The sequence below is a fragment of the Scomber japonicus genome, chromosome 18, assembly GCF_027409825.1.
Source record: "Scomber japonicus isolate fScoJap1 chromosome 18, fScoJap1.pri, whole genome shotgun sequence".
NCBI classification, from domain to species: Eukaryota; Metazoa; Chordata; class Actinopteri; order Scombriformes; family Scombridae; genus Scomber; species Scomber japonicus.
In genome coordinates, this window is record NC_070595.1 from 19266336 (window position 1) to 19326445 (window position 60110).

The window sequence follows — 60110 nt, forward strand, 5'->3', positions numbered from 1 at the left end:
AACCAGCAGCATACAAAGGTAAACAACCACTTATTTACAGTGACTAACAGATATTCTGTCTTACCTTCGAAGTTTTGTGATGAAAAGTTGTACTTGAGAGCAAAAAACGCTGGTTTTAGTGAGTCCAACACGGCCGTGTTTGTTTACAACTCCATTTCACCCAGTGCCTGCCTACAGTAGCACCGGAACAACAGACAACCCTGGAAACCCGCAATTCCGGCCGTTAATTGGCTGGTACAATGTACACAGAACGTGTCAGAACGTCATTGTCGAACCCGTCAAAAAATTTTAAAAATATTAATTCAGACTAAATATTTTTTTTTATGGAAAAGCAATACTTTCATTCTGTACCCCTCAAAACGCCCCGTGGCTATATTATTTAAAAAAAAATATATAGCTTTTAATAAATATTGTACATATTCAACCTTTAAGTAATGTATTATAACTGGAAACCAATAGAGACAAGGTGAATACATAACAAACAGGATACCAAACTACCGAGCCATTTTTTGCTGCATTCAAATAGTGCATTTTATTTACTTTCATAAAAAGTGAGTAAAATTCACAAACACATTACATGTCCTGTAATGACTTGCATTTTGATTTGAATTTTTTGCTCTCAATCAATCGTACTACTTAATGTGAAAATCATGACTGTGATTTCAAACCAAATCTGGCAGTGAATGCCTTCCTGTCTGATCTATGGCACTTTACTGACACCTGGTGGTTTAATGTTGCAATAAACTACAATAAAGAACCTACAGTAGGTATGTACCTCTGTCAAAAACTGCAGGAATGGTACAGCTTGGTAATTTCTTTCTTGTTTTTTTAAACATTTCTGCTGAACTAATTTCTGAAGATTTTGCAAACAGTGCAAACTTAATACACCATTACCCCATCTGAACCAGTCAGCAACCAGTTTGCTTACCAAAGAAGCAGATCTATAAAGGTCTCAGTCACACTTCATACAGTTTTTTCCCACTTGTAGCATTCACATAGGTCAGGATACTATTTGATGACATAGATTCCGCTTTCAATACTATAATCCCCCATAAACTGGTAGATTGACTAGGATTAGCTACTTTCCCTCTCTTTATGGATTATGGACTTTCTAACTAACAGATCACAAAATGTCGCCACTCCCCACCTTCCCATATCTCAGTCTGAGGTCTGAAGACTGTAAACATTACCAAGTTAGCCCGTCCCATCCACCACCCTGACCAGCACTTGCCAATGCACTCCAACACTTCACATAACCCTGTTATAGTTTACCTGCCATGCACAGTGTGTTTTATTTATTATACATATAGATGACAATACTTATCTGCCCTCATGTATCATATTTCATGTCTTTATCTTGTTATTTTGTTTTTTATCTTGTTTTTCTATAGCTGCTGGTCTCTGAGAATTACCATACATAATTTAATTGTATGCCTACAATGACAAAGTGTCTTACCTTATCTTATCTTAAACATCAAATGCTGGACGACATATTTTTCATACTTGGCTGGCCATTTATGTGTGTCTGCTAGATTTATTATGCTTGGTGGAAGAAGAACTCTGTAAATCTCTGAGTGATTGTAGCCACTGTCCATTCAGATACTGCTTCACAAATGTGTCCATAACCACAGGTTTGTCGTAGAAGTATTTAAATCATTAATCCTCTCAGAAGAGCTATAAAATGCAATGAACACCTTAAAGCTAGTCCATCTTATATAACCACAAAGCTCCTAGTTACCAAGAGGAGAGAATGGAGAGGAGTTCCTCTAATAAAACAAAGCCTTTCAGCACAGGCTTGAAGCAATCTGGACCGATTTATAGCCAAAAGGAAACAAAGGTACATCAACTACTGGTCATCATTTACAGCACAGATTGAATGAACTCTGAAATTTGTCGACACAGAAAAACGAACCCTGACCGTAACCCGGGGTTAGGACTTTCTTCTACATTTTCTGCTACTCTGCAAAAGAAAATGTATAAAGACCAAGTTATTTACCAAAACCAAGCTCAAATACAGAAGGCTACATGGAATGTTACATTCTCAGAGCCAAAGAAGAAAAAAAGACATTGCCATGGAAGCAGAAAAATATGCCAGAGCTTGTCACAGCCTGAGGGAACACCAACAGAGACTGCAATGAGACACTTAGAAATCAGCTTCTGCTTTAATTTTTAAACGTTTCAAATATACTCACACTCACTGTGACATATATCATTCTACGTAGTAATTGTTGGGTGTGTGCGTGTGTGGGGGGTGTGGGGTCATTATACTTAACACTAGCTTGTGCAACCTGCTTTGGCCAAACTCTTCTTAATTATCATCATGCAGTTAAAGTACATTTTATTTAAGAATTTGATTCTTGAATTTCAAGAATTTTTTAAAAACTGTTTCTTTGCTTCATATTTTTTAAATATGGCGATTATATTTCTGGAGGTAAAACCTTTCTCTGACATGATTATCATCTCAGCTTCAAGCTGAAGGGTTCATATCTCTTTTTTAAAGCTCTTGCAATGAATGACAATTCAGTATCCAAGCAACTTTTGAGCTCTTTTCATTGAATTACAATCCCTGAGCTGCACATATTCTTGAGAGAGGACCTGGCTGCAGAGCATAATTCATCCTTAGCCTTTGACATAGTAGCCTGTTGATTATATATAAATGATAAAGTACCAACAGGCATTCAGTACATTCTAATCAACTGTAATAATTAGTTTTCCTGTTGAGGAAGAGGCCAGCCAAATTTAAATTCTCTAAATTGATCATTAAAATTATTCAGCATTAACTGCCACATTTTATTGAAGTCTGTGCAAATTAGATTTTCTTATCACTTTTTGCCAGACATGACACCATCCAGATCATTGGCATTTAGGCAACAGCTCTCACACGCAAGAAAAATAGCTTGTGTTTCTTCTGTCCACCAGATGGCAGAAGTGTGCTTATTTCAGACAGTTGCAGTGAGATTAGTGAGGAAGAGTCCTGCTACTTCTGATTTGGAAAATCTATTGCTGCCAAAAGACAGAGCAGTTGAATAATGTTGTAAAAACAGGTATGCACATACACAAACTTTGATATTATTTTCCCAGCTGGCTTTCCATGTGCACTCTCTTAAGCGTAGATATTGAAATTTGACACATCTGAAGACCTTAGTGGAGGTTTTTGATTGTCAAGACCATTTACTATTTACTACTGGTAAATAAAGTTTTTAAAATATGCAATTTTACATTTTAGTACCATCCTGGAACATTCAGTTTAGTGTTCATAATAGAGGGAGGCATTATTGTCTACTTAGTATGAGATATTGTAGTCTGCAAAGTTCATATTTTGTTCTCAAATGGTATTAAATAAAATGGCTGACAGCACTGGAAGTATTTTAAAGTCTAATAAACTCTGGTGTGCTTTAGAAAATAGAACATAGTCATGTAAAGTCTGGTGGTATCATCCTTTAAAGTAATGTTCTCTGTACTGTAGTGAAATTTATTACTTCCTTGTACTTTCTTTCTCTATATATTCCTGTTGAATCCAGGCCAGTTTGTGCAGTTCCAGTCTTCTAGTTCTGCTGTTTGGGGATTGAATCCATAGTGTTGACTTCACACATAAAAAAAATAGCATTTATTTTGTAGTGGCATCAAAATCTTCTGTATTTCTACAGGTTGAGTTCAAATTATTTATAAAACTTTATTTTCTTCTTTTCAACTCAACAGCTGTTTTTCTTGGAAAACCTCCAAGTGATAAACCCAAACCACAAACATGGTACATACATTGAACAACACACAGCATCATCTACATCATCGGAAAAATACACAGTCTACAGTGGAACAAAGCTCAAAATGATGAGGATAGTGGAAATGAAGGATATATCACAAGACTGCCCATGTAGCTTGAGATTTCAAAAAAGGAAAGAGGAGATACAAAAGAAAGAAATGAAAAGGGAATAGTTTAAATACTGTAATGTCTGTCAGACAAACAAAGAGCTACATCATTAATTCTTCACCAATTTCCAGTTTCTCTGTGTCCTTTTTCAACTGGTACTTCTCGTGACATATGACTTGAAACTTCTGGTCAGACTGAGGAGGTATTTATATGTAAATCCTCAACAGGGTCATGCAAAGGGGTTACATTCAATAGGGGAGTGCCAGAGAAACAATAAAAATAGAATTATGATAGAGAAAATAAATTCATATATATTCAGTATACATAGATCATTTTCAATTTAGCTAGGCAAAGCAATTCATTCCTGAGGTGCAAGGCTGCATCAACGACATGTTTTCTAGTCAGCGTTGTATGTGTTTGTGTGTATCAGAGGAGGGAGTAGGGTAATAGTTTTTTAAAAATATTTCTATATTTTTTATTACACTCATTTTTGTTTATCTTGTATGTGAGTAGCAAAAAGTGGACGCACAATGAAAAGAAATGACACCATCTCCTTGAGTTCTATATGTGACCCATGCAGTGGCTGGTGAGTCTGCGCAGGCATTCAAAGCCTGCGCATATCTATCTATACCTCACAACTTCAGCTGCTGGCGCAATCATGTTGTCACACAGACACATGCACAAGTCGATTATGCCACAGTGTCATGACACAACGACAGGGACAAGCGGACGGATAGGCAAAATATGCACAGCTCTTAAAATTCAGGCAAAGGACCAGATATATGACACTTCATGCCTCTGGACTTCTTCAGGTGAGTGGTTTCAAGCATAAAAACGGCCAACAGAAGACAGTTAGCCCTCAGGCAGAAAGGGATCTTCTTCACACATATTAATACAAATTACAAGAACAAAACCCAATGAACGTACCTACTGGTGTGAATGTGGTGCAGAAACAACAACAGAACCAATAGTAACAACTACTGTCAATAGAATAATGCGAGGTAGCATTTATGATGGGAACAGAAGGACCTGAGAGGACAAGCAGGCAGCGTTGGGTAAATGCTTAGATTTGCATTTCTGTGTACAAACAGAAGAAAAATAGCCCTGTGAGAGTGAGGGGGGCCCATTAACCCCCCCTTTCTGGGTTACAGCTGGTGAAAAAATCTGAACAAATCCATCATATACTTGCGCATGTGTACTGTGTGCAGTGTGTGCTGTCAGTTGCAGAGAGCTGAGACACACTCGGCCTTTAGGTTAGTGTATATGGATTTGAAAAAACTGACTGAAACTCTGCAGAGCAATGACTCAGATTATGTTGTTAAGAGCAAAAGCAAAACTCTTCATTAAAGTTTCATTTTATGTGTGAAAGGGCAAGTTCAATGTCACTATGAAAATACTGATAACCCATTTACAAAGAAGAAAATATAACAAAATAAAAACATTCAACTGTTAAAATGACTTCATACAGTAGCATAAGTTTTTTTTTTTGTTTTTTTTTTTAAATCTGTTCAAAATCAATTGGGAAATGCATGCACAATGTGAATGAATATTATTTTTTCTTTTCTTTTTCACAATACTGTAACATTGCAGGTTTTCCGTTAAACCTAGTCTGTTTTACAAACACTTATGGACACAAATAAAACTATGAGAAGACGGACATGCATGCTTTCATGCTGAAAAAAAAAATCACAACCATTATTAACATTTCACATTATAGCTATCTGAAAAAAGACAAATGAATGGAATTAAACCATGAGAAATGTCAATGCGAGTGGGGTAAGTTGGGAGGCAGGGTTCATTTGGTGTTGTCACTGGTTAATAGGTCAAGGGTCAAGACTGCTGGCCGCCCCACTGGCTCTCTACAGGCCGCCGCAGGAGCTCTTCTACATGCCTCGCCACATCCATGGTGTCATCCAGGTCGAAGTCTCCGTCTGCATCCAACATAGAGTCACTCCTGCCGCAGGACACAGAGAGGAGCCACCCACAATCAGACCAGCCAGCAGTATATATCCAAAAAAAACAGCAGGCTCAACAAGACACTCACAGAGCTGCTAAGATATTCATATGACTGACTTATTGACTCACATAGGTGGGTATATGCTGTAGGTGTGAGGATGATTGACAGGTGCTGGAGAGGCGCCGTGATCCATATAGGTTGGGTTTCCACTTGCTGGATCTGGATTGGCTGTAGCAAAACTGTGGAAGAAGAGGTAGTTTATTAATCCCCATGGGGAAATTGATCTTCTGCACTTGACTCATCCCACACACACACTCTAGGACCAATTCCATTTCTTTATGCCAGTGCCTTAGTCAGGGAGCCAGGAGTATTCACTCTAACATACATGTCTTTGATGGTGAGAGGAAATGGGAGCACCCAGTGGAAATCCATGCAAATTGGGTGTCTGGTTACTGGATAGGTGGTGTGGAGTTTGGGTGGGGATTTGAATGAAAGGGCTCTCTATATGCAATCATGAGGAGAACATGCAAAATCCACGAAGAAAAGACCTGGGCAGGGTTTGAGCCTAGTTTGAGGTAGGACCTTCTTGTTGTGAAGCAACAGTGCTAACCACTGAGTCACTGTGCTCTAAAAGATGAACAGCCACACACACAAACTCTCTCTCTCTCTGTCTCTCTCTCTCACACACACACACATACATAAACCCAAGATAAAAGCGTATGAGCCTATGTTCAGCAGTTGCCTAAGCAACTACCCTCAGCGTGTTTTCCAGGCCTCACTGCATCATTATGGCCATGCTCTACACGGAGGGTGAACCAACCGCAGAGACAGGCAGGGAGCGGGGCTTGCTAACTAACAAGCCTAACTCTAATGATGAGTGGAGGACAAGCTCGCTCAGGAACCCTGTCCATCCTTAATTGGCCTCCTCCAACTGTAACAGCTAACTAATTGCTGATCTGAATTCAGGGTCCAATATTTAGTGATTAACTCTAAATGTTGCCACAGAGGAAAAACTGGTGGGTGGACACCAGAGAGGAATGAAAGGAGAGAAATGACAGGGATAAGAGAACAGGAAGAAAGGTGGACAGGAAGCTGGATACTTACTCGGGCACCACCTGTTTAATCTGTGGTTTCACGTAGCCATCCACTGCTTTGGCTTTAAAACAAACAAGAGCAGGAAGAGAGAATCATTATAAAACAATCAAGAAATTGAAGCAGTTTTGATATTTTAAATTTTTAAAGTCAAAGCAGCCTGTGCAAAGTAGATGGTTGCTTACAGAGGGGCGGGGTGTAATATTTGGAGAAAACCTCATCCTTTGGTCTGTCAGGGTAGAGGAACAGGAGGTGATTGAGATCGCTGATACGGTCAGCCAGAGAGCGAATGGAAAAGTCTTTGGTTGTGTACGGCATGAGGTTCCAAACCATTCTCTCTCCTGGAGACACACCACCGATCATCAATAATAGCAATATAATCTTTTTTCGTCCAGACCATTTCAATTTCAATATTCTTAGTTGCCAGTTGGACGAAATATGTAGTTTTCTCTTTAAAAATCTACAAATTACATACTATTCTCACACACTAAGCTATCTTAGATGACAGGTGGCAGTGAATTATGTAATTAAAGTACTGACACTGATTTAACTTAGCTCTTACTCTAAGCTCATTGATTGTACTTTCTGGTTCATACAGCTTTCCCCAAACCTAATTTTATAAAACTGCTAGCAGATGCTCACAGCACATAAGCTAACACAATCTGATTGAACACGCACAGAGACGCATTAACAAAAGATACATCATACAATAATTAGGAAGACAATGAAACCTAGATTAGTTATTTGCAAAAAGATAAGAACCTCAATTGTGTCTGCCTTCTCTCCTCTGATCATGTAATCCTCAAATGTGGTAATAACAAGCATTTACACGTCATACCTGCTTTGTTGGGATTTTCTGCCACCCAGGCAATTGTAATTCCTCCAATTTCAGAGTCACTAAAGCGCAGAAGGAAGGTGCCGTTGGGTTTGGACATCAACATATCCTGAGCCTGCTGCTTATTCACAAAGCCCAATATGGCCCTAAAAAGACAAGAGGGAGAAAAGCAGAATGGGAAAGACATAAAAATGTCATGTGTTTTCTCTGAACCCTCTCTCCTTCATTTCAGTCCTAGTTTAGTGGAGAGACAGAGAGAGCAGATCCAGCTCTCTCTTCCATGTTGCCATGGAAAATATTTAAAATGAAGCATTGCCTGAGTTGTTAAAACTGACAAAATGGGGACAGGAAAACATTTACTTTTACAGAACATGAAGTCCAGCTGTCAAATTGAAAAAAGAGAGGCTTTTCTAATTTTTTTTATTTTTTATTTTTTTAAATTTTGACTGTAACATTTTTTTAAACTTCAGATGAAAACACAGACAAAAACCACTGCAATTTCCTTACCCGTCATTCCAGTGTGGTTTGAGATGTTTTTTTGTGAGTTCCATCACACCATCAAACCATTGCCAAAATGTGAAGTTCCTCCCTGGCAAGCTTTCCTGTAGAAGAAAGTAAAAAAGTAAGTAAAAAAAAAGTACACTGGATCAAAACAGACACACATCTTTCAAAAGGTTTTCTAATTCCTGCATCGCCATCCTGTCCATAAATACAGAGAACGTGTCCTCAACCTCTGTAGTCATTCCAGTTGTGTATCATGATTTAAAACACTGAATCATGATGTGTATGAGTTGGAAAGGCGGAAAATGAAGAGAGGGTTAAACTGTGTGTAGCCTATACACGAGTCTGTGAAGCAGCTGAAACTTGATGTTCCTGTAATGTAATGAAACTGATGGTGTGTGGTAAATGTGAGTGCATTTCGGCCATCGCCAGCTGCTTTGAGCCAGAAAATGAGGCCTCCAGCCTTTCACTGTGTGGACAAACAGGCCCATTAAGATGAAGTCCTGGCTACCAATGAGGCTCTCTCACTCAAGTCAACTACAGAATGGGGCTGTAGGGACACTGCAAATGGAGCAAGAATTATTTCTATGTATGAATAATCAATTGTAAATCACCCCATGGAGAACAAACATGCAGTTGAAATGGCTTACTCAAACTGGCCTGTGGGCATTTTAAAAATGTAAGGAGGAGAAAAACCCGATCTTAGTGTGGCATGATAGAAATCTGTACATTGACTTATGATATCAGATAATTAGCATGCTCTATATATAAGCTGTGTGTTTTTATTCATGTGGAAAGAGATAAAGTGTCACAAGGAAGGAAACCAGTGCTGACCCTGTTAAACTGTGACCAGGTCATAGTCATGTTGCGGTAGTCATCAGGGTTGTTGCTGGAGCTGCTGAAAGCCTTCTGAGCCAGGAAGACCAAGTTTTCCTCAGACAGGCCTCGGTTACTCTGCACCTCAGCCTTGTACTTCATGTTGATGGCATCACACAGCTGAGGCCAGAGCACCTTATCTGGCACAAGGAAAGGCACCCGTCCCTGTAGATGCAGGAGGGAGGGCACAGGATTTACACAAGCTTTAAAGAGGCGAGTGCATAACAATCACATACATAGCTATATCCAAAGTAGCTTTTTAAACTGCATCATTGTTTCCACAAGGTTTAAATTCATATTTTTAATGAAATGACCCAGACTCTGAAACAAAACCACCAAGGTACTAAGTAGATTTATGAAAAATAAAAACCAAAACATGACATGCAGGGCAGAAACTAATGATTTATTATTTTATTTTTTAACCCACTGATTCATTTTCCTGATTCAAATAAGAAGAGATAATAAAAGACCCTGAGCACACAATGTCTTTGGGAAATTATCAGAATTGTTTATTGTCAGAACTATTTCTATGTGTTCAAAAACATGTCCCCCTTAGAAACTGTTAAATTGAGGTTATGGAGAGTGTTCTTTAAGCTTTGATTAAAAAAAATAATCTGAGAACCTGATTTTGTGATGAAAAACACATGTTAATTCAAATATTTAGACTTCCTTAAATTATTATTATTCAACATAAACACACACTTCAGCATGCAGACATTTACTTACCGGCTCTGCAAAAGCGTTGTCCCACAACACAGTTGCAGTGGCATTATTGTCTTGACTACCATGGACTATCACCACTACAGGAAGTGATAATGTCTGTTCAGGGAAGGAAGAGAGGCCATCAGTATAAGCTACAGTAGAGCACTGAACGTTACAGTATATGTTGGAGCACATGCTCAAGGTTTTGTGACTCAGGCTTAAGAATAGACTGATTCTCACTATTGTCGGTCTGTGCCCTCTTACCTTCACTTGAAAGACAAGCTCATTGCCTCCAACACTAAACTGGGACTCGAACAGAATGGTAAACTTCTCCTCTGTGACAGATTCAGCTCCTCGCCGGTCCGATCGCTTGATCCTCTTTAAAGACTACATGAAGGATGACATGTGTAAGTATAAGTAATACTAGATACTGGATACTGTGCATGTTACCTAAACAGTTAGGCTGATAATACACTCATAATATATATAGTACATGCATGCATAATTCACTCTGACTGAAATGACTCGGATGTCGTGTAAATAATCTATGGCGGGCACTGGGGATTGTTGCTAACAATACATGTGATGTAGAGAGAGGCTCCACTGATATTTCAGAATGATCCTCAGTGGTTTTGATGAGTTGTGATGAGTTTGTGCAGTACATGCTATAATACCTGCAGTACCCAGTAACTAGACTATGACACTGGCTGCGGCAGTGCAGCTGAACACTGCTGCTTCTAGATCAATTCAACTTAATTCATTTTTTTAAACCAGGTTTTAATAATATCCTGGTAGATACAGTACAAATTGTATGTCAATGTTGTAGCTTTATTCTAAATGTCCTCATACTTTCAAAACTGCATTAGAACAATTGAAGCTATGATGCTATGATGCTCCAGGAAAATAGTTTTCAGTTATTAAAGGGTAAAAAACAAAACTATTATCATCATTTTAAGTATAGCTCTGAGATTTTTAACCTAGAAACATTTTTTCCCATAAATTTCCATAATACCAATGGACTGAATGATTATACAAATCATGACAGTTGCTTTACTTAAAAGCTACTTTTGTCTTGCCTGGATGAGCAGCTCTCGAGTACAGGCCCACAACAAGATTTTTAACTCAAGATAGTTAAATATTCATATACATACTGAGGCAAAATGAGAAATACCAATATAAAATGGATATAAAATATCATCATGTCATCATTTATCCTATAAGACATTTGTATGAAACTTTGTCATGAATAGCATATGAATTCTTGAGCTATAGCGAAATATAATCAGTTCATCCATGAGTCCAAGTCCAGAGGACGTTAGTGCCAAATTTGAAGAAATTCCCTTAAGGCGTTCCTGAGATATTGAGTGTTACTGAGAGTGGGACATATGGACAGACGGACAAAGTGAAAACACAATGCTTCCGGCTGTCTGTCAGTGGCATTTAGGCATAAAACTGGAAGCTAGGTTAAAATGTGCAGATCTATGCTTGTATATAATTTCAATAAATTTTTTTGGCACTTTCAGAAATGTGGGACATGATATTTTGTAATTCAATTTCCTGTTTCAAACTCATCTCCTCAGCTAGTCCACATGAACTCACTCACCATGTTCCTGAAGTGGGCACTGAGAGTGCCTGTAGTCTGGTGGTACTCCATCACACAGTTATTGTTGAGAATTTCCCCGCTGCTGTCACTGAAGGCAAGAGACAATGAAGGAGTGAGTCAATTACTCCCTGCTGTGACGCACTTGCTGAGAAAGTTATTCTTCTCTGGACAAATTCAAACAAAATGATACTTAACTGGACAGCAAGAACTTAGTGAAAAACGTGCAGGGTGTAGAAATGTCGTTCACACTCATTCACTATATAAGTGGATTTAATCTCCACTATTCCATCTTATCTGCTGTTACCAAATGAGAAAACACCAAGTAGATGTGTGTGGGCTGCAGACTGGATGTCATACAAAGTGGTCTAGATGAGAAATATTATATAATGGCTGAGCTGTTAAATTGTTTGCCAATTTAACCAATGGCTCTCTGGCTGACCTGTAGTCTTGGAAAGTTTCTATTAGTCAGGGGGAATGTGGAACAAGGCTGCGGAACAGGCTAAATGTGGATTCTGCATCCACACCATAGATTCCTCTGAGGCATTGTTCAAGTTCCAGCCATATCTCTGTGGTGAGGTCAGAAACACATTAGGTCAGAGTTCATACTGGGTGCCAGTACTTGTAGAAAACTAAGATTCTTTATCTTAATGGCAGCACGGGAGTACTGTCCCCACTATAGGGAATGGGTATAATAAAAAAGTGTGCTTACACTCATACATAACAGTCATGTACAATCTTGCTGTCCATGCTTAGCACAAGCTGCAAAATAGCTTCAATAAGACGCTCTGTATACATAACATCTGCATTGATTATCTGTACGGTATGTAACAATGTTATTGTTGTTATGGTCCCTACTAAATACACCTCATAAAATAAAAAAAAGTAAGAGGAAAACAGTGCATTGCACTATTCACTAAAAGCTCACATGTATGTGCTCGTAAGGGAAGTCTGATCCTCAAAAACCCCCTGAAATGTCTGCCTTGTAGTTGGCTGAAATGGACAGTCACACACTAACTGAGACAAATGGGACACTAGACTTACTTTCTTGTGTTCTCGTTCTTCAACAGGGCCTTTGCTTGTTGTTCACTGATAATGGTTGCCTTGACCTGCGGAGGGTTCATGTGCACATTCAACTTCCCACCGACTAAGAGGCGCACCGTAGCAGCAAACTTGGTTTGGGTTTTTAGCACCTGTGGAGGCTGTTTCTCTATGATGAAGGTGCTGTGGAGACAACAGGGGAGTTAGACTGAACAACAGAGCAGAGCCATGTTGATTAGGTAGCCAGGAGGATCAGTAAGTTAAAGTGCACAACATGTAACAGCAAGTTAGGTTAAAATGTCCCTGTCTATTCTTTTGAAGCATCATGTAGCAAAAAATACATAAAAAATAGGTAACCAGATTATTATGTGTTTTACAAACATACGCATGGCGTGAAACACATCAAATGTAGACGAAATAGATTATTTGGATGCATTTTCATAGCACACAATGCACAAAGTAGCATGACTTAAAAGCTGTGTCTTATTAATGGTAAAAAGGCTGCAGAAGGCTGCAAACTGGTGTGAAAAAGCAATGTCATAAAACATTTATGCAGCCTTTTTTCATGTTTTAGTTGCAGAAAACATTTTTCACCATACTTCAAGTAAAAATACAGTGTGCTTTGGTGTGAAATGTTCAATAAAAAAGGTAGTTTTTGAAATTTCACAGGGTTCCTTTAACATTAGCAGTTTTGAAAATGACCTTTATTGTAACCATGTGTCATAATGGAAGGTCACTATTCAGTCAACAGTTACTTTCTTTGTATGACTTTGTTCTGCTTTTCTGTCTAGCGTTATTCCAATATCCATGTTCACAAAAAAGGACCCTAGACAGCAAGAGAGAGCTCTGGGGGAGCTTGCAAGCCAACATCACGGATGTTGTAATCCTTCAAGCCCTCTGGTCTGTAGCTGAACTAAGTGGTGATGAGAAGATATCCTTCCATTCCCAACTTACAACCACCCAGGGCTTTTGGAGAACACAGAGAGGCTGCTGTTGGGGAAACCTAACCTGTGTTTGCACTGTGCATGATAGCAATGCATTACTGTATGGGCACACTCAGCAGCTAATCAGAAATCGCTGTGACAGTAACAGGGCTTCTCAGTGTAGTATGGGTCCCTGCAGGGACAATCTTCTAGGAAAGTAGAAGAGGATGCTCTCATAACTTCAGATGACTTCCTGTTCAGAGATTCTGGAGGCCTAATAAACCCTGGCAGATGTACCTTTGAGGCCAAGATAATGTACTGAAAACAAGTTGCATGTGTCATTATTTTACTTTAATCGCTTGCACACTTCATGCCATTTGTCTCTTTAGGTGACTTCTGTTTCTGAGCACATTTGCATTCACTCCTGAGACCCTCTCATATTCTTCTTTTTCTCTTTTCCATAAACACAGCCTTCTTCTACAACATCAAGGTTCCCCATCTTCTGCTCTGTCCATGACTGATTCTGTACTGATGTGGCTTGAGTGAGATTGGATGATGTACTGTGTAAAATGTGAACTCTAGTTTGTGTTTGTGTATTCTTCGAATAAATGTATTCTCTAAACATGGACCCCATTACCACTACAATCTTAGTCCTCTTTTGTGCCAAGATAGAATATAATATAAAGTGAAATGCCTCCACTTTTTGCAAATATTCCATATTGCTCATACATTAAGTGCAGGCATAAGAGAATACAAATATAATACAAATGCCTACATATTCTCTTACAGTCGTATACAACAGCTCCACTCATGCATGTTGAGTGCCAGAGTAAATACATTCTAGTAATCTGTGATCTCTTTCACTCTGTAGTCCACATTAGTAACTAAGGTTGTGTAAGTTGGACTTGCTTGCATAATGTACAATCCCCTTACATAAATGCTGGCGTTCATATATCTGTATGCTAACTTATATTATTCCTTTAAATCCTGAGCAGCTGAGACTTCACAGATAAGATCAGTCCTTAGAAATATGTATGAACCTTAACACACATACATACACTGACACACACACACACACACACACACACACACACACACACACACACACACACACACACACACACACACACACACACACACACACACACACACACACACACACACACACACACACACACACACACCTAGTAACCAACGCTGAGATGATATCTGTGATAGTGCTGTTGAGTTCGTTGAGGAGCTCTTCAATGGGGCCGGGGATGGGCAGCTGTTGCCTGAGGTGCTCTGCTCTCCGAATCTGCTGCCTGTTCTGCCAGATAGTTTCTGCCAGCTTCTCACACCTGACACACACAGAGGCACACATAGATGTACACACAAGACAAGAAAGATGAGAATCAGACACCTAAGCAAAGACCATGGATATATAGGCAAAGACATGGTCAGAGACGTTGTGTTTTTTTTATTGCTTATAGAAACTTGTACTGCGAAAGGTTCCACTCCAGCAGAAAGAACTGTGAAATTCCTGACTGGGTACGTGAGGCACTAAACTAAAAAAAAGGCAAAAAAAAAGCCATTCCGAAAGTAAGGGAAAAGAAGCCAGACATGTCAAACTAGTCTACCTATGTTTCTCTGATTAGGAGCCAATAAACCTTGGAAATAAACCCAGCAGTAGTCAATTGCAAGCTTGTAAACCTGTGACCTCTGGTTTGTGAGGGAGTTCTAGTGGCTGTGATCTTGGTGGGAGGTGGAAGAGAACTCACCAGGACTGCAGGATGTCCAGGCCTCCCTCTGGCGGGCCCCCGTTGCCTGCCAGCTGTTGCCGTCTCTTCCACTGGATCAGCTCATCATCCAGAATGATGGTCTGCTGCTTCCTCAACAGCTGCAATGTTTTCTGGTGTTTTTCTGCCAGGTCCTGGACACAAACAGACAGTGCAGAACATGCACAGCCTCAGAAACATTGTAAAGTTTTTCATTTGTCCTTTGTGGAAAGGTTGACTTGTAATAACATATTGGCAGTTATAAATATGTGCACATCAATAAAAACAGACAAGAGTCACATTATGTATAAAACAAGATTAAGTGTGCTTTTGTTGAGTGCATGTTCGTGTCCTACCAGTCTGTATTTTTGTAGTGTGTTGGCCTCTCTGGTCAGCCATGCCTCCACAGTGGCCCGCTTGCTGATAAGGGCGGGCTCCCGTAGCTGTCGGTCAGCAGGGGGCAGCGTGGCCAGGCTGGTCAGCTGAGCTGAGGAGGGGTGGGGTTGGTGCCATCCCAAAGGGGGGAGGGGTGGGAATGAGTTAGAGATGGAGGGAGGAAAAGATAGAGAAGGTGAAAATCTTCATCTGTAACCTGTACACATACAGCGTACATTATCTCCTGAGAGGAATAATGATTTACTCGGAAGAACCTCTTCAAGCACTATACATGCGTCATTTGTGGCTAAGTGTTTTCTTTCCTGAATGATGTAACATTTAGGTTGCTGGGTTATTGTTATGACTCCTGGGGGTTTTCCATTGTAGATATACAGGACAAAGCTTAATACACACTGCAAACTATTTGTGGATGACATTTTTCATTGTTATACAATTTTGATATTTCTAACCTGTAAAATATATTTGATTCAAACCATATTCATACGGAACACTTGAGAAAAAAATCAATTACAGTCGAGCTGTGCAACAAAGTACTTAGAGGTTCAACTAATGATCTTTTTCACATAATGGTGAATTTATGATTATATTCATAATTTAATATTCAATACTTATTTATAATTAAGTGATTAATAATTTAGTTTACACAATGTCTAAAAATAAGAATCCCAAAGTATAGTCACTAAAAAATGTCTTCCTGCATCACTTTATGGCAGTAAAAACTTGATACAAGCTCTCTGGTCTCACCCTGAATACGGAGGCTCTCCTGGTACTGGATGATGAAGTACTCCTGGTTGTGCTGGAGCTTCCGCAGATCATTCTCTGTGTCCTGGGTCAGCAGGCGAAGCTCCTCAAAAGCTTGGTTGATCTGCTGGTATTTCTGAGACATGCTGTCCATCATCCCGCCGACTGGAGAGCTTGACTGTCAATTACAAAATGTGATTGAGAGACAGGTGTAGAGAGAGACAAAGGAAATGGTGGATTTGGTAGGGTTGGTTTTTCATTGGGTGGCGTATGCCCTGTATATTGTCTGTCATTGAATAGTTTATGATAGTAGTTAAAGGGAATGGCTGGCCACTGGTAAGTTGAGTGCTGAGCTACCAGGTCTATCCATGGGGGATGGAGCACAGATATGGAACCAAGCTGGACATGATGAATTGACCCCTGCGTGTGGCAGTTGGGCTATTTGACAGTAAAATCCACAGTGACCACAAACACTGCAAATAGAGAAGGAGGAAATATATTTGCCTATCATACTCAGGGAGGCTGCGTGATCAGTTCAAACTCTGAACCAAGGCGCTATACTGCCCAAAGGTTCAGACTAAACAGGGTAGAATTCAATCAGTCCAAATATGCATTCCACTAATAGAAAAGGCATGTTGTGACTGGAAATCAATTCACCCCAGGAGTTGCTGAGAGTCAGATGTTTTACGCACTGCTGGCTTTATGGTTTTATAACTGACTGCTTTTTATAAACCATGAAATATTTGACTTCCATTTTTGACATTCTTTCTTATTGCAGTGTTGCAGCGGAGAAATATAAAAGGTTTGCATTAAAACAGCCATTTAGAGCATTATTGAGTATGTATGAGTAGGTATGGGTCTTTGTGGGTATCACATTTATAATAATGTAAGGGAATCTGCGGACCTTGTGGGGATAAATAGAGACATATATAGTAGTTACCCAATTACCTAATCTCTGAGTCACTCACCATTATGTAGTTGAGCTTCTGTTTCGGTTTGCAGTCTTTGTACAGGCTATGAAATGAATAATGTATGGAGAAGCCACAATTTTCGTATTTCAGTGTGTGTGTGTGTCTGAGTGTGTTTAGACAAATGATTGAAGGTGTTTATGCAGGTGTCCGCATGCTTCATACTCACATTGGTAGCCTCTCTGACGAGCCTCTGCTCCGTGTAGAGGATGTGTTTGATGCATCGGACCAACTCCAGAGGACAGCGGTCATACGTGCTCTGAAAGACAAGGAGCACATGTGCTGTGTTAAGGCCTGTTAGCCCCTGACGAGCAGAACGGCCGCTGCACACAGGACTCACCAATTTAGTCGCATCAAGGAAGCTCGCTAAGTTCTGGCGCCAACCCCCGCAGACACACTAAAGCTCATTAGATGAGCCTAATGATACTCGTCTTTGAAACACGGCGCACTTCATATTCAGACATGACTCATTAACATACACACAAATTGTCACACACACACACACCAGAGTTGAGCGGTTTAGTGTTACAGTAATATTTTTCCACTGATTAGTGGTGTAACAAATTGTTGTTTCACTTTCAGTTAAAATAAAACTGTTGTAAGTCATTGACCGTCACTGATGATATTCTTGTTGTTTCCTGCTATAAGTGTGAGAATGAAGTTGAATTAATGGTTGCATTGTTTTTACATGAGAAAAAGAGCACTGGGGACCAACAATATTTGTTTATATTAGAAGTAAGAGAGGATCTATAGTGTTACAGAAAAATATGAGACATTCAGGACACATTTGATATATCGCACTAAGCCACAATCTTTATATGCACGCTTACAATTACATAAAAATATTCAGGATTGCAGTTCAATTTGCAAAGCCAGCCCGCTTCCCTCTGTTTGTCTGCCTGGTTTCTGGGAGAGGAGAAGACAAACAGAAGAACCGGTCTGTGAGCAGGGAGCTCAATCATAAATAGCGGCGCTGGCTGGCTACCAAGGCCCTCACTTGGGCTGTCCTCTTGTTTCCTCATGGTGGATACAACATGCTCTTAAACATTTTGTGGACCGTATGTTTCTAAAAACTACAGCAAGGGAGATTTTCTAGCTGAACTGCTGTACCTTCCAGCCACTGGCTTATCATCATCTCACAACACTGTTAAAATGTGAGTGATTTACTGAAAACATGCTTACAGTCTGAGCAGGTGCAAATTGTTTTGAATTTTATGATATAACTTCCTTAAATATTTCTCTGAGGTTGTTTATGGCTTATTTTACTGCATGAACAGTAGGGACAAAGGAAGAACGGAAGAAACAAATTCATGTGCCATTAAAATTTATTTTTCACTGATAACGAAATGAAGACAATAATAACTGAAGGCTGCAGATGATATCCATACTGCCTTTGGTCTTTGTGTGTTCTCCAACTTTGGCCCTACTGGCCACAATGCATTTGCCCTCTCTGGCTGTCAGCCAAGAAAACCAAAGCCAAAAAGTATCTCAATAAAACAGGTAACACTGGCATATTTTAGATGGTTGGACATTGGCTGGCGAGTCAACTAGTAAGGTATTTCATGTTTGGTGATTGGTGAGACTTACCTTGAGCTGGCTGGCGTAGTGTCCCAGTTTGATTTTGAGTAGGAAGCCGTCCTCTCCCACCTGGTGCTCAGCCTTGTTCTGCAGCTCTTGTATCAGACTGTCTAGTAGGCGTTTGGCCTTGAACTCCTCCTGTGGGTTCTCCAGGTCTATGGTGTCCCTAACAACACACACACATATGAACATACTTTAAGACAGAATACAATAGTATAGAAAAACCTAAACACATAAATTATTTAGTTATAGAATGACCTCAGAGGTGTTGAAAAAGACAAACAAAAAAAGGGACAAGAAAAAAGGACCTATCCAAATACACATACTCTCATGGTCAACCTTCAACACAAACATTTGTACAGGCATACATGTGGGCATAACTGTATGTTACACACACACACACACACACACACACACACACACACACACACACACACACACAGAGCAACTCACCAAAGCTGGCTCTCTATCCACTGGGACAGATAATGTCGCACCTCGATGGGGAAGTGCTGACCATACAGAGACTGCATCTGGTGCAAAGCATCTCCCTGGAGCTGCTGGGCCTGAATCCACACTGCCATCTTCAACACCCTAAAGGTACAGAAGGGGATAGTGATCAATTAAAAGGCCTGGAACTGAATTTTTTCAAGTGTGTCTTAAAGCAATGCTCCCATTCCCATTTGTACATTGAAACAGTTTTTTCCCCCTTACAATAATCATTCCTCCTGTTTACACTGTCCTTTAAAAGAGAGCTTCTTAGTGCTGTTGTTAATACATTCCAAAGTTTATGGGAAACTAATATGAGGCTCCAGCAGTCTGAGTTAATGAAATTAAGTAGGTACAGTATCTTACAGTCTTTTGACTACAGACTTCCCTCTTTTGGGAATTTATTACTAAACTGACTACTCACTTGATTTGTCTAACTCAGACTGCTGAGGCCTTATAATATCTTAAGGTTAACTTTGGAATATGTTTTTGTGCAGAACGAGGACTGTGAATTGTATAACCCATCACTTACACTGGAAGCACATTAGGAAGAGAAGAAATGTTTACATGATACTTGGCTATGTAAACATGCCCTTTAAAGAAACCAGACTAAAGGAATAGAGAATGTAAGGTGATGAAAAGGTATCATTTAAAGGTCACATTGCATCACATAATTATGAAGCTTTCATTTTGTCCGGCTTTTAAAAAAAAACATATATAAAAAAAATATCACAAATATTTTTTTAAAAGACATCTACTGTACATGTGTGAATTGACACACCACTACCAGCTCACAGATTTGGTAAAATGAAACATTGGCAAACATTTCTGGGTTCCCTCCACTGCTCCAGCTCCAAACCATAGTGGTTAAGCCTGTCGTGTGTCTTTATACTGAACATGCTGAGAGATTAAACAGGCTCCACAATGTGTGTTACTGTATCTTGGTTGAGAGGACTTTGTGTTGGGTCACTGCGACTTGTTTCCAGTCAACACACCCACTCAGCTTTCTCAAAAGTGGCACAGTCACTGTCAGTAACACACTGAGTGATATGAGTGCACGGGAAGTTTGCAGTGCATGTGTGAGTGTGTGAGAGAGAGAGAGAGTGTGTGTGTGTGTGTGTGTGTGTGTGTGTGTGTGTGTAGGTGCTTGTGGTGTCAGTAACTCTTTAACTGCTTGAATGTGTGAGCATTATTTGTGTATATAATTGACGCAAACAGTCCTACACATACAGTAGCATCTTAACATATACAGAGCAACAAAGAAAAGTATGTCTCACTCTTTCCACCTCTGTTTCTCTTTAATTCTCAGGCTCATTTCCTTCCTTCCCCATTTTTTTTTGTTACAATATCCACAATGCCACCAAGCCTATCTCCATGTTGTTATTGCTAAACTTGGTGAAAGATTTCCTTAATTTTCCCTATTCTGAAACTTTAATTCCTCTTTAAGAACAAAAGACAGTCCGTAATTGATGTTTACAGTAATTTGGAGCTGTGCATATTGTCATGGGTATTAGATAAAAAACAGGAAGCCACTTCCCTGCACAAAAAGAAACCGCTTCAAATTCATTAGCATCCCATGACTTGCATAAATGACCTTCAGTCATCTGTCTAATGACGCCAGCAGGATGATAAATCAATTAAATGAAAAATTCAAAAACCTTGTTACAAACATTTCTTCTCATCCGATCACCAGGCAAAATATGTGCATGTGTGTTTATCATGGCATAAATCACACCTCATCGCTGAGTCCATATTGCGCGCATGTTCATCTTCTATATATGTGAGCACGTGTGTCAAAGTGAGATGAGCTCAGAAAGATAATACCACTCCTTATGGTATTTGTTTCTGTTGACACTAATCCTGTCAGCCTATGCTTAGGCGTCTGTGACCCTATCACAGTGAATGTGTCCTGAACTTCAACCTTTGACCTTACAGCTTCTTCTTATCCACTGGATATTTAAGACTAGAGCACAGATTTCAGACAGCAGTCACATTCATGCAGCCGCAGTAGTAAACTGTTCTACAGTATGAACCATTCACTTCTCTATGGAGCAAAAGCTTTGATCCATAAATCCTGACAGAGTTGTTTCTGCAGAAATCACAACAACTGCACTTTGCAGTTCATTAATAATAGTAATTGTCACAGTAAACAGAACTTAATACTGTTCAAATAAAAAGCACAAAGAACTTGGTTCATAATATAATAAGAACAAAAGCCTGTCACAGTGTTAGCCAATTATAAATATTGTTTGATAATTTCTATTTCATAATAACGTTGAAAAATATCTTCAGATTTTCATGGCTTTAAAGTTATTTATAAGTTGTTTTTTTTAATAACATACAGTTATCATATCAATCTGAAAGCTTAAACCACAAGTGACAGCAGTTGGAGATGTTTTCTATCCTCTGCTATTAAGAAGAAAAGTTGATCAGGTGTGTATAATCAATGAGTATGTTTCCTGTAAAAATTAGGTATATATATATATTGAAAGTGCAGATTGTGAGTACATTTAGGTGGCATGTGTTTTTTTATGTTTGTGTTTATGTCTCTTCCTTTTGTTGAACTTTATCTGGCATCTTAGTTTTTATTTGCTTCAATTATATACGATTGTAGTTGATTTGATTTATTTTGAATGTGAAACACTTTGTTGCCTGCAAAAGGTGCTATATAAATAAACTCTGCTTGCTTACTACGGCAAACTACTTGTTATACTTGTAATACACAAGCCTACTATCAAAAGTCAATTGAGTGCTTTTCAAATGACTAACCTGCACGCATTTTATCTATGAGAGCATCAGTAGCGAGCATCAGCACAGCTGATTGGAAGCCTAACAGGAAGAGCACAAAACCTTTTCTGCCACCTCTTACTGTGACACCCATTGTGGGTGCAGGACTGTCTTTCTGTACCATCCTGTATTACACTGACACACAAACAGGCACAGAGAGCAGACTGGGATCAGAGGATTAAAACACTGTTTGGTGTGCTGCAAAATGACAGGGGAACAAGAATGGTGACAGACTACCTACGTATCTCTTTAAATGCTCTTTATGGCAGTGGTCCCAGGAGCTATTTGCCCACCATAATCACCTCTACTCTCACTCCATCAGGAGAATAAGATGCTTCCAACTAGTTGTTTCACCCTGACTACCTACATTATCAAAATGCCCTGGCATGAAAATAAGACACACCAAGAATGCCCCTTCTCGTTCACTTTCCTCTCTTAGCAAGAAACTCAACGCTGTCACACATCACACATGACACATCCAACCACCGACTTCACTGCAAATTTAAAGGAAGAAGAAATTCTAGCTTACCTCTTTCCTTCAGCTCTGTGTTACCATGTAACAGCAGGAAAAAAGAGGAACACTACAAACCAGAGACAGGCAGACAGGCAGAAAGGGAGAGGGACAGGCAGACAGGCAGACAGACAGAATCAGAGAGAAAGAGAGAGACAGAGAGAGAAAGTAAAAGGAGGAAGTGAGTCAACCTTGGGTGCTTCTGAGGAAGCTATCTTTTTTCACAGAGACTGGAGCACTAACAAAAACCATGAGAGATCGAGCAAAACTGAGCTGAGAGGGCGAAAGGGAAAGTCCACTGAACAGATTTCAGTTTAATCCAGTTATCTTGGACACGTCAACATAATAACGTAATTTATGAAAATGGACAAATTCTTCCCAAGGCTGCAAATAATACAGACAAAGCTCTCTTAGACAATGTGTAAGGATCTCAAAGCTCCAATTAATAAGATATTTGTGTGCAAATGACAAGACCCACAGAGATGTTACAGATGTGGCCAGAAAACTACAGTATTTTAAATGTAAACAAACAGAACAGATATACTCCAAACTGCCTGCAATTACTATAACATTTCGGGGAGAAAAAAGAAGATACATTTCATCAATACTGCCGTTTTATTGTCTTAGCTCTGTAATCACTGAGATCTTGGAATATGAATTAAAGAAGTCTAACGGGCAAGAAACACAGGCAGTCAGCCAGATTGGCCATTGCTTTGTTGGGAGTTAAACACACATGATGCTAATAATCCCTCACAGTACAGGAAAAACGTGAGTCCATATACCTATGGTAAGTACAATAGGTCAAGGTTAAACTGCTCTCTAAATTGTCGTGGGTGTTCATAACAAAAAGTAACCAAGAATGTATGATTGAATATAGAGCTTTAAAAACCGGATAGTCTAGATACACTTTATAATCATGGGCAAATCCTTTCTTTGTACTCTTTCTGTTCTGCCACTTCATTTATTTTCACATCTTATAGTGTCTGGCCTGATCAATAGGCTGGTGTCATGGCAGCTGTATTAAGCTTTGAACTACGACCTGACAGAAGGCCATGCTTGTCATCCCGAACCGCACAGAGCCAGAGACTTCCAAAGTTGGGCTTATCATGATAGAGACAGCTTTCATTCCTGGCTAGACCCTTAAGAGACAGAACATCAGGAGCCCACATGCTGGCAGAAGTCTCCAGACAAATATTACTATCTTTAGAGTATTTTTATAGTACTGTCTGGGTCTGACTTCCTTGGCTCGACCCTTCTTAGCTGCTCTGCCGTCCCAGTTGTTTGTTCAATTTAAACTCTCTTACAATCTAAATATTACCTTTCCAGTTGAGGCTGATGAACTTAACGTTACATTTGTAATTTCATCTAAGAGGTTGTGTCTAGAATTTGTCAGGATCATGAGTGTATCTTAGGGTGCAGAGGAAAGGTAAGGCAAGAGTGGGCAAGACACTATGCAAAGAGGAGGAGTGGAGCTCGCATCTACTCATGTCTCATACTGGATAGCCTGATAGTGTTATGGCTCTGATTTAAAAGCGCAAATAAATGGAAAACAATTAACAGAAAATAAAAAGAGCTCACTACTGAGCATTGGGAATAATAATCCCATTCTAATATCCTTCCATGGCTAGTAATGTATAAGTCATGCATGTTGATACCAGCATTGACAGTAAACAATCATACTCACTAGAGAGGTTTACTGGAGCAATTATCATATACATTTATTGTAGTTCAATATGGGTTTCACACTAATACTCACAAATGTGTTTCTCTACCCATACAAGAAACTATGAAGCACTGTTGCTGTGTTTTCTGGAAATAGAGTGATGCTACTTCAGAGGAAAAGCCTTCTGCCTCTATATAAGAGGTTATTATCTCAGCTGGACAACTCACATTTCCACATTGTCCCAGAAGACAAGTATGAGCAAAATAACAGCTTTTTTAAAAAGTGTTTATTACAGTGCTATCAAATGAAACATCCATGTAATAAACACAGTATGTGTGAAGTTTAGAATGGGCCATTATTTTTGTGATCTTAGCAAAAAGAAATTTCATTTTTAAGCCAAGCCCTCACTGGATTACTCTGCCAAAAAGGAGAGAGTATTCAGTACACTATGAGCTTCAAAACAGGGAGAGGTTCATGGTGTGTGTGTGTGTGTGTGTGTGTGTGTGTGTGTGTGTGTGTGCTTGTAAGAGGAGAGACCAAACAATCTAAGTAGCAGACATCCTCTTGTGCTGAGTGACACGTTCCGACGATCCTCACTCGTGAGCCAAGTTTAGACTGTCCCGTTCTTTTTTAAAACCTTAGTTCATGGTGTTATATTTGGATCGCAACAGTCATTGTAAGGTGTTCCTGGTATTTTGTCCACTCCCTGTATTTATGAGCTGATGTGATGTGAATACACACATGCACACACATGCGCACACACAGGCGCGTGCACACACAGGCGCGTGCACACACAGGCGCGTGCACACACAGGCGCACACACACACACACACTTGAAATTGAAACACTTGACTTTTACCTTGGCTCACCCTTTAAAGATCATCCGTTGTCATTCTCTTTTCTCTTTATTCTTTTTCCAAAAGTGGGAGAAAGACCTTGGCTCTATCTCCAAAGAGTGTTCACACTCACTCAAACTTTTTGATGTCCATTTTGAATTTACTGCAAACTGCGCTGCCAACAGATTTTTTTCCCTCTCTCTCTCTCTCTGCCTCAGACACACTCAGAGACACTAAATGCAGCTAAACCAATTCAACACCATGGTAACAACAGACATGCAACTCGTGAATTGCCAGTTAAATCAATGATTCCACGTTGGCTTCCAGTGTTTTGGTTCTACTCCCTCAGATACCAAACAACTCGCAGTCTAAAGTCTAAGCTAAATCAGTCTTCTCCCACAGTCCCTTCACACAACATTGGCAAAGATGCAAGGAACAACTGCAGTACACTGGTTTTCTTTTTCACCCACTGTGCAGAAACATGGCAAATTTATGAGCCGAGGATGGCTAGATGAGAAAACAGGAGAATGAGTTCCAGCTAGCATTACGCAATTGCTAAAAACAAACAAATCAAAATCCTGTCCTAACCCAGCTGCACTGGGTTCTCAATACTAGACCAGAGAGGGTCAACGTGGACTTCTTCATTGTCACTACTTCTGATTATTAGAAGTGTACAGACACTCTATCGATATAAAAGGCAAGGCAAGGCAAGGCAGTTTTATTTATATAGCACATTTCATACACAATGGCAATTCAATGTGCTTAAAAGCTTAAAATAATGAACGCAAATCTGTTTTAAGAATCCATACCCTCATTTGCTCTAGGGAATAGTTTTCTGTATTGTCAGTCAAGAGGCCAACATAAAACCTCAAAAATGCAGCATCTTTATAGCATTTTACATTTTTGTGCAAGTTGCGGGCCTGAAAATTCCTCTTTCACAATGTAGGGAAACAGTTTTAAAACAGCAAAGGGGACTCTAAATCATCATTCAGTACTTTCGGCCTCAAAGGCAAATTTGTCTAGACTGAGACGCAGATTTACAATATGTCAAAACACTGCATATGTTATGTTTCAATCAAAATCACAGCATCTGGTCATACTCATTAATTCCTGCAGCAGGTGGAAAGCAGAAGAAGAAGAAGAAGAAGAAAAGGGAGAAAGGTTCAAATATTTTATACATTTAGATCTGCTCTCAGTGTTAAAGACAGAAAATCATTCGAAGAGAAGTTGGCAAAGAGAAATGTTTAAGCCAAGCCCTCACTGGATTGTTCTGCCAAAAGGAGAGAATATTCAGAACACTATGAGCTTCAAAACAGGGAGAGGTTCATGGTGTGTGTGCTTGTGAGAGGAGAGACTGAACAATCTAAGAAGCAGACATCCTCTTGTGTTGACTGACATGTTGTGATGATCTTCACTTGTGAGCCAATGTGCATTAAATAACAACACTAAAATCCCTGCTGTACTGGCCCTGAATAATCATCACCTTTGTTGTCCTCAATTAGCTTGTCACTATCACAGTGCAGTAGTGACATGTGACGAGTGTGTTTAAAGCTCAGCTGAGAGGCTTTTTAATTCCCCGGGTGCTAAGAATATGCCGGCATGTTCATTTAGCCGGCTCCGACATGAACAAAGTGAAATTAAGCATGAACTCGCATCACCCACTCTTTCCTCTGAGGAAAAACTGCCATTCATCAACGTAAGCACTTCCTGTTAGGAAACCGAAGTGCCACCCACCATTCAAAGCAACCTTGACGCTCTCTTTTACACAGAAGCCGTGTAAACGCCAGAATAGAAAGGGCTCACACAAACAACATGCCATATGATGCTGCAGCAAGTTTCATAATCCATTTTAAAGGAACAGACGTGGTGTCTTAACTGATAATAATTGACGACATAAACTTATTTTAATCCTATTTATTTAAAACATTACTGATGTAAACAATTAGTACCAGTGAAATGTTTAGACACACTTTTCCATTCATGGGAATGGGAAAGTGTCCAAACCTTTAATTGGTACTGTACATTTAATAAATGATATCAAAAGACGTATCCATCAGTGTGGTGAAGTAGTAATACCAGGCTTTATTATGCTGTTTTGATGTGGGAAATCTACTTTAGTTAAGTTATTGTTGTCTTAATTCCTCTGTCAATGTTATGTGGTGCTGCAGTTGACAGTTCAGACTGTTATCTGGATGGATGCGTTAAAGTGCTTGGGGGAAGTTCTGGCGTCCAAGACTTGAGTCAACTGCCACACAGCAGCCTGTTAAATGCAATAATCCAATTCACAGTGCACAGTGTAATTTTCCACCAACATACAGCAGCTTGTGATGCTGTTCAGCAGCCAGCTCTGTCAGATGTTGAAACTTCCTATCACCTGAAACACTTTTTCAAACTAATCAGTGCTTTCAACTTAATTTCAGACAACAAACATAGGACTCAATTCTGTGCAAATTGATTATCATACTTTGATAACATTAAGTCAAACCCATGGCATCCGGGAAGGCAATGTAGTCAAACATCTACTTGAGCAAACAACTGTTTTGGAAATTGTCAGTTATTTATAGTATTAGACTTGATTTAGGCATGCCAACAGATCAGTCCAAGTTGGACATTGTGTTCTAGTCTGAGCCAGTTGCAGAGTCAGGATATAAAATCATACAGTAATGAGGTGTGTGTTTGTGTGTTTCACAATCTGATGATTTATCTTCTGATGTATGTTGTTCTCACAAAGATTTTCAGACATATTTCAGTTTTAAAATTGTATTTGGGACCAATGATTTAAATGCTGAGAGAGAGAATTTGATTTAAAAAAAGGACCTGTCCAAAAACAGCAATAAAAACAATAACAACAAAAAACAGTACAGCATGCCATGATTTAAAGAGTCCTGGTCATCCAAGTTTCATCAGCAAAAAGTTAATTCACTTCAAGCTGTCTATGCATAATTTACTGCACCTGTCTCTCCATTCATTTTCATTTTTGTTTTGACTCTGTTTCTCTGCATTTTCCACACAAATTGTAGAACAAATGAAAGGAAGGCAAACATGTTTTTGATGGATAACAATTTCTGTATTAGTACAGTTACAACAGAACCCTAATCTGTGTTTTCTATATTGTTCAACATGTGTTTCTATGGAAAGATATACATAAGTTGGTGGAAATCAGCTGCTCTGTGTGGGTTGTTGCCGTTATACAGTAGGTTCAGTCAACTTTAGGTCTATCATCACTTTAGTGGTATACTTCAGTCGGAAGAATTTGTAAAGTATAGAAGAGCTGTGCAAAACCTGCAAAACACTGTTCAGGTCCTTTAAAAGTGATGACACAAGACAGTCATACTGTTCCTGGTCTAAGCTGACTCACTGACTCCTTGAGCCTTTGATTTGTCTTGTCATTACCGAGAGCAAGAAAATTGTCTACTTTTGAGCTGATTCAACTTCCTTCATTGATGAATTTAAGTAGTCTGTGCAGGCACGACTTGAAAAAGAACAGCACCTGATACTGTAAGATGTAGTAATTGATTCAAAAAGTAACCAAGTTGATCTGGTTTATTTTCTTTTCATTTTTCCCCCAAACAAAGCCACAAAGAGTTTTACATACATTATCTCTTTGGGCCATAGAATAAATATTAAGATAAATTAGACATGCTTGGTGAATTCATTATTTTCCTGGTACTTGGAGCCTGAAGTTTAATGCATTTTGATTGGTCAACAATTTTTCAACGATTCAACAGAAGGAGAGCTAGACAGCCGCAGGGTCAACATACCTTTATTTGTCTAGGAATATAAAGAATACCTAAAATAAACAATTGGCTACGCTGTCTGTCCTCTATCCTGCCTTTCTCCTTCAGTCCAGCTGCTCCATGACAGAGGCTATGCATTATCCTGCCCGGTGCCAGCATATATAAATAACATTTCAGTTAAAACTGCCGAGTGTAAAATTCAGCTCATAACTTACTTCCGGTGATATGTACAGTGGAAATGATCACATGTAATTTAAATATAAACCAACTGTAGTCCATTTAGGGACAGTTTTAAAAAAAAGAAGATACAAAACACCTTTAAAGGCTAGACATGGTATAAAATCCCCAAATCTGCAGAGCAGTCAGAATGTGAAAAGGACAATGCTTGTGAATAGTTTAAACAGTAGAACAGTTTTGGTGTCAAAGGGCAGAGTGGGAACATAGAGCGAACTTTGAGATACACCAGAGTTCAAAGCAGCAGTCAGAACTAAACACGTTATTCAAGGCAGGCCAAAAAACATCCTCATTACATCACCAGCACAGATCCTGGCCACCGACTGTTCTTCATACAAACAGGCTGGCCAAAGTACATTTTATCAACTCATCAACTTTTCCAGCAGACAGGCAACGCAAACACAATTATTGCCATGAACCATCACCACACTGAAATATGTGACCATTTGAATTTCATATGTTAACTTTCGATTTGAAATCAGCAGCAGAACCAGTTCAGTTAAATCAGTCTGATCTTGTTGGCCTGATCACACGAGTGTTCACACTGGAGTGTTTATTTAACTACACGTCGGCCTCATCTGCAGACGCTGATGTCTGCATGGAAAGGAAAACATTTTTATTTTAATGTATCTATTTAATCTAATCTTTATTTCAAACAGGAAATCTCTTTCAAATGAATATCTCTTTTCCAGGAGAGACCTTAGAACAAGAAAACATTCATGCTTGCGTGGAGGAGAAGCTGAAACTGTATCATGCACTAATGAAACTGACAACAGTCATCTACAGAGTCACAGAAATGTGACAGTGAATTCAAAGCAAATAAATGCACAAAATCAAAGCATGATAGTGGAAGACATTGGGAGACTTGTCACACAGGAGCACATGACAAGCAAATGTGCCAGGAGCTTAAAGGGAGGGACAGACAACTACAAGAGGGTCTTTGTGTTTTCCAACCTGCCCTGAGGTCCTGCTGCTATGCTCCAACCCACATCCCATCACGCTGTCAACATGAGGAAGATCACTCATTAGCTCACTAATGCATTTGTGTGTGTCTGTGCACGTGTTAGAGAGTCCAGGTGGTGACATGTGGCTTGTCTTTTGTCTCACATTTGAATGAGGAAAACTTTAATTAAATATGGCCCACAAGACTAAATTAACACTCAAAAAAGGAACACGTTTGATGGGTAAATCACATTGAGAGCTGAACATCTCTACCCTGCAGGCCTTTCCTATCTGTCACAGTGTCATCTCCTGTTGTTATTTCTCCATGCAACAGGCTAAACAAGGAGCCATGGCTGTCACCATCACATTCTCACATTAGCAGGATGAGCCAATTTTTGATCCATCGCTGGCCAAAACTAACCAATACTGTGTTGAACTCTTGTATAATCAGTCAAAATGTGCAAGACAATTTCCCATTAATTGCTCAAAAACAATTAAAGGTAAATTGTGTGTTTTTGTCTGTAAGTTTCTGTGTCATATTAGTCACAGTAGGTTAATGGGCTTATGGTGCTCTTGATTTGCACCGCTCTTAAAAGAAGTTTCATGACGAACATGTGATACAGTTTAAGATCAAGGTTAAGTGATTGTTTAAAGGAAAATTCCACCCTATAAATATGATTACAGAGTGGTGATACACATGAATGCTGAATAGCTTCTGTTTTTGTATCTGAACAGTGAACATGTTTTTTTTTAAATACATAGCCTATATATATTTGTACAATTTTGAAATATATTCTCTCAACTCAGGACTCTGCTGGAAATAATTCAAAGAAAATGTAATTATAATATCTGACTGAAGAATACCTTAGGTATAAGGTTTTAGCGGAAGTATTAGGATGCACCAAAAGTAAATTATGACACACACATTGCAGAAAAACTGTTAAAGTCTGTTGACCACAAAGATTTATGCAGGTGAGTCAGATGACCTGAAACCAAGAGTTAATATTTTTTCAGTTAAGACAAAAAAAAAATGCTCAAAGCAAGATGGAAAAATTGCGCGCGCACACACACACACACACACACACACACACACACACACACACACACACACACACACACTAAGTTGGAAAATAATGACATTGCCAGTAGCGTAGGTAAATGAAAAATTAACCACATGAAAAGTCTTGTTTAAACACATAGAACCTCTGCCTGCAGCCTCAGTATAACTTGTTAGATTGTATTGTTTTAATGTTAATTATGTCTGAATACCAAACAGAGATATGTATTAAAAATTCACGGTACAGGGCCAGAGGGGCAAGGGGGTGAATGCACAGAGTATTTTGTGGTGTAACACAGAATGTGGTTCTTTTTAAACATCTGCTGCAGAATTGAACATGTGCTGTGGTACAGAGGGACGCTGCCAACCTGATATGAGCCACTCTTCTGTGCCTAAAAAAACATAGTAGTCCTAATTACAATAGCAACTGGAATGAACACAAATTCAAATTTCATTGAGTGTGTTGAATGTGTCATTAACACATTAATAATTGTTAATGATTTGTTGATGATTTGAAAATATCACATTTAAAGACTGTGCCTGAACAACATACTTGAGTCAGTTTGATGAAACAGATATTGCAGCAGAGCAGCCACTCCTGCTGTCATCATGTTCAAATAGGCTACAAGCACTTCAGCTGAAATTTTGCCTCTTGTAATGTAATTGCGTAAAGAGGCACAACTAGCCTACGCATGTCCCCAGGAAGCCAGTTACCCACAGTGCTATGGTGGAGGCCTGAGGAAACTCTTTGTCTGTAGACTGCAATGATGAGCCACTACAAATAAAAGGACACAATAGTCCCTCAGAGGCGTTTTATAGCCGCTTTCACACAGGTGATCAGTGGCCCGTAGGGGGGCATTGTGTAGATATTGTTCATAGTGTTGCAGACATCAACAGAACAACAGCACATCCTTATTTTGCCAAGTGGTTGTTGTCCTGACACCAACATTTTGTATGACAGCCCCAGGACAACTGTCTCAGTCAATCAACATTTATCATCACATAGAGCCCTGCTGCACGTGCCTGCAAAATTTACAAAATGAAATTTAAACAATGGAGGGAAACCAGCTGTGCAAAACAAAGACAGTTTTGAAATGTATGTATTAGTTTACACAAGGCTGACATGACAGCTTTACTATCTATCATGAGGATATTACAATACATATTTGCTTTTTAGATTTGCATTTTGCCATCATGGAAATAAGCTAATATTAGCTTGCAAAGGTGAGCTAACAGTTAGCCAGGTTGCTACCAGCCACAACTGATGAGCATTACTACTTTTTTTGCTTTTTTTAAGTCTGATGGTAATAATGTCAATGCTGATATAGTCTAGCTCAGCTTTTTTTCAAACTATTGTGGAATTTTTTAAGCTTTAAAAAAAACCCTCAAATTTAGCTAGCTACCAAACATGAGCAAGCCAGCAAGCCATAAAAACAATACTAACCAAACTTTTAATATGTACTGTAGCCTCTATATAAATAATATTAGACTCAGACATTTGATTTATTTTCATACTTAAAACATATCTAGCTTTCGCTAACACTGCATGAACTTCCCCTAAATCTATTCTACATACATGAAGTAACTAACTATTTCAACTATTGTTGAACATCATCAAGTTACCCATAATGTCACTTTGTCTATTGTTATGCTTGGGTTAGGAGTCCTCTGGGCAATTTTGGTAAAGATATATATATATGTGTGTATGTATTTAAACATCCTCAATAAAATTAAATCTGTAATAATAGTCTTGTGTAATTTATAAGTAAATTTAAAAACTTTGATGTTGGATGTAGCAGTAATTTGTGCCTTGTTGGACAGCTTTTTTCCCTCCCTCTTTTTAAAATTTTGCAGGCATCAGCACCGTGGCTCTTCCTGGGCTTTCATACAAAATGTTAGTCTCAGGACACACTGCAAATTTTACATTTCCTTAAATGACACTTGGAACACAAACAAGCAGAGTGTGGTGTGATTAAATAGGTGGTTTGGATTTTTTTTAAACTATTTTATTTTTTACATATGCCATTGTGAGTTATTTACGGGTAGTGTTATTGATACATGGATATTGGCTGATTCTAGAAATCTGTGATTTTACTGCCTACTTTTGACTCAACAGGCAAAAGTGAAAATCAGCAAGTTTGGGTCAAACTGTTTTTGGTCAAACTAGAAACATATCTAAACTGAAAACACTCTGAACAATAAAACAGGGAGAGAAATGGGGAGGACAAAAACAAAACAAACATGAATATATAACCACAGACAGCCTTATAGCCGGAGTAGTGCAACAGTAAACACATGCACACACACATAAGCATATTCCTACTGACTGTAAAAGTGCAGTAAAGGTCAACTCTGCTATGCTATTCCAGAGAGAAAATGAAGTTATCATTCATAAGCTTACTGTAGACTCCCTCGGGTTGTTGGACTTTCATGGTGGGGATTACACAAACTCTCAGAGGGGGTAGATCAGATGAGCCAAAAATGAAAAAAAAACAAAAACATGAAATTGAGAAAAGATTCTTGTCTACAGCGATGAGGAGAAATAAGGACACAAAAAGGAAACAAATTATCTAAATATTAGCCAACAACCCAAGTTTTGAAAATGTCTTTTCTTTCATGTTCACAGAGGAGCCAAGATACTTGAGTATAGCCAAATAAATGATCATTATTACTGAAAACATACAATCATGGAACTGAATTATGTTTTATTATTCCTGGATTATCTTTTTAAGTGTGAAGCCCCATAGGCGGTTTGATACCACCCTTCACTAAAAGAGCCATGTTCTCCTCTCTGACAGAAGACCACAGACTCAGGGTGAGGAACTCTCATTTCCTGGCCCATTAACTTTCTGAACTCTGGTTTTAAGACATTGCCAAGAGGTCAAAGTTAAAGTCTATTTAAATGATATTCTATGATGCTCTTAATCTATTACTATTCTGTTTTGTGCTGTGTTTTTGGTACTCTATTTTTTTTGTGTTTACCCAATATATGTTTGTGTTTTTGCACACTTGGCTGCAAGATTAATTTCCAGTAACATAAAGCACAACAACAATTTAGTGCATCCAAGCACTTGATCTGTATATCCTTGGAAGAAACTGGATCACCACATTACCAGCTGTCTCAGTCGTAGAAAGTCCCACTACTGCCTCTGTGCTCTGCTCCTCTACTTGTACCTCCCCTGCTTCCTTGATGAAACACCAGACCGTAGCAATCTGTTATTTCTGTGTCAGTGGCTGGAGCTGTGAGTGAGCAGAGCAGCCTGCAGGTTGACTGATGGAGAAGCAGTCAGTATGAAGTGGGATCAATCAGGGAGTCATAATGTACTGCTGGTGACAGCCCCCTGCCGGACTCCAAGCCTGGAGAATAACGATGTGTGTCATCGGCCTTCCTTACACTGACAAGCTAACCTGTACATGGCTGGAAATCACCCGAGCAAGTCAAACATTTTTGCATGCAACTTTATGCAGAGGTATACAGAAGCAGTCAAAGGTTTGGACAAACTTTCTCATTTAAGTGAATGAGGTATTTGCTGACCCTTGATTTGGTAACTGAAGCCTTACTTCAACAGTGATGACATGAGGCAATGGTGGCCTTTTGCAACCTTGAGAGAGAGCCAGAGAAAGGCAGACTATTTAAAGGAGTTGACCTGGTAAGAGAGAAGTTGTGTTTCATTCTATTGTGATCATCACTTTAAGATGACATGGCTTTTTTTCAACTCTAAAGTTAGTATGGTGAAACTCAAAATCTCATTGTTTATAAAAACAAATGTGTGGTCACAAACACCTGCGATCATATTTAAACATGACAGCTTATTATTGAAATATTTCATAACTTAGAATTGCTTTATACATTTGTGCAAGCTAGTATAGTGACTGGCCCAGAGTAATTTTGAATAAAATACTACTATTATGATTTAATAGTAATAGTAGTCAGTAATACATTTCTTAGTCATTTGTACTCTCTCAAATGTCAGATGTCTCATTTTAGAATGAAAGTCACAAATGCACAACATATGCAGTATGTGGCGTCATTCAGTGATTCACAGGGAGGGAATGAATGTCTCTTACAGATCTCTGTTGCTGTATTTGGTGTATTCGCTGAGTCCCTGGCAGCGTGATCTCATTGTGCTCAGCTGGCCTGCTAGCCTCTGAACCCTCCGCCCTAAAGCCCTTCTAGCTAAAGCCTGACCAGCCAATGATCTGCTTTGTTCCCCCAGCTCACACTCTCCAACCATCTGGACAGACGCCTAAGAGCAAGTCAGGGTATTTGAGGTGAGAAGGGCTGCAGCCTCTATGTGAAAAGGAAACTGTGCAGTTATACTACTTTCAAGTGTGAGACTGAATCTCTAGTTCAAAGGTTCTTAAACTGTTTCACCTCAAAGACCCTTAAACTGACAAATTAGACAACAGACACCCATTTGATAAAATGTTGTCCTACAATTGTTTCTTTAGATGTGTTATTACAGAAAGTGTATGAAACCCATGACCAAAACAGTCATATACTCTGTCATTGTATTACTTATACAAATGATTTTCCTTTTTTCTCGGACCACACTAGTTTGTTCTTGTCTATCACAGCTTTCACACAGTAGGTGTAAAATAAAAAATGTTTTACTGAACTACTAAAATAAATTGAGGAAATACAAAAATATCTGAATTTCAGAAATATAGCTGGTAACATGGAGCACATAGACTCTCTGATAAATTAGCTTTTTGACAAAATTGCTACAGTTTACCTTGAAATACAGTATCACTAAAAAGTTTGGATATGCCTTCCCATTCACTTGAATGAGAAAGTTTGTCAAAACCTTGGACTTGTACTGTTGTAAGTTTGTTACAGCGCATAACTTTTTTTACACTGTGTAGCATGTTGCAGATAGAGATCTGCAGAGGCACAGATTTGAAAATGAGCACACAGAGGTGAATTGGCAACCAATCACTGCATTTGTTTGTGTGCACCTGTTTACTATAAAGACAAAGAATGAAAACACAAAGAATTGACCCAAGCTTGTACCCAGGATCTACTGTTTTCTCCACTGTACTACATATTTCAATTAACATAAAAGACAGTCCAAACAACCTATATCAGGACCTCCTTGCATGAAGCCTCTAAATGTGATTACTGTATTTTGTTTTAACTATGCATAATAACAATGATATCTACTTAGTATCACTGATAATCATTTTACAAAGCGTATCATAAATGTTTAGAATATTTCCAATCCTTCAAGCACTCACAGTAGTCCAGTTCAGCTGTATCAAAGTAGTTACTTCTATATGTGTCTTATGAGTCTCCGCCTCACTCCCAACAGCGTTGTCACATTTTTAGGATTTGTGCATGCACAAAAGTAAACGGTACAAAGGCCTGTCTGTGTTTGTACTGTAGTCGTTTACGTATGTCTACACATATGTGTGCATCCATGCATGTTGGTGTTGACTACAGAGAACCAGTGGGTGACATTATGTAATGTGAGGCCCAGAGGGAGTGTTAAATGCAGACATGGCCTGAAGCTCAAGTCCGCGACAGCAGGAATGGCAGCTTGTTGGAGTTGAGCCACTTTAGGAGTGGAACCCTGGTGCTACGTAGAAAACCATTGAGCAGAGACAGACAGCAGGGACGACCAGCTAGCCCCAGTTGTCACTGTCCAGCAGTTTACTTCAGTGACACATCATTGCAGGATAATGTTGGTCCACTTGTCACAAAAAAACAAGAAGAAGAAGAAGACAGTTTTAAGTCTGTACATCCACTCATGCACCCCCTAGCCCAACCTCATAATAATCGCCTATAGCCAAGTTCATGGTGCATTTTCAGTGTTTAAATGCTAATTAGTCGGTCTTAAATTATCCCATTCAGTAAGAGCAATGGGAGCAGTTTATAATAGTCATGGATGCGCCACCATATTTTCGAAAGCACTTATAATGAAAAAGCATAATCTCAATAGTAGTCAGCCAACTTTTGTCTGACTCGCTCATTTCGCTCACTCATTTTTACGATGTAACAGATGTTTTTAATACACATTTTCACAAACTGCCACAATCCTCTTCTCTTAATAAAGACAATAATCACAAACAAAACATGAAACAGAATTGTGAAGACAGTCCACAGATGTTACTTAGCTCACTGTGGTCTGGCAGGGTTTAAGAGGTATTTTGGTAATGTTGGTTGCCAAATAGATGATTATCAATGTTCTGATCACTGGACTGATGAATACATCACTCACTTGGCTATTAGTGGTCCTCCTTTCCAATTTTGAAAATGGACAAACAAGAAATGAGCTGTTCTGCCAAAGTATTCATGATCAATTCAGTTGCACAAGACTGAGAGTCCGCAGCCATGTTGGCAACATACTAACAATGATAATGCTAGCATTAGGGCGTTAAACAGTATAGCAGTATAAACAGCAGTATGTTTGCCAAGCTAACCATCTTGATGTAGCATATTATCATGCAAACATTTGGTAATTAGGACCAAAACAAAGAAACTGAGATCTGATAATGGCACTAGATGAAAAACTCAGTGGATCAGCATCATTACAGTTCATCCTCTGGGGAACTGGCTTCCACAGCAATCCATTCAATAAGTGTCAAGATATTTCAATAACTAAAAAGTAAACTTCATGGTGGAGCTGCAGTGAAAGTCAAAGGGTCACCATAATCATTAGAATACATGAATGTATGCAGCAAATTTTTGTTACCATCCATCAAGTATTAGGACTAAAGGAAAGTGAGAGGATCTCCAAAATCATTAGAATTGATCTTCTCAGGACTTTTTACCTGTTATAAATTTCATGTAAATCTAATGAATAGTTGTCAAGATTATTTATCTCTGAACCACAAATGCCATCTGTGCAATCTATCTCATAATTTTTTATATTTCAGATATGCCATTCTAATTGATTTACCATCAGTCCACACAATGTTTCACTGATTTAGCTTGCCTCCTGCTGTTGGGTGCATTCAATATCTTAATGTTTGTTTCAAATTCATGTCCTTCATTTGTTACCTCCAGCATTTGATTATTAAAAAACATAGCCGGGTCCCAGTACTTTCCTTTGTGTTTCTGTGTGTTTTCCTTTTCTACTGCTTCTCCTCTGTTCTCCCATTTGTTTCTCTATGTTTGTGGGTGTGGTTTTCTCCTTGATCCTGTCTCCACCTGCACACCTGCCTTCAATTAGTTCATTACCTCCATCAGCCTACACACCTGCCATCAATCAGCTCAACCCCCCCCCCCCCCCCAAAAGCATATCAACCCCTTCACCATATCATTAATTTCTCCTATTATGAAGCTAAATGCTTCAGGTTCTTCTAGTTGAAATGATTTGTTGTCATCCATGTTCTCATTCCTAGTTTCTACTAAATGTGTTTTCTCTTGTGCTCAGGATCACTCCTCGTCTGTTTACCTGTTTGCCTGCCAGTCCTTGAGCCTCTCTTGCCTGCCCATACCACTCACCATCACTCCCCATCACTCCCCAACTCCCAGCTGTCCACCCCACCCTTATCTCCCTTGTCTGTGTTCTGCACTTGGGTTCTCTCTGTTACATTACAACAATAACCAGCAGAAGCTCTTCCATTTCAGTAACAAATTCTGGGATGACAACATGCAGGGAGCAAAAGGCTTTAGGCTCATTGGTAAGCAAGAAAAAAAAAACTAAAATAATCACCAAACAAGAAGCTTAACCTAAATCCAGCATGAACTGTAAACAAAGAACATGCAATAGATCCAAAGGAATAAGTTCACGGGTCCATGTGTTAGCTGAGGGCATTTGGGGTAATTGTCATAATGTCTCACCCCCCTTCTCTCTCTGATCAAACACATGCAGTGGGAACCCTAATCTGCCAGTACAGACCTATGGCAACATCATGGTTTAAACACCAACTGCTGTGTCATTTCCACATACATGCAATACGACTGGTGGTTTCTGGTGTCTCAAAAGCATGTATATCCATATATGAATTTGCTGACATAATACACAATTTTTAACATCAGAAAGTCAGTGCCATTCACTCTCACTGTAATAGATAATCATGGCGACCCATCGCTAAAAACAAAAAGTTGACGCCTATGCTCTGTGAGCCTGTACATTAAATCCAGAGTTAGCAAAATGCTGCATTTGGCCAAAGATGAACTAAAAACTGTCTCCAAATCTAAACTTATAATTATCTTTGAGAAAGGATTGTTATTTTGGCATATTTGTAATTGAATCTATACACAATAAACACAGGGAGACAAAAAGGAAATTCTTCACAATAACATCTATGCCTGGTCACAATTATGTATCTCCAATTAGGCTGAAATGATTTTCCCGAGCTAGTGGAGCAGAGCAAAGCATCAGCACTGAAACTACTGTTTTCTACTGAGTCGAGACCTGCCACAGGGCCCCCTGCCACCAGTTGTTTTTCCAGGCCTCGAAAAGCAGGGCCCCTTGAAGAGAAAACCAAGCCAAATTAGTACCTGGCACAGACAAACACATGGAGTATTACATCCTTCCTCTTAAAATATCCAATTTTCTCAGACTCATACTGACTTTGTTAGAAGTCTGCTGGGACAAACTCTTAGAGGCCATCGATATAAAAGGTTCTTAACAATTCATGCAATAGGGATCTGAAAGATGTCATTTTCATTGTAATGTTTCATTGTTGTTTTATTTAGTATGGAGTTTTAAGTAAGTCTTTTTCTTAAAACTTTTCCCAAACGTAAATCTGAAATGAATTGCTTCCAAACAGTATTCAAATACCTCTTTTTTGTCACAAAGCCCCTTATTTAAAATCAATTAATTAATTAATTTAAAATTATAATATCAGACAATATTAATCTGCTGAAAAAGAACTATTTGTATTATGTCTAAACTAACACAGACTTGAGACATGGCTTTCATTTTACATTTCACCATCGTTTTACACATCAACTTGGCATTACTTTATATCACTTAACCTTTATCCACATTGGTTAGAGCTTGCTCATTCTGGTAAATCAATTAAATCACTGAAAAAACACCGGGGACATGAACAGAATCTTCAAGTAAAACACCTCCCAACTCACACCTTGTCGTCTGTTGTTCATCTATCTGCCAGTTCATACCTTGTTTACAGACAATGTACTGTAAGCAAAAGGATTAATATAATCTGACGATAACACATAATGTATTCCATTAATTTCACATTAAGAAAATGCTCTGTATCTCTATATCCTTTTAAAATAATGATAGGATACATTAAAAACTGCAGAATTCTACACTACTTGAATTAGTAGTAATTGAAAATGCTGTTTAATGACAGGTGATGATGACAAAAGACTACGATATTTTAGGGATTAAATTACAGAATACAAAAACAATCTTCCAAACCTTGATCCCATCCACCGGACCTCCCTGTTAGTGCACCCCCTTCCTCTAGCACCAGCTTTGTTGTCTTCCCAAACAGTGTGTTAAATGCCATCTGAGAAGTGACCAAACACCACAGGGGCCCTCTGCATCTAACAGGGACCAGGGGGCTGGGGATGCCCCACACAGGACCTATAGGAAGTGTGTGTGTGTGTGTGTGTGTGTGTGTGTGTGTGTGTGTGTGTGTGTGTATGTGTGTGTGTGTGTAGGTGTGTTTTAGTAGTTGGGGGTATGTGGGGACAGTCATGATGAGTTGTGTTGAAGGGCCAGATGAGGGTGTTGTTTACATATTCCTGTGGTAGGGCACATAAGGAGGTCCTCCTGTAAAAAACCCCGGGGCTTACAGAATACTGAGACTGGCTTTTTAGAAGCTACTGTCTGAACTAAAGACACAAAGGGGAAATGAAACTTTAAAGCTAAAATCTCAGAAAATGAAAAATGGTATTTTATCATCAGGTTTGAAAGTAAGCAGGCAGTCATGCACCTTCATGGGTGGGACAGGGGATTTCCAGAATGAATGTTGATGTACAGCATGCGTGCACATTAGATGTACATTTTTGATGAAAGAAGGGACAAACAATAGTTCTCAAAACAGTAAAAAACCTATGCCTGCAGTCATTTCCAAAACAAGATGCTCCTGAGAGATTTAACTAAACTGTGCTACGACCTATTTGCTACTGCAGCTTCTCAAAATACCACCCTCACTATCACACCAGGGGCTGCTAGGGTCTGTGAACTGTGAGTCAGTAACAATGATGTACTGATGCTAATTTAGTTATATTTAAATGTTCAAACTGTCCATTGTTTCAGTGCTGAATGACTTTCCATGGAAACCTCACCTCATCTCACAGAGAGACAACATTTTCTATGACTAATTGTACCTCATGTTTGTTATCATAAAACATAACAAGTCCCTGTGTTTTTTGTGTGATTCCCTATATCGTCCATCCATCATGGACAGTCTGATTGGGTCCCTGATCCAACCATGGTTCCTGACCTCACTTTATCTTGTAGGTTGTTTTCACAGGATAACTCCTCTACTTAAGATGCTCATTTGTCTCTTATTCCCACTCTCAGTACAGTGACAATTTATCCTGTGTGTCCAAATCCCACACTTGTAAATTGTGTTTACTGTAAAATGCTCACAATGTATTAATGCCTGTTGGCACAATATGTTGGCAGTTAGTAATTAGGACATTTGCATGTTTTGTAGTGAAAGAATATTATATAAAGGCATGAGATTATTAAAATAATGTGAGGCCCAGAGGGAGTAAAGTAAAGTAAGAGTTTTCTATACTGCTACAATAAACCACCTAAAATTTAGTTTGTTTCCAGTTTTAAGTAGTTCCACTATTACTTTTGTGCTGCTGGACAAGATTTAACATCACAGTAAAAAGTCAAAGAATTTTTGGCTTTTACAACATACTCAAAACACAAGTTAGAATTATTATATAAAATGCATGAGAAACACAGAGCCATTAATACATGAAGTCAGTTTGAGCTTTTCCCTGGTTGTTTAGTTGATTTGTTAGTGCCACTTGAGGCAAATTTGTGATTTGTGATATTAGGCTGTATAAATAAAGTTTGACTTAATTTGTTCTTGTCAGCTTAATTCAATAGAGACACATAGTATGACTTTCAGTGACTTCTATCACATCAAGGTTGTATTTTAGAGGTTCTATTAAATCAGTTGCTGTACTATTTTCTTTCAGTTGTTATTCTCATTTAGACACTTTTGCGTAGTCATGAGGCACCATTTTAATGTTGACCTTTTTACAGCACCCACATTTGCAACTTATTGTAAGAGCAATGGTTTTCAATAGAAACTTAGCATGAGCAGCCATGGCTACACACCTCCCTTAAGCCTCAGCAAGCTTCAAAAGGGAGTCAGCCTGTAGAGACAGAAGCTAAAGAAAGAGCCATGGGCAGATTTTAGAGCAAGACTTTCCCGGCCCTGTGGGGGAGCTAATAAAAAACTGTCACACTGCTCAAACATGTAACTGCAAACGTAAACTATGTACTCTGTCAGTGCTGTCTGCGAGGACATTAAACTCTATATTGATCTGCCAGCATACAAAAACAATGTATTTTCTCCAACACATTACTTATCAGGAGATCAGACAACTATCTGCAACAAGGTAGTTCTTTTTAATCTAATTTGCATAATTTATCTTTCAGGCTATTTCTATGCATTCTGCTCTGTTCAAGTGTCAAAGAGCCCAACCACACTGCTATGAGTAGCATATAGCCATTGCCCTGCAGATGCATGGTAAGAAGATCTTGCTGCATACCCGTAGCTGGTGTGGACTTTGCTGTCCTGCTGCGTGAGGAGCTGGGAGGAGACGACCTTACACTGCGTGAGCTCACATCCATAAGGATAATGATTGGATTCGGGCAGTCGAATCAATGTTTTTCATCAGCTGTAAAAGGGTGGGCCGCTAAATTAGTTTACTAGAGCCCATCACTTGGCATTTACATGTGATTGCATTAGTTAGCCTAACTTTAACAAAGTTAACCTGAGAAATTCCATTCAAAGCTTCACCTAATTCATTTGTGTTTGAATGTCCTGAGTCTAAACCTCATCTCCAGGGTTCATGTCCATTTCATCTTGTAGTCATGCAGACTCAATCTTTGTGATATCAGTGCTAATACAGAGAAGCACATCATGCTGTAAGAATCAAGGAGAAGATGTGTGTACATGTGGGCACAGTGTGAATGTGTTTGTTTGTGGGTGTGGGTGTGTGTGTGTGTGTATGTGTGTGGTGGGGGGAGGGTGGGTGTCAGGGCAAATATGGGTTATGTATTGTTTCAACAACTTTAAACTGGTCTGACAACATCAGTGACATATACAGCACTTGAATGAAAGAGCACGTGTCAAAATTTGGTTTTAGTTTGCTCTATACGTAATATTGCTTTGTTGCTTGTCTAAGTTTAACTCTCTGCTTTCACTTTGCTATACTTCTCTTTCCGTTTCTCTTTCGTCCTCTACCCTTTCCTCTTTCCTCCATCAGCGCCCCTGTAAACACCAGTGCAGGCAGCTTTTGAGAGCTCTGCCCTTTGATCTTCCCAGCTTGTCATGTGTCAGAGGTCAGATAGCTGCAGTTTCTCACACACAGTATCTAACCCAGTCACCAGAGCTCGAGACCCATCCCCCCCTGCGCTGTTGCTCCACTTACCATGTCTCCCCACCCTGCATGGCAAGCTCAGTGCTTTCAGTAAAGGTCAACTCCACCTTTACGCCAAAGAGGTCTTTGCCCCACAGCGAAAGACAGGACTGATTTCAAGCATTAACCGGGCCCAGAGGTGAATGCTGAGGTACAGCCAATGTGTAAAAGCATAACAGGCAGCTGTTGTTTTATTGTTTTTTGTTTTTATTGGTGACATATTGTGTTGGTCTATTTGACTGTAAGAGCTTAAATGAGACCACTTATGTAGCTGGTGGCACACAAATAAAAAATTGTGTCATTTTCTTCACAGGCATTTCATTAAATCCCAATATTATTGTTCCAGCCTCAATACAGACAAGCAGCTGTAAGATATATTATGACTAGAATGATTAACAGTTGATTCAGAGTGAGAAAAACAAGACCTGATGAACTTGAATCTGACACTTTTAATTGGTCTAAATTCTTATCTTGGCTTACTGATTGGATCCCAGGCACACCCCTCAAGCAGTCACTTCCTCTATGATCAAAACATCACACTCAAGGCAGCTAGTTATTACTGCATGATTAAATTTTCATTCAATTCTTAGAAGGCGTCTGGGCAGCAAGACTATTACTTCAATTAACTTTATTGTGCTTAGGAGAACTGTCTCATTCCAGACACACAAAGCATGCATTAATTTCTCTTTATCTTTAGTTAAAGCTTCAACTCAACCACTTGAAGCACAGCCTCAGGGTAGCCAATGATTGAACTAGGACAGAGCACTTCTCCTGACCAGTGGAAGAGCAAAAGGTGGACACTAATGTTTAAAAATCACTGCACACAGTGCTTGTGGTTTGGTATGGTTGTGTATGAACACTGAAGGCTTTAAGCTGTGACACTTCTGCAACAGGAGTATGAAAAGCAATAGGTTTTTTTAGACTGGAGGAACTTTTTCATACTTCTAAAGAACAGTTGGAGGACTGCCCCTTTTTTTATTGTGTCCACACTGCAAGTACTGGAAATGATTGTAATTCTTAGAGCACTGTTTTGAGGGAGTTTAGCTCCTGCCTCAGAGTAGGTACTATCCCAGCATAAGAGGAAACTTAAGTGATGTAAATGTACAGCGATTGGTCCAGACGTAATTTTATGTTAACAAATACAAGCTACAACCCCATGTAAAGAACAGTAACCTGTTAATGGTAGCCTTAAAAATGGAACAAAATACAGCAGCAAATACCAGCTGGAGACAACATTGAAGGTGTTGGAGCACCTGGTCTCTCACCAATGTCCCAGCAGCCTCCTCATTGTGAGCAGCAGCAGCTGTAGGGAGAGGACTGACCACCGGTCCACTACCAGTGCAAGCCATCCTGGGCCTGGTCAGCCATTCCCAGGCGGAAGTGATGGACTTGTTTGTGCTGCTGCCTCCTGCCAGAGACAACTGCAGTCAAGTGAGCTGCTGTTTGAAAAACCATGGTCAAGCCAGCTGCCTTTTAAATTCAGTTGCACTGCTACTGCAGTGACTACAGTAGCCTAAAGGTGCTCGTTCAGCTTTGCCTGTATTGTAGTAGCAGTGCAAATTAATTTGAAAGGCGGCTGGCTTGATCATGTTTTTGCAAGCGGCAGCTCACTTGACTGCAGTTGAAGACTGCACCCGCAACCTTTTTAACATTACTTTTAAAAAAAAGGTTAAAAAAAATAACTGTTACATGGCCTTCAAGAGTTTTTCACAGCACTACACATTCTGACACACAGGTTGACCACTCTTCTTTGGCCTCCATTTCACAAGCAGGGCCCCAACAATCAATTTCATCAAATTTATTCATGTCCCATGGGTAGCTCCTGTTAGCACAGTTAGTATTACTTGCTGCTGCCATTTCTGCTTGGCCACCTCCATGCTTACAAGTGACATCAGAGGTGAGAGCCATGTGCAGGCTACATCAGTTCCTGTTGCAAACAGGAACAAAGGCCTTGTTGTAGTTCTTGGGGGAACTCCCGAGTTAGCAATTCCTCTCAGGGAGTCCCCAGAACAGTTTGGTACAAAAATTATGACTAAATGACAATGACATACAAAACTGAACTGCAGTGGCTTAGCTTACATCATCAGGTTAAGGAGGAATCTGGTTTGACACTTTACTGAAGGTCATCAAAGAATCTGCCTCCACATCCTCACAATTGAAAATGTCTGTGTCAACTAACAACATCATGGCCAGAGGTTGCCACCACAGCACAATGCTCACAGCTCCCTGAAATGGCAGAGCAGACCTGATGCCTTGATTAAAGTCAGGTTGAAGTCATTCTTTTAACGCATGGTTGGTACGCAGATGTGAACCAGCTATTGCCTTGGTCGGTTTATCAGTTTTTGTTAATCTTGCCTCGGTCAAAAGTGCAACATACCTGGTAAATTTGTAACTGGCCCTATCGGAAAACAGAAGTAATCTGAAGAAAAAGAAGTGCTGAATCTTGCCAGATTTCATACACTAACATCAAAGTTTGGACATTTCCCTGTGAATTAATTATTTGTGTATACTGTAAACAAATATTAATGTAATAATAAATAAATAAATAATAATAAATAAATAAATAATATGTTTTATCTATATATGTTATGTATGTATCCTTTTTCTTAACTAGGTGCTTTTAATTCAAAGTACCTATCTATTTATCTAAGCTATAGCTGCTGTGTCCTCTTCATAGGCACAGTTTAGATAATACTTATTGTGGGACACAGAGATTGGGATACAGTCTCCTCAATGATGATGAACAGATCACCCCAAATCCGAATGCCATAATGTGGTTGGTGCTGGGTGTGGAGGATTTACACATGATGGGTGGACCATTCTTTACAAACAGAAAAATGAGACAAAGCTCTCATCTCTACCACGTTAAACAGGGAAAACAAAGGCATCAACCTTATGGTGCTGAATGCATGGTAGCATCTGAGTGATTATGGTAGTGGCACAGGGATAATCTGGATAAGCTGAGCATGGACACTGAAGTAACACAGAGTGCAACAGCCACCCCCTTACCCTCTTTCCCCTGCATGAGATGATTTCCTAAACTAACGTGTATTTTTGTGAAATCTATGCAGAGTGGCTCCAGGTCAAGGAATGTGTCATGAAAATGCTCCTGCTGGTCTCTTCAAAACACAATCTAATTTCATATTAGGCTTCATTACAAGCCTTTGAGTCTTTTTATTGCACCCTTCCCAATAATCAGCATTAAACAAATGGTATGTATTCTAGCAGGCTTGAAGCAGATCATTGCCTGTTATTGTGAGTCTTGATAACTGTACTTTACCATCAGATGTATTGAAAATCTGTGAATGCTGATGATGTAATATGATTTTCAATAGGTAGAAAAATAAAATATAAAAAGTACAATTCAATCATCTGTGGCCAGTAGATGGGAAATTACATTAAAAAATAAGGAAATAAAAATGTTTTGCTAGTGTTCCATTTGCATTTGTAAGAGGTCATTTCATTGGTATTTTAGTTTGCACCTCAACAAATGTAAATATTGAAGAGAACAATAGAAACCCTCCAGTGCTGTGCAATCTATTTTTAATATGTAATTCTGTACACATGCCGCCTCATGCCTTGCTGTCTGCAAAACAAAGGGCAGGGGTAGCAGATCATGTGAGAATGGAGAATGCGTTAAATGAGGTTTGATGGTAAGGCAACACACCGTGAACCATGGTGATGCTGCACAATGTATTTACACAACATGCACACAATGTCTTGTCCACCCCCCTCTCTCAGCGTATATTTAACAGCGCATGTGATTGACTCACATGGCCAAATGCCTCAAAGGGGTAGCAGGGGACAGTGAACAGAGCAACAGATGGGATCTAATAGTCAAAGATCTTGGGCAGATTGGTATCCTGGAGGCTTCTTTAAATGTACAGGTGAAGATTATATCCATGTACGTCATAAATATTACACAATATATGCTGCTTACACTGACATTATGACTGAGACGTCTTTATAAATAGTTACATGTTTACCTCATCATAGACTTCGCCCTGCCCTGAACAGAAATAAGGTTTATTGTAGAGACTGAAACCAAACACTTGACAAACACATGCATACATTTGGACTCAACACACACAATGCACAAGCGGATAAAAACAAAAAGGGGAGGTGAATGTTTCTATTTGTTTCATTAACATTTAGCATAGACACAACCACATATCCGGTACAATACACAGAGTGCATGTTCTTTACACAGAATGATGCAAGTACGTCAAAGAGGGCAAAGAGTTATTCTGTTTTGGGAGGGCCAGGGTGGCTGGAGATGTCGTACAGAGCTAATCTGCGAACCTTGTTAGGCAGAAGCTGCGGTGGACACAGATGAGCTCACAGGATCAATACGGGATAACAGCTCCACAAATCCAAACTCTGACTTTGCATTATATTGCTTCTGTGCCTCTGCAAGCGATGAAGAGACTTAGAGATCACATACCACCCTTTGTGTTGGTTTATACAATATCAATATGTGATATAATCTTTTAGAATGTCAATATGCGCAAAAAGGAGCATGTATAAAATAGCAATACATGGAGAAAGAGAAGTATCTGTGTTTAATCAGCCTTATTTTGTTCCTCTAGTCCAACACACAACCAATTATAAATAGAGACATAAGAATCAATCATTGAGAAATCTTTTTTCCCTGGTATGTCATCATAATCATTTTTAAATCAAATACTCCTTACAATAATCTTACACAGATGTTAGCTCTTTCCCCAGACACATGGGAGCATCCATGACCTAAATCTATCTGAAAAAAACACAGGCATACATGTCACACACACACACGCACACACACATACACACACACACACACACACACACACACACACACACACACTTTCCATCCCCAAAAGGGAGGCGAGCCCTCACAATGCGAATATGCAAACAGATTTATGTCCCCACAACATGACTAACACACACACACACACACACACACACACACACACACACACACACACACACACACACACACACACAAGGATCATGAATAATGACAGCACAAACAACTGAGTTAAATTGTTTATGTTGTTCCACCCTCGTGCAAACACGGGCTGTTTGTGCCAGCGTACATACATTTGGTGACACTATTTCATGTTAATAATGAAATAATGTCAACAATAATGGTGTTTTTGTAATGCTAAAATCCACGTTTTCTTTTTTTAGCATCTCAACCTATTTTCATCCTCTACATTATGTCTTCCAATGAACATATTTGTTTATTTGTCTGTGAGGCATCCGTTGGTTTTCCAGTCTCATTTGCTGTAAATAGTTTTAAATATAACATAGCAGTGGCAACAGCAGCAGCTACTGTACTTCACATCTTGCTCAATTAAAACACAAAAGTACAAAAATATCCTAAAACTGCAAAACTGATTTAAGCCGTGATGCTGTTGTGCAGAAAACAGCAGAATTGGTATTCCAAAAGAAATCCATCACTGAACATACTGTTTATCTGCATTCACTGCATTACTGCAATTTTTTCTTATGTTTGTGATCCTATATAACCCTGGCTATTTGTGTGAAATGGTCATGGTGAAACAGTGAGATTGCATTTGAGTCATTTTACATTACTAAGAAACATTGTCCCCAGTGCATCAGAAATGTGTGTGTATGTTATGTGTTTATGTTAAAAAGTGAAATCATATATTCATATCATATCATTCATACCTGACTGTTATTGTTGAGCTCTGAATTGTCTTGCTGATGAATCTATAAATACAGAATATTTTATTATTGAATCGTGAGGAAAGCGCTATAAATTTTGGGGTCTCTAGCTCCACCGATGCACCTTTTTGAGCCACATCATTCAAAAGGAGTTTCTGGATTGGAACCTAATTCAGTAATGCCACACCTGCACACAAGGCACCGTCGGTAAGTTTGTGATGCATCGTGCGTACATCTCATTAGCTATTCAGGTGTTCCACTTGATTTGCCAGGTTCTTAATTTTTCTTTTCTGCAAATGCATTCAAGCAATCTCTGTTGCCTGCCAAACATTTCCTGGTCTGAGAAGTTGCTGCTAATGTCCGGTCGGCCTGACGATCATCTGAGCTGTTGCCTGATTCAACCGGCCTGCCTGTTGCCAACTTTAAGCCTGAACGCTGACCTAGTAAACTGCTTTGACCCTACTTGCTGGGTTTTGGAGTCTGTATTTGGGTTCTATTTCCTGTTGCAAGTTATCTACAGTAACTAACGTAACAAAAAACAAGTGATGAGCTAAGTTGTAGCTCTCAAGGGAGCATAGTCCCAGCACTAAATGTGGTAAAACATTTTGACAACAACGAAATTGCATGCAAAATTATGTTAGAGTCATTTTGAGAGTTATTTACTGTCTGCTATTTGCTTTTTCTACACCTATGATAGCTGATACCTCAGCCTCTGGTTACATTGTGGACACCTCACTTAAATGGCAAGTGAAGAGGTGTGAAAATACCTGACAGGAGTTGAGGAGGCAGGATGAGACTACATATATTACTCAAAGGAAAATGTAACCTTTACAGCTAAAAATGGACTAAGAATATAGTTTCACAGAGTACAACTAACCTGAAATGTTAAGCAGAAGATAAGGAGTGAGATGGAGAGTAAAGATTGAGGTACCCACATCTCCCTGCTGTTGTTTCTTCTTCATCTGGGTCATCAGGACACAAATGTGCCAGCCAGTTCATGCCTGGTCAACATGAATACCAAGACTTTTTTATTCCACAAAAATCTATGAATCTCGCCCCCGGCCTGTGCACCAGGCACACCAGCAATGCCAACAGGTCAAAATACCATTTGTTGTTGATTGCATCTTGCCTGGCTGCAAGTTTTATAATTTCTTCACTATGTCAGATGTACATAAGTACTTCCTGGGTTTCTTTTCTGTGTCTTTTACCAGTGGTGGTAAATGCAGTTAAATCAGCCTCATCATTGCATATTAAGACTAGCAGCCTCATTAAAGTGAAGGACAAGTGTTGGGGAGTGAACATGACCAAATAAGTCTGAGGAGAACAGGATATGGGTACACGTATTGCATCAGAGTGATGTAGGATGTACTTTTAAGTTCAAATGAACTGAAATCACACAATGTACACCACATCTGAAAGGTGGCCCATCGAGCTGACGGAGTTGAAAGTACTGATTATTTGATGGCTGATATTAAGAGGATTGAAAACAACAAAAAAAAAACAATGCAAAGAATGGGGCCTGGGGTTTTAAATGTAGAGCATGAGATATGTATGGTTATGAAAGCACTACAAACACTGATGACATACAAATCTGTAAGAAGAACTTGTCTTTGGGGCATTTCTACCACAGTATTACTAACAGACAGTACACAGGCTGTTGAAGCACACTTTCATCCTGCAGTAAAGACCTGCCCGCCAACCACACCAATAAAACATCTGGCATTTATCACCAAGATCAAGTTAAATCATGGCAATTTATAACCTAACCTAACTGCAAACCCCGTACATTTGGGAATGTAAAGGAGTTTGCGGCAGTCTGATGCCAAGTAATGTTGGCACACCTCTTACTCTATTTCAAGACTGTATATTAGTTCAGAGGGAGCATTCAAGGACAAGAGAGTGATGATGTTCTTTTCACAAAGAAACATGCTTATCTCTTAATTGCTGCCAAATGTGTGTATGCTTCAAATTTGGCTTCTGTCAGCATTACTGTAGACTAACTAACTGTACGGTCAGCTGGCAGCATGCTTAATACAACTTCCTGGTCACTCCATACTGTGTGATAAACTACACTGCATATAGAAGTAGGCCAGCAGGTCAGGCTATATAAGGTCACAATAGTGTGGGTGTGAAAGGAAGATATACACTTTTAACACTCTGCAGTTAAACCTTTGGTGACATTACAGACTTCACTATATCTGAACTGTAAATATTATGTCAGAATAACTGTTAAGTTATTCTTTCCATTTACAATCTTACACAGTTCTTGCACTTAAGTGCACTAATGTCTTCTTCACTTAATAATACATTTGACAATTGCACTACTTGTCACCAACAATATGTACTGCACATTTTCTGTATTTAACTAACAGAGTACCTCTCTCTCTCCTTTTCAGATTCAGGACTTCACATGATACAATTTCCTTTAGGGCCTACATGAAGCCATTCGCTCACATAATCCACGCATGAGAGATTAAGCATGACTCAGGGCCCAAGGCATTAATAAAACAAAGAAAAGAGGTTGCACAGTGTAACTTTCTAACACAAAAATAAGAAAAAAATCAAGAGATCAATAACTCATCGAATGATTGAAATGAAATTGAAAAGCATTCATATTCCAGAGCTACAGTACTGGTCACTGGGGTATTTCAGGGGTTAAGATTCCAGCTGAAAGAGCACAGTGATGCTAGTTTTGGAGAGAGGAGGAAAACAACTTCTCTTTTCTCACTCAGATTTCCCAAACTGCTCTGGGGAATCTAAAAAAAGACATCTCGCCCGTCGCTTAAAGCTGGCTTTTGCTCAAATTCAAGCTACTGACCCTCAATTGGGTGTGTGTTCCTACTGAAGCATAACAAATTTCAACCAAGGCTGAGAGATAATGTTGGAGACTTGTAACATAAACTGCTATAATCTTGAATCTTTTGAATAAACATGAGAGCGATAGTCACATCACTGAACCTTATTCAACATTTCAAATCAAGTAAACTTCTGATTAATATAAAGTCGCCTCAGTTCAAGTTCAAGCCCCGCTGCTGTGGTGCCACAGCACAAAGTTGCAACAGCATTTTTCTCCTGTCTGTTTAGAGGTATTGTGTAAACATGAGAAAATGATTAATCTGGACCACGTATATCCTTTCTGGGCTGACCTCTGTCCACTGTCTCCTTACACAATTTAAATCACTGCAACAAAAAAAGAAAGCACCCTTAGCAACACTTATGGGAATTGAAGCGCATAGTTTCATCTCTGATTTGTGACTTCCTTCATATGGCTCAGTAAAAATTTGCCTTTGAGCGCTCTGGCTATTCTTGTTTTGTCACTGAGATAATAACCCAAGGTCTTATCATGCTTCTCAGTGTCTGGTAGGGTTGACTGTCATCTTCCTCCCACTTATTCACTGAACTGACTGCAGATGGGAACAGAAGAGGAATTCAATGAAATTTAGACAGACAGAGAAGTAGAAAATGATGACAGTAAAGACAACGACATGGGGAAAGAGAAACCTCATAAAACTGATGATGAAACCGTGCAGAAGTAACTAGCTGATGGCAATCACATTTGAGTGTGGAGCAGGCAGTGATCATGGGTCAGAAGTGCATTCTGTAGATGCCAACAATCAGCAACGCTATTTGACAGATGGATCAGAGCACTCCTGGCCTAGACCAGGCTAAAAGCTCATGGTCACGTGACCAGTGGATTAGCGTTAGCCCAACTGAAAGGGGGAGGTTAGGGTGTATGTCACCACATGCTTCCTGATCACTTCCCTTTGAATGTTTCTCTTTCTCTTTCATTCTATAACTCTCCTCCTTCGCCTGTTTGTCTTTGATAGATTATGTTACATTAGTCGAGTGCCTTTGATCCTTTGTACCAAAGTTTCACCAAAGAACTAGATCACAAGCAAATAAAATTCTTAGTCTCCTTCCAGTTATCTCTTTTGTCAGTCCATCCTCTCCTCCTCTTTTCAGACTGGTGAGAAGCCCCATGCTAAGCACAGTCATTAGTGCATAAATGCTTCTGACACCTTTGACTCATAGCTCAGTCAGATCAAAACCACTCCTGTAATCGGCTTACTTCCAGCTACTCATAATGTCAATGCTGAGAAAATGCCTCCTGTGCTGTCCTTCGCATCTAGCCCCTCCACACCCCCCCCAATTTACAGTACTGAATTGTCCTCATCTGCTTTTTCATGTTTGCTGGACCCTACACTCGTCTGGCACTAGTGACTGAATAAGTGAGAAGCACTGACAAGTTTAAGGACATGCCATGCTGTGAGCACATGGCACAGTTTGCTTGTAGGATAAAACACTGGGCTCCCCTATCTCCCCTGCCACTACTCCTCCTGCATCTGAGTCTTTCTGTCAGGACACAGTGTGCTGCCAGCCAATTCATGCCTGGCCAGCATGCCATGTCCCCACACCAACCCAAAACACCCTCGTTTTCACAGAAACCTGGGAAAACCCTCCCTTCCCGTGCACCATGCACAGCACTTACAGCACAAGTTACAGAGGGAGCATGCAGGGTTACATGGAGCTTGCCAACAGGGTTAAATGCTAAAAGGCTTTGACCATTATTTCCTGTAGATTACAGCTTGACTAAAATGTTTTATTGATTGTGACAACAGGCGTGCAGAAATGACCAACAAACGAGTGGATGAAAAAAAAGTCATTATAAGTCATTAAGGCTTGTCATTCTGAGAATTAGGATTTAGGGTTATACACAAAGAAACTGAAAGATTAAACTAAATAAGTTTAAATTTCCTATTCTGACATCCTAGATCCACAGGTGAAGTCTTGTAATTGCTTCACTGTTTTACAAACTTTACAAAATGTATGAATGACAAAACAATTAATTGATTTTGTTGATTTATTTTTTGAATAATTGACTAATTTCGGGACTTCTGAGAACCCAGCATGAAGCCAAACAGAAAGGTGTCACCAAACTAACTGTTTCTATTTTCCCCACGTTGAGGAGAAAGGACTCAAAGAGGCTCCATTGAACTCTTCACACAGCCGCCTCAAGGGGGATGTTATCCCAGTAGGCAGTAGTCATTATCACAACATGTAATTCTCCATTACCAGGAGCAACAGGGAAAGTCACTTCCAGTAAGAAATACTGTGAGTTTGTCCAAAGGAAAACACACACACACACACACACACACACACACACACACACACACACACACACACACACACACACACACACACACACACACACACACACACCTTATCAGAGCAATTTAGCGTTCACAGAGCAACAAAATGACAAAAGGATACATATCAGGAGTCTGCAATCATCACTGGTAAGCTCGTCTCTACACCCACAAATACACAAGGACACGAGCATACACACACACACACACACACACACACACACACACACACACACACTGTATTCTTGGAAATGACACAGAGACATCAAGGCATCAGTGACATTTCAATTCTGTTTGTAAGCAAGCACAAACACCCGAGTCTTCATTCAGGAGTCAGGCGTTGACAGTCAGCTTTGTAATGACCTTTATGAACCATCTTTTCATTGCAGGAAGATGGTAATGTGAATTCTGACAGTTGTCATAGACCACTTAGGTTATAATAGCCTACAAGTCTTATGTTATCCAGAAGATGACATGTTCATATACTTAATAAATTATTCAAATTCAGTCTATCTGCTTGATAGTAAGATTATGATTTTTTTTAAACTGTACTTTATAATTGTTTTTAGTTGTATTTGTATTCTAACAGTCAAGTTTTTTTCTAAGAAATATGGATAACATTGCCTTAAATGTATCATATTATTACTATATGTGGCATTTTTAGCATACAGATTAGCAGTATTATGGAAGTATACAAGCAGTAAATTATATTGTTGCTCCAGCTGTCACTACTTGATAAACAGTGAAGTAGTTTAAACAAAAGGACTCAATGTGACAAATTTAGCAACTTCTATGAACTTTTTGTGTGTTTTTTCATGTTAGGTTTTTTATCTGCAAATGGCAGTCAGTTAAATGTCATGGAGTACAAAGTACAAAACTTCTCTGAAATGTGAAGTCCTTCCACAAAATGGAAATCAACTGAAGTACCAGAAAACGGTATACTTCCATACAGTTTTTGAGTAAAAAAGAGTAACTTCCATTAGCAGCAGGTAATACCAGCTTTGAGCTTGACGCCATACCAAGGTGTCAGTCACTGAATAAAAGCCCTCAGCAATAGCACCTGTGACAAGCAGGCCAATTATTATAGACTCCTGGGTGCTGCCTAACGCTTATTATGGCTCACTGTCTTTATGGTCTTATGTCACTGACATTTCATGTAGGTTAGATAGGACGTATGAACGGGTTGAAATAGAAGCTTGCCCCTTATAAACAAATTTAGGCTGTAGGATATTAGACAGATGACAGGGAGTCGGTCCTTACATATTACATAGGCTAGTGAGTACAGAAATGAGGACATGCTTTAAAGTTCGCTTGACAGCACAACTGAAGGAAATCAAAGAGACAACAACAGGAGATTTAAGATGCCAACAAATAGCAGAAGAAGAAAAGGTTACAGTAAACCCAGTGCAGAGGCACCACACACAGACACGCTGTGGAGCTGCGTATTAGGGTCTGCGCACAGTGTCCTGCCTGTTGATTCAGTCCGGTTAATAAAAACTACTCACAAAATATATTATTTCTAAATTAAAAGTTACACAGACACAAATCTAAAAGCGTATGTTATGACATTAAACCGAGCTGGCAGTGTGTGCACTAGCCATACAGCCGCACTCGCAGTTTGTTTACAAAGCGCTGTCACAATATTCTTTCGCAACGGGGACAGTCAGTGAAACCAGACGAGGGGACACTCACCACCTCAGCCCCGCAACAACAAAAAAAAACAACGTAAACAACAACAACAACAACAACACACGTCCAAACACATGTTAAAGTGGTGCACACTCACCTCTGTGGAGCGACTGTGGTGCTGCTGTCCTTTTTCATAAAATACAAGGAGAGAGGCTGCAGCGACGTGAGCAACCCACGGCAGGAATCTCTCCGTCAGCCCGTCAGTCAGTCGTCTAGTTTCCAACAGTTCGCTTCACACTTCACTGCTCACTCTCTCTGCCTCTCTCTCTCTCTCTCTCCGTCTCTGTGTCTCTCTCTCGCGCTCCCTCTCTCTGACAAACCGCCCACTTCCGGCGGTTCTCGCATGTCTGTGAAGAGCACAACACACAGTTTTTGTTGATTTCTGTGCCAGTGATGATTGATTTTAGGACTAATGCATGGAGACAGGCAGACTTTAAAAACAGATGAATGCTTTTCTGTAAGGTAACAACAAGAGAGGGGGGATAAAAAAAAAAGATATAGTCATGTGCTGTAGGTGTGAGCTTATCTAACCTTGTGAAACGTTTTATTTATTTCATCTTATTGAATTAATTTTTGAGCACATTATTACAATACTAAACATTGATTAATAGGCTACAATCATACACAAAAGAAAAGAAAACCAACTACAGCAGTAATAAAAAAGTAATAAATAGCCTAATCAAATAATATAATTGACAATAATAATAACAATAATAATAATGATTCGCGAATGAATAAATTGCTAATGAATAAATACATAGCCTACATAGTAGAGAAAGTTAGAAGTTTAATTGCTCCCACATTGCTGCAGGTCTTTAACCTCGGACTCACTTTTCTCTGACTTGCTGTGATCAAAGCTGTTCTCTGCTGCACATAGTTATGAGCAGACAGGTTGATTAGATTAAGTCTAATCTACTGTAGCCCTCAGTACTAAATCTTCAATCCAGGTTCATGCATCGCTCCCAAACCTGTCGATACCTCCATATGGAGAACAGCAACGCCCTCTGGTGCAAAACTGAGCTTTATTCAACTATTGAGCTTCAAGTGTGTTAAAATAAAAAATAATAATAAATGGAGGGGAAAAAATAAAATACACGCTGACCAAAGGATGGGCACAAGGAAAGGGGTTAGTGTTTTTCCCAGTTGCATTTATTTGATGATTAGGCCTATATATTTTATTGCATAATTGAGTTTATATTTAATTAGTGTATAATTAATTAATTGTCAAACCATTATCATTGTGGGATGATAAAGGCAGAGAGAGAGAGAGAGAGAGAGAGAGAGAGAGAGAGAGAGAGAGAGAGAGAGAGAGAGAGAGAGAGAGAGAGAGATTAAGTGGCAGTGACCAAACATAAATATGCCAAAACTGTTTGCCAGAGGCTCCTCCAGCAAAAAAACACAGCCACATACTGTATTGTTAGGCACATACTGTGCTATATTATGTATAAAAAAAGGCAGGGGAAAATGCACTATTCATTCATTCATTCATTCATTCATTCATTCATTTCATCTTTTTTGTTGCATCTTTGTTACCATATTGATCCTATGGAGCCACACACAAGGATTCTAAACAGGGTTATCATAGTCCTTATTGACCTAATGTGCAAATGGTGCTTCATATACTCTACTATATTACTTGTTAAAGCCCTGGAATCAAAAATCTAAATTAGCAATAACATGTGCATTAAATGTAAAAATTAATGTATGTAAAAGTATGTCCCTTAAATATAATATAAATAAATAGAATAAAAATAAATGAATAAATACAAATTCCTAATTCTGACAACTGTGTGATGATTGTATAATATGTTTTAAATGTAAAAAGGTTACTTGCGAAGATAAATATAAATAAGTATATACATACATAAATATATAAATATAGTGGAGTGAAGAAGACAATTTTCACAAGTCTCCCAAAATGGAAATACATACTTGTTAAAACAAAATGTGGAAATGTATGTCATGTTATGCCTCATCTGTGGCTGCCATTACTGTCACTAATAAAGAAGTAAAAGTTAATTTTAAACGTTACTGACTGTAATTTACTTTGAAAAATCCCTCCGTCATACTGCAGAAATAGATAAGATAGATTTCATTTTAAATACATCCATGTCAAAAAAAGTCATTATTTATCAGCAGTTCCTCTCTCTCAGGCACACACACACATACACACACACACACACACACACACACACACACACACACACACACACACACTGTCCCCACACTTCACCCTGTTGAAGCTTTATCGATTCCCCAGATTAATTGGCTGCGGACCAGAACTGAAGGGTGACAGTTGCTTCCTCAGACAGCTGAGTCAGCAGCTGCTGACAGTAATAGCTGTACATCTCCACACCCACTTCGTCTCCACAAACCATTTCCTAGCATAGAGACAAACAAGCCACACGAGACCGAGAGTAAGCAAGCCCTGGAGAGCAAAACAAAGACCCAATGATGCAGAAACTGCTTCCTTCTGTCTCTGTTTGTTTAGCTGTTTTATCTCAGCTGTCACATATTCTCCAGAGCACCCATGGGAATCCCAGCAGTCACATCAGCGCTGTTATAGCTTAAGATGCAGTGGAGCTGCACACACAAAATGGGGTTTCCAGCCAGGAAAGTCCAGTGTTTATGCGTGTAGAGATCTCTCATCTCTATGCTGTATTTTTGTTGGACTCAGACTGAAAATAGGAAGTGTGATATCAGTCCACTTCTTGTATGTAACATCCAAATCCCAGAAATGAGTTAAGGCGTCACTTACAGTAGCTCTTCAATTGAGTATTATCATGCTTCACACACTTGATAGGATCTTGTTTTTTCTCTCCCTATGTAATAACACTAAAAGAACTTTGAGTATGTTTTCTATGCCATTTGATTGCCATTTGCGCCAACAAGAGTTAAAAATGGGACTTCTCCACTGAATTTATATTTAATCTTTGCATGCGAGGACCCGGTTATGTGTATGTATGTGTAGTGTATATCATTGAGTGACTTTCCAACAAATTTCCCATCAAACACGCTATATGCACAATTTCAAAACAAAAATGTGGCATATATTATTATATTTTGAACCTTGTTTTTTTTGTATGTTTCATTTTTCAGTGGATTGGTTGTGCCAAACCCACAGGACCCCTAAATTCTGCATGGAGATACAAAAATCTTTACTATTACTTGCATATCATTTATCATATATTGTTTTATTGCTTGTCTTAAATCTTTGAAATTCCTCTTTCTTAATGGTCTGTTACTGCTGGTTCCCCCTCTAAATTGATGCGTTTCAGCACATTTTCAGTGGCTGCTGGTCCTCAGCCATTCCCTGGATCATTACAACCAATTTAATAGGTCCTTACTTTACCCTTAAAATGGAATTTGCTCCAATAAAACAAACCGTATTTCAACTCTTTTAGATGTCTTTTGACAACAAAGCCCTTTAATGTCTGTTTGTTAGACTGGGAGTGCTGGGCTCAACTATTTCAACTTGTCACTTCTCATCTAGCTGAGCATCAACAGTGTCCAGATTCTGATTTGAAAGCATTAGTGTCCACATTCAGCACTGTTTGATGTGGTATCTGCCCCTAACATCTAAAACATGTTGAATACTCAGTGCCATAGCATCCTAAAATGTTGAATTTTTGTTAGGAATGATTTAGGATTAAAAGTTCCTTAAATTCTAAGTGTAGGAGTTGGTTCGCAAATTAACTAAAGAATCATTTTAAACAACTTTACTCAAAACCTAGAAACTAAAATGAAACATTGAAAGACTGATTGCAATAAATAACTTAAGAAACATTAAGCTGAGCAATTCTGTTGTGTAACCCAGGTTACACATCAAGGAAGTCTTTTTTTACTTCATTGTCTTCCATGTCGTTGAATCTTAACCTGCCCTTCACCCTGCTGTGGACCACAAACATGCTAGTCTACAATTTATCTTACTTGTGTGACTCCACTAATAATTTACATACAGTATGT

The 60110-nt window shown here is 39.2% G+C and overlaps 1 protein-coding gene across 2 annotated transcripts; it reads right to left on the reverse strand.

Annotated features, from left to right (window-relative positions):
* Positions 1-3593: 3593 nt before the first annotated feature.
* On the reverse strand, positions 3594-56375 carry stat5a (signal transducer and activator of transcription 5a). Of its 2 annotated transcripts, XM_053337872.1 has the most exons (19): positions 56242-56375; positions 19289-19426; positions 18845-19001; positions 17427-17516; positions 16293-16467; positions 15509-15639; positions 15156-15307; positions 14580-14735; positions 12476-12655; positions 11435-11522; positions 10096-10218; positions 9856-9948; positions 9088-9294; positions 8260-8354; positions 7756-7898; positions 7103-7258; positions 6930-6981; positions 5954-6064; positions 3594-5822 (listed from the first exon to the last, which is right to left on the reverse strand). In XM_053337872.1, the coding sequence occupies exons 1-19, from the start codon at positions 56277-56279 to the stop codon at positions 5699-5701; spliced, it is 2409 nt and encodes an 802-aa protein (XP_053193847.1). In that variant the 5' UTR covers positions 56280-56375; the 3' UTR covers positions 3594-5698. The 2 variants fall into 2 exon arrangements, with proteins under 2 accessions (XP_053193847.1, XP_053193848.1); XM_053337873.1 differs by lacking the exons at positions 18845-19001; positions 19289-19426; positions 56242-56375 and adding an exon at positions 17598-18818.
* Positions 56376-60110: the final 3735 nt, after the last annotated feature.

Excerpts from the sequence above, each read along its gene's own strand:
- stat5a (XM_053337872.1), bottom strand. The coding sequence starts at position 56,279 with ATGAAAAAGGACAGCAGCACCACAGTCGCTCCACAGAG. Across the intron at positions 19,427-56,241 it reads ACCACAGTCGCTCCACAGAG|GGTGTTGAAGATGGCAGTGT; the intron begins GTGAGTGTGCAC and ends CTGTACCTTTAG. Across the intron at positions 7,899-8,259 it reads AAACCACACTGGAATGACGG|GGCCATATTGGGCTTTGTGA; the intron begins GTAAGGAAATTG and ends TTGTCTTTTTAG.